This window comes from Phoxinus phoxinus (assembly GCF_949152265.1).
Source record: "Phoxinus phoxinus genome assembly, chromosome: 5".
Classification (NCBI taxonomy): domain Eukaryota; kingdom Metazoa; phylum Chordata; class Actinopteri; order Cypriniformes; family Leuciscidae; genus Phoxinus; species Phoxinus phoxinus.
Window position 1 is genome coordinate 15,086,428 of NC_136880.1, and position 57,662 is coordinate 15,144,089.

At 41.0% G+C, this 57,662-nt stretch overlaps 5 protein-coding genes across 8 annotated transcripts; 3 read left to right on the forward strand and 2 right to left on the reverse strand.

Annotated features, from left to right (window-relative positions):
- The first annotated feature begins 9,538 nt into the window (after positions 1-9,538).
- On the forward strand, positions 9,539-22,548 carry proca (protein C (inactivator of coagulation factors Va and VIIIa), a). Of its 2 annotated transcripts, XM_079614273.1 has the most exons (10): positions 9,539-9,644; positions 9,928-9,984; positions 10,126-10,209; positions 10,544-10,701; positions 10,811-10,835; positions 10,915-11,025; positions 18,261-18,401; positions 18,666-18,787; positions 18,933-19,050; positions 21,761-22,548. In XM_079614273.1, the coding sequence occupies exons 3-10, from the start codon at positions 10,137-10,139 to the stop codon at positions 22,318-22,320; spliced, it is 1,308 nt and encodes a 435-aa protein (XP_079470399.1). In that variant the 5' UTR covers positions 9,539-9,644; positions 9,928-9,984; positions 10,126-10,136; the 3' UTR covers positions 22,321-22,548. The 2 variants fall into 2 exon arrangements, with proteins under 2 accessions (XP_079470399.1, XP_079470400.1); XM_079614274.1 differs by lacking the exon at positions 9,539-9,644 and having other exon boundaries at positions 9,827-9,984.
- Positions 22,549-23,083: 535 nt separating this feature from the next.
- dusp28 (dual specificity phosphatase 28) lies at positions 23,084-25,468 on the reverse strand. Its single transcript, XM_079614290.1, has 3 exons — positions 25,293-25,468; positions 24,490-25,077; positions 23,084-24,156 (listed from the first exon to the last, which is right to left on the reverse strand). Exons 2-3 carry the CDS (start codon positions 24,832-24,834, stop codon positions 24,034-24,036), a joined length of 468 nt encoding a protein of 155 aa, XP_079470416.1. The 5' UTR covers positions 24,835-25,077; positions 25,293-25,468; the 3' UTR covers positions 23,084-24,033.
- Positions 25,469-26,001: 533 nt separating this feature from the next.
- wdr33 (WD repeat domain 33) lies at positions 26,002-46,712 on the forward strand. 3 transcript variants are annotated; one of them, XM_079614260.1, is made up of 23 exons: positions 26,002-26,239; positions 29,407-29,619; positions 29,705-29,773; positions 29,858-29,962; positions 30,076-30,171; positions 30,282-30,433; positions 31,905-32,002; positions 35,976-36,102; positions 37,669-37,823; positions 37,915-37,993; positions 38,124-38,234; positions 38,542-38,636; positions 38,725-38,811; positions 38,915-39,054; positions 39,142-39,294; positions 39,420-40,175; positions 40,292-40,355; positions 41,111-41,360; positions 41,440-41,511; positions 42,406-42,551; positions 42,640-42,741; positions 44,428-44,622; positions 45,636-46,712. In XM_079614260.1, the coding sequence occupies exons 2-23, from the start codon at positions 29,416-29,418 to the stop codon at positions 45,803-45,805; spliced, it is 3,426 nt and encodes a 1,141-aa protein (XP_079470386.1). In that variant the 5' UTR covers positions 26,002-26,239; positions 29,407-29,415; the 3' UTR covers positions 45,806-46,712. The 3 variants fall into 3 exon arrangements, with proteins under 3 accessions (XP_079470386.1, XP_079470384.1, XP_079470385.1); XM_079614259.1 differs by lacking the exon at positions 42,640-42,741 and adding an exon at positions 26,409-26,531 and having other exon boundaries at positions 26,011-26,239; XM_079614258.1 differs by lacking the exon at positions 42,640-42,741.
- A 2,317-nt stretch (positions 46,713-49,029) lies between these two features.
- On the reverse strand, positions 49,030-51,073 carry sft2d3 (SFT2 domain containing 3). The gene has a single exon (XM_079614286.1). The coding sequence runs from the start codon at positions 49,936-49,938 to the stop codon at positions 49,261-49,263; it is 678 nt and encodes a 225-aa protein (XP_079470412.1). The 5' UTR covers positions 49,939-51,073; the 3' UTR covers positions 49,030-49,260.
- Positions 51,074-51,736: 663 nt separating this feature from the next.
- LOC306999539 (dual specificity protein phosphatase 18) lies at positions 51,737-56,823 on the forward strand. Its single transcript, XM_079614288.1, has 2 exons — positions 51,737-51,789; positions 56,018-56,823. The coding sequence occupies exon 2, from the start codon at positions 56,026-56,028 to the stop codon at positions 56,590-56,592; it is 567 nt and encodes a 188-aa protein (XP_079470414.1). The 5' UTR covers positions 51,737-51,789; positions 56,018-56,025; the 3' UTR covers positions 56,593-56,823.
- The last annotated feature ends 839 nt before the right edge of the window (positions 56,824-57,662 follow it).

Here is a 57,662-nt window from a genome sequence, read left to right on the forward strand (position 1 = left end):
GCGGTAGATCCTTTTCCTACTTAGCACCAAAACTTTGGAACAGTCTTCCTACCATTGTCCGGGAAGCAGACACACTGGGCCCTATCTTGCACCCAGCGCAATTGACTTTGAACACCGACGCATGTATCATTCCGATTTTGCACCCGCGCACAGCGGACTTTTCCCTCCACAGACGCACGTCGGTAAATTAGGGAATGAACTTGCGCTCGCCGGGGCGGTTCAGCGCAAAGAGGAGGCGTGTTCCGGCGCATAACTGCCCTGGTGCTATTTTCCAGTTTTAGAAAGCAATAGCGCCATTGACCAGGAAAAAAACAGTCTAAAGACAGTGGCGCGTTGCGCGTTAGTGATGTGGTATTTTAAGGGCGCGTGCTTGGCCATAATGCAGTGTGTTAACGCGCATCCACTTTGATTCTCTAATAATTATAAACAGACGCAGCCGTTTTCATTTTTGCAAATCATACATTATTACAAGGAAAAATATTAACACACGAGGGAGGTTGTGTCCGTGAAGATGTTAAAAAGATCTATCTAGATAAAAAAAAAAAAAACTAGATTAGGCTACACATTTACCCGAATTATACGCCTGTTTAAACGAAGCTAATTTGGGTGGGTTTCTCCCATCATCCCCAGTGTCACTTCTCTGTGTTTTACGGCCCTGACGAGAACGTCGGTCTCTTTGGCTGTGATCGCTCCTGGCGTGCGCTGGCAAATCTGCCGTTATAATAGCAACCCGCCGTGGAACAAGCGCGTCTGCTCTTAAAGGGAATGTGAGAGGACGCTCTGATTGGTTTATGTCACGTTACGCCCAAACCACACCTATGAATAATGAAGCTACTTCAGACCAACCCCTTTTAAATTTGCGCTGGGCGCAAGAGTCGTTTATCCGCCGGGAAAATAGCAACAGCGCCGGGATCCGCCCACAAAGTTACTTGCGCTTTGCGCTTTGACACTTGCGTTTCAGATCGTTAAAATAGGGCCCACTCTGTCAGTTCAAATCTAGACTAAAAACACATCTCTTCGGCCTAGCATACACATAACACATTATAGACTTATATAATTCAATGTTAGGCTGCATAGTTTAGAACAGCCGGGACCGGGAACACTTCCCGTAAATCCTGACGTATTTGGTACATCAGAAGAAGGATGGCGTCTACGCTAATATTAGTCTCTCTGTCTATCCCGAGGTTTACCACTGTCCACCGGAACCAGGCCGTATCCAGATCTGATGAAGGACCAGCGCCAGGACACGACGACGCCGCTGACCTGAAGTGTCAACCAGTCTCTCCTCCTCTCCACTCCGACTTCACCAAACCGGAACTGGACAAATACTCTGATTCATTCTGAACTTCATACACTGTTCACTCATTGGCCAGAGGAGAACTGGCCCCCGACTGAGCCTGGGTTCTCCCAAGGTTTTTTTCTCCATTCTGTCACCTGATGGAGTTTTGGTTCCTTGCCGCTGTTGCCTTACCTTCTGGCTTGCTTAGTTGGGGACATTTAATATTCAACAATATTATAGATCTGCCTTAAAGGTGGACGATGATGAAATTGTTTTTTGTATTATTTTCATGTTATCACTGTGAAGCTGCTTTGATACAATCTGTATTGTAAAAAGCGCTATATAAATAAAGGTGACTTGACTTGACTTGAAAAATAAGCAGATCTAGCAGTTTTTAAAGCCTCTCTGTAAGTAATCGAGCTCTCCTTCCATGAAACGCAAAATACCTCTAGTTTTGTTTTCTTCCAGTTGCGCTCCATTTTTCTGGCTGCTCTCTTAATGGGCCGAGTGTGCTCGTTGTACCACGGCGTTGGACTATTTTCTTTAATCGGTAACACTTTATAATAAGGTTCATTAGTTAACATTAGTTAACTACATTAGTTAACGTTAACTAATAATGAACTGCACTTATACAGCATTTATTCATCTTTGTTAATGTTAACTTCAACATTTACTAATACTTTATTAAAATCTTGTTAACATGAGTTAATGCACTGTGAACTAACATGAACAAACAATGAACAGCTTTATTCATATTAACTAACATTAACAAAGATTAATAAATACTGTAACAAATGTATTGCTCATTGTTAGTTCATGTTAGTTAATACATTAACTAATGTTTAATAAATGAACCTTATTGTAAAGTGTTACCCTTTAATCTTCTTTAAGCGCAAGTTGCGCAACGGAGAAACTGTGTCTAAAGTGCTGGAAAAGAGAGAATTAAAAGTTTCTGTTGCAATATCAAGTTCTTCTAAGCTATCTGGGATGCTGAGATTATGAAACTGATTAGGGAGATTATTGATAAAGCATTCTTTAGTGGCAGAAGTGATAGGTCTAACATATTTATAACATGGAGTCGGCTTTGCAGCCTTGGATAAATGTAATTTACATGAGACTAGATCAGGGGTCACCAAACTCGGTCCTGGAGGGCCGCTGTCTTGCAGAGTTTAGCTCCAACCAGGTCCAATACACCTGCCTGAAAGTTTCTAGTATGCCTAGTGAGACCTTGATTAGCTGGTTCATGTGTGTTTAATGGACTTTATGCACAGCTGCACTACTTGCTGAACTTTAGCCAGCTCCTTTGTTTCCTGTCTGCCATTATTGAACAAACTGATGAATCCAGGTGTGTATGATTATTGTTGTTGGTCAGGCACACCTGGATTAATCAGTTTGTCCAATAATGGCAGAAAGGAAAAAAAGGAGCTGGCTAAAGTTCAGGAAGTAGTGCAGCTGTGCATAAAGTCCATTGGGGTTGGAGCTAAACTCTGCAGGACAGCGGCCCTCCAGGACCGAGTTTGGTGACCCCTGTACTAGATAATGATCTGAGATGTCATCGCTCTGCTGCAGTATTTCAACGGCATCAACATCTATTCCATGTGATAGTATTAGATCTAGAGTATGATACGACAATGAGTAGGTCCTGACACATGTTGTCTAACTCCAATTGAGTTTACAATGTCTTTAAATGCCAATCCCAATGCATCTTTTTCATTATCTTTATCACCAACAATTAGTACTTCTGCAGCCAATACTAATTCTGAAAGTCCACAAATTCTTTGATGAAGTCTGTATGGTGCCCTGGTGGCCTGTATACAGTAGCCAGCACAAATCTCATTTATCATTTACCATTATCATTTACACAATATATTTTTACATTAAGCACCAACACTTCAAAATAATTATATTTGAAACTAGACTTCTTGGTAATTCTGGAAATATTACTATAAATTACAGCAACACCTCCCTGTAGTCCAACACCTCCACCTCACCTTTTCCTTTCAGACGAGGTTCATGTTTATAACCGTAATCTTGTGGGGTGGACTCATTTAAAGTAATGTAATCGTTTGATTTTAGCCAGGTTTCTGTCAAACACAGCACATCTAGGTTATGGTCTGTAATCATATCATTAACAATAAGTGCTTTTGAAGTGAGAGATTGAATATTCAGCAGCACAGGCTTTATCATTTGTTCATTTGTATTATATCTGTTCTTTATTTTGTGAACATAAATTAAATGTGTGTATTTCCTAATTCGGGGAACAGACACAGTCTCTATATGATGATATATAGGTGAAAGAGTCTCTTTGTGATGGGATGTATCTGACCTGGGTGACGTTAGACAGCTAGCAGACTGTCGGTTTAGCCAGTTTGTCTGCTTCCTGACCTGAGCGTGATTCGAAGCGTGATTCGTCATTCCAGAGAACACGTCTCCACTGAGTCTAGAGTCCAGTGGCGGCGTGCTTTACTCCACTGCATCCGACACTTTGCATTGTACTTGGTGATGTAAGGCTTGGATGTAGCTTCTCGGGCCCCGGAAACCCATTCCATGAAGCTCTACGCACTGTTCTTGAGCTAATCAGAAAGCCACACGAAGTTTGGATGTCTGTAGCTATCGACTCTGCAGAAAGTTGGCGACTTCTGCGCACTGTGCGCCTCAGCATGCGCTGACCCCGCTCTGTAATTTTACGTGGTCTACCACTTTTTGGCTGAGTTGCTGTTGTTCCCAATTGCTTCCACTTTGTTATAATACCACTAACTGTGGAATATTTAGTAGTGAGGAAATTTCACGAATGTGCACAGGTGCCAACCTATCATGGTACTACGCTTGGATTCACTGAGCTCCTGAGAGCGGCCCATTCTTTCATAAATATTTGTAGAAGCGTCTGCATGCCTAGAAACAACTGTGGCCATGGAAGTGGTCAGAACACCTGAATTCAATGATTTGGAGGGGTGTCCCAATACATTTGGCAATATAGTAGTGTATATACACTATATTGCCAAATGTATTGGGACACCCCTCCAAATCATTTAATTCAGGCGTTCATTGAATATATCATTGAATCCATATGTCCAGCAGACTAATGTTGGGGTCACCAGTGTGGAAATTGCATGTTGCAAGAGACAACTTCTCACGTTGAGCACACGAATGCGTGACTCATTAATTTTTTTAGTCAGAAACACACTGAAACCAAATGGATATATATTCTTAAACAACCTGCTGCTACACTAGCAAGACAATTCCATATTTCCATTTATGGACATAAAGGCACCTAACCTTTTTTTTTTCTCTTTTTTTTAAATAAATAAAGCTCTACATTATTATTATTGATATTTTAAAGCAGGAAACTTGTTGAACACTTAATGGAAATACCAATATCAGAGATATTATTGTTGCACTGCAAATTAGTAAAGCTGCTTGATACAATGTATACATTTCTGTGTCACGTGTTGATCTAAACAATACTGTTGCCATGCATACTTGCATACAATGCATACACATACAATGACTGTCGTGTATGTGATATGGTGTCAGAACAGAAGTTAGTCTGTCGTTAATTTAATACACAAGGATTAGAACATTGAACAGTTGCCAGATATTTTACAATGGATGTTCTACACTATAAGCCACCTGAGCCGTTTGACTTTGACTGTCCTAATGTGAGCGCTGCGTGGAAGAAATGGCAGCAACGTTTCGCCCTGTTCCTCACAGCATCGGGAAACAGTGACGCATCTTCAGCGAAAAAGGTTGCTATTTTACTCACAATACTGGGAGAGAGAGGATATGATATATATAGTAACTTTAGGTGGGCGCGGAACATCGTAATGACTTTGACACTGTGCTCAGAAAATTTGAATGCGCACGTTTGAGAGCACTAAGCGGGAACTTGATATGATACAAGGCAAGTCGCCGCAAACCCCTGACAAGTCAGTTCACACTCTAAACACCTACACAGTCAGCACAAGCTAGTAACCACCTGCAGAGTCGAGTTACCACTCAAGCAACACAGCACATGTCCAGCGCATGCAGCAGATGTGGTACAACGAATCAACCTCGCAACTGCCCGGCATTTGGTAAGGAGTGTCGTCGCTGTAAGAAATTAAACCACTTTGCAGATCTATGTAAAGCCAGAATGCCTAGCTATCGCAGCAGAGGTCTGGTCGTGGAGCATCAACTGTACACACAGTGGAGTCTGATTTCGAACATTTCTTTATTGACTAAATGACACATGATCTAGGTGATCCCTGCTGGTATGAAGAAGTAATTGTTAATGAGGACAAGATTAAAATGAAGCTAGATACAGGAGCAGATACAAACTGTATGCCACTGTCACAGTTCAGACAGCTAACAGGAAACAGCAGCATCCCTGTTTACAAGTCCTCAGCTACACTGTCAGGATATGGAAAGCACAGCATAGAGCACATAAGAAAAGTGAATCTAAAATGCGCGACACGCAAGGGTGCTCAGTAAAGCTATGATTTTTTCCTCACTACTGAAAATGGACCAACCATCTTAGGTCGTCCAGCATGCTCTGGTCTTCGACTCATTCAAAGAATGGACAACATTAAAAAATCACTAACTCAAGAGGATCTGATTGCACAGTATCCTGATGTGTTTAGTGGTCTTGGAAAATTAATGGAACCATATGACATTAAGTTGAAGCCCAATGTGTCACCTGTAATTCACCCGCCGTGCAGAGTGCCTTTAAGTCTTTATAATCGTCTTAAAGAAAAGCTAGATGATATGGAAGCAGCCGGCGTCATCCGTAAAATATCAAAACCCACAGACTGGGTCAACAGTCTTGTGGTAGTGGAGAAGAAAGATGGCTCACTTCGTTTATGCCTTGACCCTAAAGATCTGAATTGCGCCATTAGGAGGGAACACTTCATGATCCCAACCAGCTCTGATGTGATCAGCCAGATGTCAGGGAAAATAATGTTCACTGTGCTTGATCAGACAAGTTCATACTGGCAAGTTCCACTCACTGAAGCCAGAAAAGACCTGTGCACATTCAATACTCCTTTTGGGCGATATTCCTTCCAGCGAATGCCATTCGGGATATCAAGTGCCAGTGAAGTCCTACAGCGAAGAAACCAGATGGTTTTTGGGGACATCCCAGATGTGCATATTATAGCAGATGATTTGATTGTCGCCTCACTGGATGAGAAACAACATGACAAGACATTACATGAGGTTATGCAGCGAGCTAAATCCATGGGCTGTAAATTCAACAAAGAAAAGATCAAATTCAAGAGGTCTGAACTCCTGTACATGGGCCATGTGATCAGCAAGGAAGGTCTGAAGCCCGACAAGTCAAAAGTGACAGCCATAACTGACATGCCTGACCCAACTTCAAAAGAGGATCTTCTAAGGATCATGGGCATGATCAATTACTTGTCACAGTTCATACCTAAACTGTCCACAACGACAACGCCACTACGTAGTCTACTCAAGAAAGATACAGCATGGACATGGGAACCGCAGCATGCAGCAGCTCTCGAGATGTTGAAGACACTTATCAGCAGCAAGCCAGTGCTTAAGTTCTTTGAAATAATCAAAGACACTGTGATACAGTGTGACGCGTCATCAACCGGTGTAGGAGCCTGTTTGCTGCAGGATAGTTATCCCATTGCATATGCATCTCGTTCTCTGACCACAACAGAACAAAATTGCTCTCAAATTGAAAAAGAGTAGCTGGCAATCTGATTCTCAACTGAAAAGTTCAACCAGTATGTGTATGGCAGACCAGTGACAGTACAGTCCGAACACCGCCCGCTCGAGATGATCACCAGAAAGCCATTGCACAAGGCTTCACCAAGGCTCCAGCAAATGTTGTTACGCCTGTTGAAATACAACATCGATGTGAAGTACCATCCTGGAAAACATATGTACATTGCGCATACCTTAAGCCGAGCGTATCAGACCAGTGATGCTACATCTTCCAACATAGTGGATGCACAACAGCTCTGGGTACACAGCATTACTGAAGTTCTACCTATGAGTAGCCAAATAATTGAAAAGCGAGCATCAGCCAGTGACCCGACTCTCCAGGCAGTAAGAGCAGTGAGTCAGAGAGGTTGGCCGTCTCACAAGGCAAGTGTACCTCTCTTAGCGCAACCATTTTGGCAGGTGAGAGATGAAGTATATATTGAAGATGGACTTGTTTTTGTAGGAGACAGAGTAGTAATCCCAGAGTCTCTGCGACAAGAGATTATTTCTGCCCTACATGACACTCATATAGGCATTGAGAAGTGTAAAACCAGGGCCATAGCTATCATGTATTGGCCTGGCATGTCTAGGGACATTCAAGATGCAATTGCTCGTTGCAGTGTGTGTGTGCAAAATTTAACATAAGTAACAACCAGGAGCCAATGTTGCCACATGAAGTGGCCGTCCAGACCGTCCATGGGCTAAGCTGGGTTCTGACATATTTACTTTTAATGGAACAGATCACCTACTCATCGTTGATTACTTCTCTAAGTACCCTGAAGTGATGAGTCTGAGAACCAAGACAGCACAAGAGATCATCAACAAGCTGAAGTCTCTTTTTGCCAGGCATGGAGTGCCGGACGTGCTGGTGAGTGACAATATGCCATATGCCAGTCATGTTTTTCGCCAGTTTGCTGCAGATTGGAACTTTAACCTGGTGACGTCTAGTCCTATATATCCTCAGTCTAACGGACAGAGTGCGAGGTTTGTGCAAACAATAAAACAGCTCTAATGAGAAAAGCAGCAGAGGATGGCAAGAACATCTACAAGTGCCTGCTTGATCTCCGAGACAGTCCTATTAGCGGACTCCAAGTCACTCCACAATTGCTTATGGGTCGCCGTCTCAAATCTATCTTGCCTGTAACCTCACATAAACTGATGCCTCAAGCCACGGTGCAAGGTAGATGAGTTGGTGGCTGGACAGCAACAGATGGCACGCTACTATAACCGGGGAAAGAGATAACTGCCTTCCCTGAAACCTGGTCAAAGCTGCCGTATCAGACAAGGCCGTGTGTGGAACCGAGCAGTTGTGGTACAACCTCATACCACCCCTCGATCATACACTGTCATGACAGAAAATGGAACCACCTATCGACGCAACAGAATTCACCGGTCTGTTGATCCTGACAAATCAGCACTTCAAGTGCTGACTCAGACTGCACACCTACAGAGCAGGAGGAGACACTAGTGTCCCCTACAAATGTTGGGCTCCCCAAGGCATCCTCACAGCTGCCAGTATCAGTCTGTGAGCGCCCAGCCAGGGCAAGATGTTTGCCAAAGAGATTTGATGACTATGTTATGCTCAAGTAAAGCTTAAATATTGTGCATGTGTTAGTAGCTCTATGTTCAAGTCTTAGCACTGTGATTAATATTCAAGTTAGTGACTTTAGACCAGTTAAGCTACATTTATACCTAACTGTTAACTTAAAAGATATTATGACTTCACGCAAGATCTGAGGTTAGGATTTTGCTTAGAGATATTTTGGTTCATTATGTTTATTGAACAGGTTTGATGAATAGTATGCAATATACGTTACAACTGGAAGTACAGTGAGAGTGTAATTGCGACTAAGCATATGCAATTTAGTAATGATGACAAATAATACTTGCTGTAGAATATGTTGAAAACTTTATATGTTGTGGGTATGTTTTAAAGTGAAGACGTCACGTGTTGATCTAAACAATACTGCATACTTGACCTGTAGTGCTGAACCGGAAATAAAGGGAATCAGTTCCTTCCCAGTACAATGACTGTCGTGTATGTGATACTGGATGCATGTGTGTCCCTTTGTGATGTTAAGACTGGTTTATGTTTCCAATAAGAGGTGTGTGCTGGCTTTTATTTCACGATCAGTATCATGTAACTACTGTATGCAGATTCTAGTATTCATATGTTAGCGAGAGAGAGAGAGAGAGAGAGAGAGAGAGAGAGAGAGAGAGAGAGAGAGAGAGCAATAACGTTTGACCCTTTATGCAAAAGAAATAAGATCAGTTTAAATGCTTTTGTAGGCTGTGTATATACGAATACCTATCAACAATCTATATATCAATGTTAAAATGGGATTGTATTTCTTGTTAAATGCAATAAGGACATTATAAAATTAATTTATCATCAAGCTAAGGCTCAGTAATTGAAAATGCATCATTATAGATCATATCAGTGACAAAGAGAGCAATCATAAGTAATTAAATCACAAATGTAATTGTCAGGCGATTAAACTGTAAGCTGTACATGAGTAGATAGCTGTATGTGGACACAGACAGCAGATGAGAATGCAGCATTCAGACTGTGGACTCTCAGTAAACATAAAGTTAGTCATTAACACACTTTAAACACCACATCCTCCATTCCTGTTCCATTCTTATTGTTCAAAATGTAAGTAAACATTTTTTATATATATACACATAATTATTGAGGGTTAGTTAAGTCTTGCAGTCATGACGTTTCATTAGTGGATGATATTAATGAACTCGCTAATGAAATTCCTATTACTATTTATCTCAGCCACCATTATTTGTTCAGCGAAAGGTTTGTTGGAGTTCAGTTTGTGCTGTGGTGTCCGGTTGGATTAGAGACAAAGCAGAGTGACAGAATTGAGCAGTGACTAATTCAAGCTAGAACATTTCAAAGTTTTTGTTTCATGTGTTTTCCAATGTAGTTTTCATCTGAGGACAAATCTGGCCTCTAACTTGCCCTGCTCATATATTGGAATACGGTAAGAATGATTTTTCTCTGTTATTGACAGCCAACTGAATGCGAGTAATCATCCACATTTCTCTTGCCAAACTATCAGTTTAACTCTAGTTTAAAAAATATTCAGGTATAGTTTGAGATTTCTGTCTTGCTTTATTTACAGGGTCTGTTGCCATGATGAGGAGCCTCTTCCTCTGTATCTCAGTGCTGGTTGTAATGTGGTCTGATAGGGCTCACTGCAAGTCAGGTATGAGGTCAATATCCCTTATTGCAAAGCGTATGTATTATCCTTATGAATTTGTTCAAATCTAGTGGCCTTTTGAAAATGTAAACATTTAGGGGAATTCTCTAAATATATGTGCCACATTAGAAAACACATCATGTTTGTGCTATTACCTGATTACGCATAACTTGTGCAAAAAAATGGCGCTATCAGTAGGCACAATATATTCGTGAGTTAATATCCCGTACAAAAAAATAAAAAAAAATGAATACAATTTGTAGCACGCATTGGGCTTAAAAGCAATTTGGAAACCCACTCCGAGTGCTCTGTCTATTAACCCTGTGTCTGTCTTGGTCAGTATTTTCTAACAGTCCAAAAGCTAACATGCTCCTGCGGTCGAGAAGAGCCAACACTTTTATGGAGGAAGTAAAGGCCCCTTCATTGGAGCGGGAGTGTAGGGAGGAACTGTGCGATTTTGAAGAAGCGAGGGAAATCTTTCATTCGAGGGAGGCCACGGTTGGTAATGTCAGCTTTTATACATTTCCCCCCCTAAATTATGATCCACTGACTAATTTTTTGTCTTGCAATTTTTGACCTCCTCGGAATGGTACGAATTGTCTTGCAGTTGGAATTCTGGACAGCGTATAAAGGTTGGTTAGGTCTGTGTTGTGAAATAGCTTTCTAAGGCATCATAACTGGTGGCACTCATTAAGTGTTCTGTACCCTTAGATGGAAACCAGTGTGACCCGAATCCATGTGTACATGGATTGTGTGTGGATCTGTTACAGGATTACTCCTGCACCTGCAACTCTGGATTTGAAGGGAGACGATGTGACCAACGTGAGGCTCTTGCTTTCTTAACCCTCTTATGCTCTTCAGTCATTTTTGACCAAAACATTAGTATAATTGTTTTTTGTTGTTGTTTTTTTCCCCAAAATGTTACAATTTAAATTTACATAATTTGATCAGTGACATAGCTTTCACGGTTTGGTCCACGAAGAAGATAAGGAAGAAGTTTAGCGTGCAAATATTAAAATAATAAAGAAAACAAAGGTAGTATTCCAAAATGAGTAGCAGCATATCAGTGTGCTCAAAACACAAACACCAGACAATGAACACTGAATAAGCACTGAAGAGCTTAAATACACAAGATGACAAACTGAATTCAAACAGGTGTGATCTAATTAATCATATAATGAATAAACATGGGAACTAACTAGTGGTGGGAAAATGAGAACAAAGGAATAACCAAGGCTGGCAAAACAGGACGCAGTGAAAATGAGACCAACTGAGCATAAAGGCCAATTTATACTTCTGCGTCGGGTGCGCGCAGTAGGTACGGCGTAGCATACGCATAGACGTGTACCATACGCCGTAGGGCCTACCCTTCGCCGTACCCTGACGCGCACCTCCTCAAAAATGTAACTACACGTCGCGACGACGCGGACCGCAAGATCTGTGATTGGTCGGCTTGGTAGCATTGCGTTTCCTCCTACGCGTTTCCGGCGTGTTCTTCTGCACCGCCCGCCATTTTTAAATTCAGAAGTTCTGTAAATTCTGAAATTTCTCTAAAATTGACTGTTTTTCCAACTCGATAAGCTCCAGCTCCAGCTCCAGCTCCAACATGATCCGCTCTCTTTCAGTCGCCATTGCTTGTAGTAGCCAAATCAAAACAGCCATGAGGAATCTATACACAGTGGAACATTAAAACCCGCCCCCGCCAACTAGCGTTTCTGCGATGTAACTGCAGAACAACGCAGACATAAACGCAGAAGTATAAATGCTCACGACGGCGTCCCCTACGTGCGTAGCCTACGACGTACACTACGGCGTACACCCGACGCAGAAGTATAAATCAGCCTTTAGTGTTACAATAGCGCAGAATATTTTTCTCCTATTTCAATATCTCATCTCAATATTTCTCATTCTTTTTTGTCATCATGTTTCCTTGTTAGAATCTTAAACCTTTCTGAATAGGGTAAAAAATGTAAGTAAAGGAAGTTGACCGAAGTCAAATAATTAAACTCAAGTCAATATTTTGTGTCTAATTATTTACTTATGTGGCAAGTAACCGTGTAATAAGGATAATGTACATCCAGCAGGTTGTTATTGCAGAATAAACGTTCCCCGGCGTGAAACAGAGGTTTATTCTACGATAACAACCGGCTGGATGTACATTATCCTGTACAATATCCTTATTACACGGTTACTTGCCACATAAGTAAATAATAAGACACAAATATTGACTTGAGTTTAATTATTTGACTTCATTTACCCAGATGAGCCTGTGTTATCAGTTTTTACCAGTTGTTATCGGAGAATAAAATACAGCTAGATGGTGCGATTGACCAATCAGAATCAATTATTCCACAGAGCCATGTACTAAATAATAGATATAACCATACTTCCCCAGTTGAATAATAAATTAAATTAAGACATTTAACAATAAATTAAGACATTTGTTTTGTATTATTTTTGTATTTTGTTTTCGGAAACATTATGTTAAATATGCATACGAGGCATTGTGTAATTAAATATTAACTTGTTTGCACACATTTCCAGAACAAAAATCATTGGATAAAGACAGGTTCAAAACGTCTAGGTTACTACTGTAACCTCTGTTCCCTGAGAACGCCCTCCACGTGAACCGGTGTCTGAAAAGCTGTCCAATCACAGCAATCGATATTGACTGGCGACAGCCTATGACGTCACTACTAGTGCGACCCGGGAGTATAAAAGGGGTGCATAGAGAACATGTCACCCACTTATCATCTGAAGGGACTGTTCAGCAGGCATCCCAATGGCATAGCGAATGACGCAGTGTCTCGATCCCTGTTCTCAGGGAACAGAGGTTACAGTCATAACCTAGACGTTCCCTTTCGAAAGCGAACTCGCACTGCGTTGATGTATATCATGCATATATGCAGTATATACGATATACAATCCCACCATGCTGAGGGGAGTGCATGCCAATTATGGCTTGTGAGTGACATGAATGTCAGAAATGGCAGTTATTTTCACAGAAAATGCCAAGAAACACTCCCCCTTCGGGTCACATACATTATTCCCTACGATCACTTCCCAAGCTATAAGCCTCAAAGTGGCCTCCGAACAACAGAAGGCCTACCAAGGCCGGTCAAAGGCTTGGAACCAATAGCTTCCATGGAAGGGGTTCCTTTAAGGGAATAATGGTCAGGGGGTCCGAAAGGAGTCCCATCCAGTCCCTTTCTGAGGGGAACATAAAGTCAACCCCACATGCCACAAGGGAGGCTGACCTGGTCAAATTACTGACCAAGTCTTGCCAACAACCTGTCTGTTTCCTAAACAGAGTCTCTCACAAACTCCAATAGGGAAAAACTGAAATTAATGGCATAGTTCACTCACAAACCGGATCATAGAGACAGGCATCATGGAGAGTAGAACTCAGCAAATCGCTTTATAACTCTTGCAAATGAGCCTGGATCTACACAGTGCTTCAAAGCCCTGTGGAGGCTAGGCACTCTAAAGGGACCCTAATAATGGCGCTTTTCCACTGCATGGTACAGTACGGTTCGGTGCGGCACGGCACGCTTTGGCGCTTTTCCACTGCATGGTACGGTACGGCTCGGTTCGGTACGGCTCACTTATGGCGCATTTCCACTGCATGGTACGGTACGGCACGGCTCGCTTCGGCTCGCTTCGGCTCGCTTTAAATGGTACCAGCTCTGTTGAGGTTCCAAGCGTACCGTACCGATACTAAATGTGACGTGAAAACACTGCAGATCACTGATTGGTCAGACAGAATCGTCACTTCAGCGTCATTGTATTTGCGATACGAGACACTAAACCCGCTAGATTTAAATAGCCAGACAACAGCCAACGCGGTAGCACCTGTTTTTAGAGTATTTACTTGACAAAAGAAGTAAAAAAAAATCTAACAAGAGATGGCTGAATCGTGGTCAGTGGACGAGGTGCAGACGTTCCTCTCGTTGGTTGCCGAGGAGCGGATCCAGCGAGAGCTGGATGGGGCAATACGGAATGAAAAAGTGTTCCAAGAAGTAGCACAGCTCTTAGCCGCACACGGCTACCACCAGACCTACAAACAGTGTAGGGAAGGAAGAAATTTAAAAAACTAAAAAGTGACTACCGAGCCAGTAGAGGCGGCAACTATATTAACGATCAGTCCCACCCACTGTGAAGCGGTACTAACTGCAGTGGAAAAGCAACCGAGCTAAAGCAAACCGAACCGTGCCGTACTGAGTCGAGTCGTACCACGCAGTGGAAAAGCGAAGCGAGCCGAACCGTTCCGCGCCGAGTCGAACCGTACAGAGCCGAACCGAGCCGTACCATGCAGTGGAAAAGCGCCATAAGGGGGACGCCTACAGCTCTTGGGCTGATCTAACAGGGAGGCCTCGTGAGAGTCCTTCGACCTTACGACCAGACTTAGGGAGTTAAGTATTCAAAGAGCGATCCTCAGATAGATACTGACCAGGCTCTGGGCTAAAATCAGGGAGGCTCCATGGGGCCTGCAACATGATACTTAAAGGGATAGTTCACATTAAAATGAAAATTATGTCATCATATAATCACCCTCAAGTTGTTTCAAACCTGTATTAATTTATTTCTTCTGCTGAACACAAAAGAGGATATTTTGAAGAATGTCGGTAACCAGATAGTTAACTGACTGTATTTTTTTAACAGTTAACTGTCTGGTTACCGACATTCTTCAAAATATCTTCCTTTGTGTTCAGCAGAAGAAAGAAATTCATACAGGTTTGAAACAACTTGAGGGTGAGTATATGATGACATAATTTTCAATTTAAAGTGAACTATCCCTTTAATGCCTTTGCAATGCTAATCATCCAACTCGTTGGGGAGCAGACTTCAAGGAGGCCTGTTTAGGCCTAACTACTTGATAGCGAAGATGTATGCAGAGCCATCAGGTGCTCTCACAGACATTTCTGTGGACCTGGTTATACTTATTTAACACTGCCAACAGGCAGTGTACTCAGCAGAAGTGCTATCGCTACCGGAGTATCGAGGAGGCCTACTGTAATGGCCTGCAGCTTCGAATGTCACAGGCGTCAGCCCGGGCAGTGTTTTGGCTCTAAGGGAGCATACTCAACCATCCCAAGTGGGAGGGAGTAACTAATCTGTCTCTACCTGAGCCTGGGTGGTGAAAGGTGATCATATACGAGCTATGGGTAGCAATGTACTCTAATTAATGTTCGTAACAAGGGGAGCACTATCAGCATGACACTGAAGGATGTCAGGGTCAAGGCCTATAATCTTGTAATATTACAAGACAGATTTTATATTCTCTACTAAACCCAAGGGAATAGAGGCCTTAGTAAGTGGCCAACGACATTCAACCCTATGACTTGAATTCTTATATTCAAGGGGGTCAGAAGAAAAATCCTTTTTAACTTAAGGCCTTGCTGCCAGCTACTACACTCAATGCTGTAAAGGGCGGAGACCTGAGCACACTGCTTCTTACTCTCTAGAGAGAAAGACCTGACAACGCCCATTGAATGGGAGGCTTTTCGAAGGTAGCCTGCAACCTATGCTGCTATCTACCCTGCTACACCACTAGCATTTACACCTAATGCAAAAGGCGGGCCTTGGCCAGACGACTCTTGAGTAAGAGGAGGCTAGTAATGGGAAAAACTAGATATACAGGAATAAAATCTCCTGATGGTGTAAGGGCCATCGAGAGGCTTGAGGCGAGAATGCTTAGCAGACCGTCACCAAAAATCCTAGATACTAAGCCTAAGCCAGATATCGAGGCGGCCCTCACATGAATATTATATGTCTGTAGTTCAGAGCTATAATCTCAAAACGACTCTCTAAAGTGAGAGGAAAACTACTGCTCTAGTATAACGTGGCTATCAAGGTGGCATGACATGGCCAACTCTTGATTTTGTAGTTTTATCTGGATATTCACAGAGCGGTGGCCTCAGTAGAAAAACTCCCGACAGGGAGGAAGCCATCTCACACAGAAATGTCTGTTTGGTGCTTGGATGAACGGTGGCCTGACTAGAATTTTTTCAAGGCCAACATATTCACTACCACAGATTACCACTACCGACTATATAAGCGATGGCCTAAACGACATTCACAAAATGGAGACCTATCACCATAAAGAGCTCAAAAGAGCGCACTTACTACCAAACCCGACGCCAGAGCTACAAAGGGTTCTTGAAGGAATCACATATCACAGGTCCAGCATCAGGGCTGATGCAAGAAGCACCTGGGGTGAGGAAGTGTGCAGATTTGGACCGCAGTGTTATGCAAGATTTAATGCAACTGAGCGTGCCTTCGCCTATCTGAACTTTCCCATCACCGTCTCGACGGAGGTGCCGAAAAGTTCAGAAGGCGACATTGATGCATCGAGAAGAAAAGCTTTCTTTCTCCCCAATGTCATCCAAGTTCAACCACAGATGCCTATCCATCTTGCCACCATCGCCGCCATCGAGTTCGTCTGTTTGTTTGGTGGCCCGGAGAGCTAATCTGTAGTGCGGCGCAGCTCGTTTTCACTGCGTCAGGGGATAGACCCCGACCTTGGTCCAAATCTTTCAGCAGATCAGCTTGGTTATGCTTGCAGCACAGCCATTGTGTGCAAGGCATCACCAGCCAGACCCGCCATCGCGTATGCCCTGCCATTTTAGCGCGATTGTAATGAGGTTAGATGTTGTGGAAAGAAGGAGACAGGAACCGGCGAATGTTAAAACATAAAACACAACATAAGTCCAGGCCGGTTCCTCTCTGGATCTTCACTGTCTTCGCTCGTCCTTTATGCTTCCGCTCCTCCGTGACCTCGTCCTGCTCGCCACATGCCCCCATCGCCCCTCGCAGGCCGGAGGGTACACCCGAGACTGCGCTCTACCCAACCCTTCCTCTGGGGGGACCGGACACGGCGGCTGCGGCACCTGGGGGTATGGACAGATGAGGCGAGAGAAAAGGAGAAGGAGGAACAACAGAGACGAGAGAGCGGAGAGGGAAAAAGACATAAAAATTCTTGGTCCGGTTCCCACAACACACTGCCATCTGGTCCTCCACCAGCTGGGTGATCTTCTCCGCGGTGCCTGGCAGGGTGATGCTGGATAGCCCTCGGTGGACGGCTCGACACTCCTCCGCCACCTGGTGGACGGCGACGGCTCCTCCGGATACGGGCAGTCGGCAGGAGTTCCCTGCTCCTCCCCATCATGGCGGACAACAGCAGGCTCCGGCCTCGGGCAAACTGTGGCCACTCCTCCGCTCCCTCACAGACGGCAGCCGTCCCTCCAGCACCCAGGCGGCCGGCAGCGAGCTCGTCTGTCCCCCTGGCAACTCACTCCAGCGCAACGCCTCGAACACTCGTCCATGGCGACGGACTCTGCTCAGCCATGCTCGATGGCACCGTGGATTCCCCACAGCGACGAGGACTCTTTGACAGCGCGTTCTTCCTTCTTCCCAGGTTTTGGCACCAGTGTAACGAGGTTAGATGTTGTGGGAAGAAGGAGGTGGGAACTGGCGAACGTTAACACACATTTTAATACCAAAAATAAAACAAATACAAAACGAAAGTAAAAGACAGCAGCCCCTCACAGACGACTGTTGTCAATCCAGGCCTGTTCCTCTCTTGATCTTCACTGTCGTCGCTCCTCCTTTATGCTTCCGCTCCTCCGTGAGAGATGCGAGACCAGTGCGTCGCGCAGGTGTCACTCATCAGTAATCAGTAATTAGTAGCTCAAAATTCTCAAAATTAACCAGTGCCCGGAAAAACTATGGTTTTGCCTGCAGTGTCTTGAATTAAATTTGATTTGTAATTCCAGATTTTTTATCTTTTGAAACGCATTGTATCTTTAAATAGATGTTGCAGCATATAACTTAATTGATTTGATATTTGAGTTATACTGTAGTCAACCACAATTGACAGGTGCAAATTAATCCCTTTGGCCTTACTGCACTTTTGTCTGCTTGGTCAGTATTTTTTGATATGCTGTGTCACACCTGATTTGGGGCATTTAATAGTGGACGTCTTGAGTTACAGAGCAGGTGTGTGTTGAGGTCATGGTGATAAATGTCCTGACAGCAGTTTGTGGTTTTGTCCTCAGAAAGGACAGCCTCTAACTGCTCTGTGAACAATGGAGATTGTGATCATGAATGCCATGAGAGAGAGGATGGTCTTGCTCGCACGTGCAGTTGTATTGAAGGATACCAACTCCAAGACAACTCTAGAAAATGTACTCCCAAAAGTAAGTTACAAATACAAATGTTACAAATGTACAAATACAAACTATACAGACACTGGTGATTTTGTATCCACAGTGCACATTTGCATTTGTACTCAAGATTGTCCTTAGAAATACCCACTAGTGGATAATACTGGGAAGTACTCAGACCAAGATACATCTCATCCGGAGGAAGTTCTTTGACCCTTGAAAAAAAAAATACAAAAAAATACAAAAGCCATTTGACAAATGAATTATGGTCTATGTGCATTTTTTTTTCATATACAGATGAGGCTTCATGTGGCCAGATTCGGATTGTAAAGTCATTCTATAAAAATAAGCCTTTAGTAGGTTTACAGCCATGGGTCGTAGGAGGTACAGTTGGCAAAAAGGGAGAGAGTCCCTGGCAGGTATTTTTGATTCATGTAATATCAGTGTAATCATATGTAATAATAGAGCCAAATGATTTATTAGAGCTGACAGATGTTATACCTATACTCAGCCATAACTTATTTTGTGCTTTACTGTATAAACAATAATGTGTGTATTTTGCAGGCTCTTATACTAAATAATCAAGGCAAGTTTCACTGTGGTGGAGTTCTGATTGACGAATACTGGGTTCTCACTGCTGCTCACTGCCTAGAGACGAGTACAAGGTTCAGTGTCAGATTGGGTATGTGATGCATGTTTAAGTATTTTTATCCTCCCTTACATTTACATTTTTAGAAGATGCATTACTATAGCAATTTGCCAAAAACGTGCATGCGACATGACAGTTCCTTGGGCAGGAGGTGAGTGATGTTGTTTACTAAGCTTAGGCCTCAGAAGTTCAAATAAATTTTGCCATTACATTTTACACAGAGGCTATACAATGTTATCGTATAGTTTACCTAAAAATCTAAATTCTGTGATCATTTACTCACCCTCAATTTGTTCCAAACTGTAATGTTTACGATTTATAACATGTGACTATTTCCACATGTGATGTGTTTTGGTTTGAAAGCAGACATTGTTTATTCAGTCCACAAGGGGGCGCTTTAGATTCATTGTTGTGTTGAGACTGCGGAAGCAGCGAGAGAGAAGGAATGAAAATGGTGGCGTTATCAGAAATGTAACTGAGATTTATAAGTTCAATATCCAAACTACTTGACGGATAGCACTGAAATAGGTGTCCTGAGAAATCCTACTTTGTTTCTGTTACAGTCATAGTCTCTGTAAAACACAAAAGCAACAGCAAGCAGCCTGTACTTATTAACAAGTCAGAAAAAGTGGACAACCATAAACACCCTCAAGCTTTGAATAATAATTGTATACCTTCAGGTTCCCTGATGTCTTTGGAGAAAGTGTGATTGAAAATATGGGTGAGATGTGGTCTATTCCAGTGGCTAGGTCGGGAAAAAATTTGCCAATTTTAATCCTTTAAAAAAAAAGATATGTACAGAGCCCCTAAAGCAGGGGTATCCACTGTCCTGAGTTTAGCTCCAAACCCAATCAAACACTCCTGAATCAGCTAAACAAGGGCTGTGTTTGAAATCGCCCCCTCATTCACTATTCCCTACATTACTCCATTAATATAGTCCACTTGAAGGAGTGAATGAAGTAAATTTGGACATTGAGTGCGCTGTTGAACGGCTGCCGCTTTTGCATAGTTTGTGCTTGCCTTTTAATACCGGTAATCATTTGACACTTAGCAAACTGGCAGCTCCAGTCTTATCATTAAGAAAAGATTTATCATTAAAGTCCGCGTGAACCGGAAGTTGCAAACGACTTTTATCAAGTGTTGTGACGCATTTCCGAGTGAAAGGGAATATTGAACAGAGGGCAGGGTTTTACTTCAGCGCTCCTCCTCTCCATCTCTCGCCCATAGCAGAGTAACGGTTTGAGGCGAGTGGCTAAGCGTTTAAACAACCCAAGTTCTCAAGCCTACGTCATCAGAAAAAAGAACCATTCCAGACCCGGAAGTAACTTTTCAGACTTTGATTAAAGATAACTTCGACAAACAATTTTTTTTCGTGTATTAACTTGCACGGATTAATTGTTCACCACAAGACTAGTAATATCCGCTAAAAAAGTAAATAGGGTCAATTTTGATTTCATGCCGACTTTAACTCTGTCATGGAAACTAGCATGTATAAACCTTAATTAAAAAAATAATAAAAAGGAATTTATACCTGTATGATGTTACGTTGTACCCACATTGGATCAGCGGTTTGGAAAATGGATGATTCTGCTGCGGGCGCCATCTTCTGGTAAGAGCAGGAATTCATTCCAATGCATTATGGGTATTCTCTAGCCGTTTAGCGTACATCAGTTGAATGCTCATTATTGTGGTGCATTGCGGGATTGAATTAGTGCACTCGATAACATCCACTATGGTTTCGGACACCACTACAAAATGGCTGTCCCCTCAAATTGCCATATTGTATGAAATCGCTGGTTGTATCAGCGATTTCAGGCCCAAAAGTGAATGATCACATTCATCTAATCTTTCCTAACGATCCGCTAGCTGCCCGCCCCATAAGCAGGCCGTCAAAAAAACGCGTCTCTGTAGGCAGCCTAGGCTCTGAGATCTGCACACAAAAACAATTGGTTTCACCAACCACTCAAAACCAAAATAAATAGTGTTCCAACCAATCACCGACAGGGGCTGGGTGTTCTGAGGTTTTGCGCTCGTGCACGGTGACGGCTGCACGCGAAGTCGGAGCTGAACAAGAAGCCGTGTCTATCAATGAACAAGAGAAATTGAACATGGCTGAGTCAATCCCCAAGAGGAGGAGGAGGATTAGGGCGAGGGAATACCATCGTGTTTATTCCAAGACACGGCTTCTTCTTCAGCTCCGACTTCGCGTGCAGCCATGCACGAGCGCAAAACCTCACAACATCCAGCCCCTGTTGGTCATTGGTTGGAACACTATTTATTTTGGTTTTGAGTGGTTGGTGAAACCAATTGTTTTTGTGTGCAGATCTCAGAGCCTAGGCTGCCTACAGAGATGCGTTTTTTTTGACGGCCTGCTTATGGGGCGGGCAGCTAGCGGATCGTTAGGAAAGATTAGATGAATGTGATCATTTACTTTTGGGCGCTGATACAACCTTTAAGGTTATAGGGGGGAGAAACTTCCAGAAGGTGTTAAAAAAAAAATTATTTCAAGGCTTTTGCATTCTCTCACAAAAGTTTTGCCGTCCCACAAGGAACGTTGCGTTCACTCGCAAAGAACTCAAAAGGTTTGTGAACCTTTGTGAAAGTTTCTCAGGGGAACGCAAACACTTTGCAAACTGCGAAGCTTGTATTGTTGTTAGAACTTTAATATGAATTATTAAAAAGTTTATAAGTTGTAAATCGGTCTAAGTATTCCTTTAACCAAGTGGGATGGCTATCTCTGCAGGTGACTATGACCGGTTCAGGATGGAAAAAACTGAGATGACCCTTCCTGTCAAACAAACTATCACCCACCCTGAATACAACCCTATCACAGTGGACAATGACATAGCTCTGTTGCGCTTGGTGGGACCAGCCAAATTTTCCACATACATTCTCCCAGCATGCCTCCCCAGTCAGGACCTGGCAGAACGAATGCTGCATCGCAACGGTACCATGACGGTCGTCACTGGCTGGGGGAAGGACAACGAGACTGCTCATCGTTTCAGTTCAACTCTCAACTTCATTGAAATTCCAATTATGGACAAAATGGAGTGTTCCAGACACATGATGAACAACCTCACCCAGAACATGCTGTGCGGGGGCGTGCTGGGGCAGATCAAAGATGCCTGTGAGGGGGACAGCGGGGGTCCAATGATGACACTCTTCCACGATACATGGTTCCTCGTAGGTCTGGTGTCCTGGGGAGAAGGCTGTGGGCAAAGAGACAAGCTTGGCATCTACACCAAAGTGTCCGGCTATTTGGATTGGATAAACAGTGTTCGTCAGGGGTGGGATAAAGTCTAGACCCCTTATTTTCTACCCTGTTCTGCCTATCATAGAAAATATCAATCGGAAAAATCAATGTACTCAGTATAGTTTTTCCGATATAGAGATTGGCCGTTAATAAACACATAGATGCAAGATGCTCTTATTTCCCTGTTATCTGCATGTTTAAGGAAATCAAGTTCAAATATACAAATGTTAAACATTATGTGTTTTAATGAGGATATAAAAGGAACACACACTTGTAAAGTCTCGTTATTTGATTCCTTTATTGGGTAAAAGAAAAATGTATTATACGAGAGGGATTAATAGCCTATATTATTTGAGATATTCTAAAATACAGTACAGTAGATTTGTTAATGATTTAAGAAATGTTAAAGGATGACAATGAATATAAACTTATATTTAGGTTTTAACTTGACATCAGCGAAATAGCACTATACAATCGCCCCAGAAGACAACGTGCACTGGAGACATTCCTGAGTATGGACAGTTACAGATACTATGGGGCCGTTTACACGACGCCGTTTTCAACTGAAACGGAAACTTTTATGCGTTTTGGACGTTTATTTACATGATAAATGCGTTTTGGGAGCCAGAGAACGCTAACTTTTTCAAAGTGTAAGTTTTTAAAAATGAGACCGTTATCACCTCCATGCAAACTACAAAAAAAAAAAAAAAACATTGTGAAAATGGTGATGTCACGCGCATACGTATTATGTGTTCAGTCGTGACATCGCCAACGACTGGCCTGGCATGAATGCAGCGTTTTTTTATATTAATATTAATCGTTTTCGTGGATCCGTTGAAAGGGGATCATTTTGACAAAGTTGTTGTCTGTACTCGTAACTTTTCAAAAAAGCAAAAGATAAACTTTTCAGTTTTTAGTACATCGTTGTCGTGTAAACGTACCCTAACATAATTCCTATTCAAAACAAAATCATAGCGGGTAAAGGGTTATTGCATAGAAAAGGGAAGCTAAGAAAATAAACACAAACATCCTTTTTAAATGAGCACTAGACGTCTAAGTAACTGTCCCTGAGGGGTGAGCCGGAAGAACTACTTTTGTTTGGTTGTTTTGGTCTGATAAGCACACACAATTACATAAAACAGTATTTCAATATTTCTCTTTAATTTTATCTATGCAAAATAAATAAAATCATACTGAGGTGGTGTTTCTAGCAACTTGCAGGTTTGCTATGTTTATTAAAGGGCAGAAAAGTCTAGAAAAAGATTTTATTATAAAGAGCCTTAATTACTCTCTTCAAACAATCATCCTGTTGGACAAAATGTAGGGTTGTACCTAGGCTATGATGATTATATTTATTCATATATGATATTATTTTCTAAAAAAAAATATTATATAAATGATGTAATCTATAAACATATGTTAGCCAAATGGAAAAAAGTCCAAGTAAAAACATCAATATAACAATAAAGCTGAAGCATCATTTACAGGCAATTAGATGATAGCCTACTCATACTGCAAGCAGGGGATCTGAGGATTTTTATTTAATAAAAAAACAAAAAAACATTTAAAATTAAAAAATGCAAATAATTTTGAAACCTGAGCATAATAATTTAAGGCACATATCCTTATTCAAAGAGATTCATAATTTGCAGCAAGCTTTAACAGTGAAGTGTCTAAGGCCTTAACTATATTCAAGCATTTACAGGTCTAATATTAACAAAAAAAATATTGAGAATGTCGTGTCAGAAAATGTTGGTATGAAGTTAAGGAGAAGGGTTGGATCTGCGGCTGGCTGACCTCCTGATCTTCAGCTCCTGTTCATATCGCTCCAGCTGAGTCCAAAATCCCGGGTTAGGATCAACTACAGATCGGGCATTTTTTAATACCTGATAGAACAAATACGAATTACAGAGTTAAACAACTATTTTCTGGCACAAAAATCATGAATATTGTGGTTTTCCATTATCAATTAGGCTACTATTAACAATGATTATGATGATGAGTGATGAATATTTCTGATGTCCTGTGGATGCCAAATTATCATTGTATATTATACAAACCAATAAAATATCATCAGTAACAATCATTGCATGGGAAAATCAAGGATGAAATACCTATTTATAAAAATCTTGAATATAAAAAACCATACTGCACTAGAACTGCTTACAGAATTAAACCGGACAAACAATACAATAAACATACATAAACACTAATCATACCTGGAAGGCCTCTGTTAGGGTGAGAGCCTGGTGCTTCATTAAATAGGCCACACAGACAGTCGCTGAACGACTGCGTCCATTCTTACAGTACACAACGGTCCGGCCTCCCCTTTCTGCCTCGCTTGCTATGGCATCAGCACAGCGATCAAAATACTTGTACAGGTCTTCATTAGGGTCATCATAGACGGGTACACGCAAAGTGCTGACCCGTATTGTGGGAAAGGGTTGCTGCTTCGACACATTGATGCAGAAAGTGACCGCCTCCTTCTGGATGAGATCATTGTTACAGGCTGACTGGGCATTACTGATTAGCAAACAGTCGGTAACTAGGCTCAACTGCAGCATTTCTTGCTAATATGGTGCCTGCATATATGACTATATGTTTGTGTATGTATCTTGAAGAAACGTCATAAGTTATGAATGGCTATCATCAACTAACATTGTTTTATATACTAAGTTCAGTAAAAACTAGTGTTATTATAACAGAGGAAGATGCATGGTATGTCAGATATTATATATAGCATCAGCAAGCAAGGAGAAGGGTCAGATGTTTCACCCTAATGCCCTTACACTGACATGTCTGGTGATCTGTTGATTGAAACAGAGAGGAAAGAGAACAATATGTTTAGAGCAAACACATGCAAAGGTAAATAATAGATGGAACAACGATTTTGTAATGTAACCTAAGTACAGTATGTACAGTAATCATTCAAAATGTTAACTGGGCATGTTCGAACACCATGTTTAATAGCAGGGATTTCAAAACACGACATTTTAACATCAGATTAAGAAAGCATTCTGACCTGCAGACTGGGTGTGTAACTTTATGATCCTCGAGGCGGATGTGTCGGTCAGGAGCTCATCTTCCTCCATCACAAAAGTCTCTATGCAGGGAAGAAAGCGACAACGTGCAGTGAGCTCACATGCAGCCTGACTGACCCCGCCCATTTAACTGTCAATCATCGCTGTTCTCGCGTAGGGTTAAAAATAGATCAGTTACTTGAATTTAGTTTGCCAGACAACCAGCTGAACCAATCTAGATGTATGCCTGTTCTGCTGACGTCGCTGAAAACAGTCCGGAAAATTCAATAATCAAATAATAAATTTGTATCCGCAGTTGTACCTCAGATGTGTTGTGTAATAGTGTACTCAGATAAAAAAATAAAGGGCTCTTCTGTTTATTTATTAGTAATCTGATCTGATCATAGCGCCACCCAATGGACTGTGCATATGTAAAACCTTCTCATTGTTCCTTTTATTTATTTATTTTTTTATTTATTTTTAACTTGAAATGCGTTTAGAATGACATGGGCTGGGAGCGAGTAAATTATAACAGAATTATTTGTTTTGCGTTGACTAAACCACATAAACAATCAACGAAATAACTATACATAGGCTCAAATAAGTAAAAATAGAGGTACTAATTATAAATAATAATAATATATATATATATATTGTTCTCCATCGCGTTTGACTGACGGATAAATAACAATAAACATGCCGTGACGCAGTTCTCCCGCCGATACGTCTGACGTCATGACGTCGTTTCGGAGTTCAAAGCGACGAGAATGAGAGGAAGCCTCGAGATGGAGGCAGGGGGGGTAATTTAATGCAAAAAATATCAAATTGACGCGTAATTTGAAGACAATTGACATTTCATTTTCAGAAAGAGACTACAACAGTCTCCACAAGGAACAGTCGTGTGTTTTAAATTTAGGTATATAGTCTCAGTCAGCACTGGATATTTTGGGTGAGTTTCTCAAGTATTGACCGGGCGCCATTTAAACACGCTTTGCGGGAGACAGGAAAGAAATAACCGCTCTCACATCCAGCACACAGTTATCTGCTTCAGTGGACACATTCTGCTCTCAAATAAACGCTTATTTTTTTAAAGGGATATTCTATTCTCATTTTGGTAGGCGGCGGAAATGTGCCGTGTTTGTGAGGGCCTGTGGTAGCGCCAGGTATTGTGTGTTAGCTGGCTAACAGCTAACAGACCTCGAACTGAAGAGACATTTACGACCTCAAACAAGAGATTACAGGTATAAATTATGCATCAGCCGCCAATTCACGTTTTGTTTTAGTGTCTGCACTTAAGAGATGCGTGTCTTTCATGCTTGATTCATGATTTGTTGGTTTTTAAATTTGTTTGTAATTGAGCTCTGCGTTATTGCATCAATGCGGGATGTAACGCCACCTAAAGAAAACACGTGAAACTAACTCTAACAATCTTTTATTGGTATTCACAAACACGTCAATTTTATCCAAATAACTGAAGATTTCTTAACATTTACATTGCTCTAAGTCGACTTGGAATATATTTGCGAAAAGGTCATTGAATGGATAAAATGTTTGGCATTAACAATACTTCCCTTCTACTGCAGCAACACTGTTGCATTGCTAAAGTTTACTCTTAAACTAGTTGAATTGTGTGTATATATATATTATATCACATACATCCTGTTTCTATATATACTGGTCGGGTATCAAAATACTTGTTTAGTCACACAGATAATGTTCTCACTTTCATCCTGTTAAAGTACTTTCCCATTAACGTTTCTGTTAATTGAGCCTGGGACTGATTACTTTTGTGCAGAAGATCTGGGTTCTGGTTGTAATTGTAGTGCCTTTTACATGTATATTAATCCACTGGATGATGCACAATACGCTGTATGCATTTTTTGATCTCTGTGAGGGTGAAATAAAATGTATGCTTTTCAAAAATTAATAATTTGCAAAGGTTTTAAAGGTGGTTAGGGTACTCCGGGACAGTGCTTCGCAAATGGTATTGGTTCAGGATGCAGATTTTACATTAGACATCAAGTGTCAACACAACACACTGTGAAAGTTTTTTTTTTTTAACTGTAATGTACTTAAAGGTATAGCGGAGGATCTCTCCTAATTTTAGAAAAGACCCGCCCTCACCTATTTTTTTAAAAATGCACATGCGCAACACTCTATTTGCTCCCAAAAGGGAACGCTTACATTAACTTTTACTAGCAGTGATTTTAAATGGATTTCTCCAAATAGCATAACAAACTTTACCTGTCTAGTAGAATCTTCGCGACTGCGGCGTCAGTGGGAAGCCCAACCTGTGCTTTTAGCGCACGCCAGCGTGTGAAATATTCACCCAAAATCACTCTGGTCTTGTTTCTATATTCTGCTGCCTTTCTCTTCTTATCATACACTTCGTATACATTTTTTCTCTTTCAACCCTCAGCCATTTTCAAAGGAATGGCTGAAACCGTAACTCATCACACATAATACACCAGAAAGCGAAAACTACATAGGGACGAGCACGTACGACGGCCTTACGTAAACATATCACCAGAATGATTGACACTTAGGTGGACCAATAGTATAGGCTACCCACCCGGAAAAAGAAAATCCTCCGCTATACCTTTAATGTGATAACCTCAACCAGCCTCCTAATTTCACTAGCATCTACCAAATGACAGATGAATTTGCCCTGGAAATATATTTTTTTGGGGGGTGACCTACCAGTTGAGAATCACTGCTCCAGCCATAGACAAAGAAAGGGTCCAGAATTGGATTGGACTTAAGCCATCCTGACCACAGCACAATTTTGTTGACACACAATTATATATGTCTTAGTTAAATGCATTTTCATTTTTTAATATTTACCCCAATTCTTTTTTTCTCAGAAGCCTGTTCCTAGACATCAGCAGTATTATTCACTCTTTTAACATGGACTAGTTTTAGCAGTCCAGCTGACTTGCCTTGCAGTAGCGGCTTGAGCTCAGTCAGTTCTGATAGCATCTAAAGTTGTGTTTGTATTGAGAAAAGTTACCCATTTTGTATCTCTTTATTGTATACATGAGTTACATCGAGAAACTGACCTAATTTACAGAACTCAAAACAAAAAGTTACAGAATGCAATGTACATCTGCGTTTTAGTTAGTTTTAAGAATAATTTCTCACCAACATTAGTACACACAGCTTATTACACACTTGTGTATTTATTACATGCTAATTACACCTGAAGCATTTATTCAAAATCACAGGGAAATGTATCATATCTGGTGCTATTAGGATAACGAAATATACCAACTAGTGAATGTTTCTTTTTTACAATGAAATCTCCTATCCCAGCCTTTGATTCCATAAAAACTATTAATTAAATCACTCACTGATCTGATGCCATCTTTGTGTGTGCACTGTTGTATGTAGTGTATTATTATTGGAAATTCAGTGAAATTTTTTTTTTACTGCTTTTTTAAAAGTTGTAAAGGGTAAATGTCTGTTTTTTGTCTGTGTTTCAAGTTATGCGTTCATAAAATGGAACCTAAGCTTTTTTAGATGCCCAATTTTATTCATGGTTCGGTTCATTTTGAGCATGAAGTGTGTTTCCAGATACTCAACACCAACAAACATTTATGTTAGTTTTCCGACATGTAAAATAACTTGAGTAGAAATATCCTTCCCTGGAAAAGTTTTCTAAAATCCACTTGGAGTTGCTTTGATATCACTTGCACCATAGCTTGCTTTTGTAGCAACTCTTTATGGAAGCCAATTTATAATTATGATAACTAACTTCTTTGTATTGATTACAAAGTCTTTACCCTATTTTGTGTACTGTTGTCTATCTTCACTTAATTACTCTGTTTATGCTTTCTGAATACTCTTCACATCCTGAAGACCCATATTGATGGTTATGATATATACTTAAGTTATGCCATGCAGTTCACAGATTCCTTGTGCTGTAGAACGAGATGTTTCTTATTCACCAGTTGATGGTCTTATGGCGCAGATGTAATTTTTTATGTTAATATCTTTTCTGTCTCTCTGTTACATTTCCCATTGACCTGTGCAATTGGTTAAGTTCTATTCATTTAAAGTGAGCCGATGTAATAAACCTCAAACTCGTAGTAAATGTCCTCCGCTTCACATCTTCAGGTGTCAAGCATGGCGACCGACATCGGCTCCCCTCCCCGGTTCTTCCACATGCCCCGCTTCCAGCACCAGGCTCCTCGGCAGCTGTTCTACAAGCGGCCGGACTTCGCCCAGCAGCAGGCCATGCAGCAGCTCACTTTTGATGGCAAGCGCATGAGGAAAGCTGTCAACCGCAAGACCATTGACTATAATCCATCTGTCATCAGATATCTTGAGGTATAGTCCTGAAAAAAATTGACTAAGAGAAACCGAGCCTCCCTCCTCTAGCAATCTTAATATTTGGCTAATTGCTGTATTTCAGAATCGACTGTGGCAGCGAGATCATCGAGATTTCCGTGCTATTCAACCAGATGCAGGCTGCTACAATGATGTATGTCTTGCTACTACTACTATGCTCAGTTCTTTTATGATTTTTCTTCAAGTTCATAAATCTAATAAAATACTTTTCTTGCAGCTTGTTCCTCCAGTTGGTATGCTTAATAACTCTATGAATGCTGTTACGACAAAGTTTGTCAGAACCTCCACCAACAAAGTCAAATGCCCTGTTTTTGTTGTGCGGGTAAGTGTTAGGCTTGTATTTAAAAAAAAGTATGTTATGCTGTATAAACCACATCAAACCAAGTCCTTTGGTTGTTCTAAATATATCCGTATCCTTTACTTCCCTTCTTGCAGTGGACTCCTGAAGGCAGGCGGCTTGTAACGGGTGCCTCCAGCGGGGAGTTTACTTTATGGAACGGGCTCACGTTTAACTTTGAGACAATTCTGCAGGTAACCAGAGACCGTGTTTTTGATTTGAGGCACATCACCTTGCCTCAACCTCACAAGCTTGCTAAAAAGCCCTTGCTTATTTATCAAATTTCTTCTCTTCGTTCTCATAGGCTCATGACAGCCCTGTCAGGGCAATGACCTGGTCTCACAATGACATGTGGATGTTGACTGCCGACCATGGAGGTTACGTGAAGTACTGGCAGTCCAACATGAATAACGTCAAGATGTTCCAGGCTCACAAGGAGGCGATTAGAGAGGCCAGGTCTATACACAATCTACCATTTTCTGTAGTTAACCCGAGCCTGTTACTGCCCCTGCAGTGGCAGGGCTCTGCCTGTAGGGGGCTCTCCTCAGTGCTGATATACTCTTCCCTGTGCTGCTCAATGTTCATGTCCTTTATTATTGACACGTGTGTGTGTTGTTGTTGCAACACTGCATTTATTTGTCACCTGTGGCTTATGAGTTATGTATCCTCATCTTCTATATACATAATTACTTTGTACAGAAAAGGTGTATTTCTCACACTTTTAAATAAAGTATTTCCAATTATTTATATTCTAAGGTGATGACACATGCAGTCTAGAATAAAAAAATAAAAAAACACGTCCGTTAAAAAGACCCTCAGGGACTTAACGTGTTTGTTGGAAGGGTTTATGGAGCCTCCGTATTGGAGGTGCTGGACTCTTGTCTTGTCCTTGCGCTGGTGTAATTGTAGGAAACCTACACAACTTTAAGCTTCAGTTCACAATGGTTTAACAACGAGACAGGAGCTGTGCTGTCCCGACTGGCCATCACTTTCAGTCAGTCCCATAAAACAAGTCTTCCCTAATAAAAATACTGCCTCTAAATAAAGATTTGTAAGAATAAATAACTCAGATATTCACTTGGATGCAACTTTATGGGTATAAATGCACATGGCAACATTTTCATTCACATTGAAATCCAGGTTTTTCCTTTTCATTCTGTTAACTCAGACACAATGCAGGACATGTAACGTTCTTTCTGATGCAATAAAATGCAATTTCACCTTCAATATTTAAAAACAAAAAAGGAAGCCACAAATTTAAAGCCAGTGAAATCAATTTATGCAAATGGCTCATGGGTTGAAGTAAAACCTGCTGAAGAGAGGCTTTTGCTTGCTTCAGTGGTTCATTTCTATCTTAAGAACATTAGGGCACTGTGGTTAACACTAGTACTTCATGGTGTTAGGTGGTGTGATAATTCTGCGTCATTTGTCTGTAGAAATAGTAAAGTAACGGTGTGTTTTTGGAGGTCAAAGAGTGAGTTGGTAAACTGAGGCAGGCTCAGTTTTGCCGAATGCTTGAACCAGCTTGTGTGCCCTCTGGAAGGAAGAGTGGTCTGTGTAGAGATCATAGTGTTCGAAACCTACATGTTTGCGTTTACTGATCGAACTTAACAAGTAAATATGTTGTAAAAAACTTTAAGCTGTCATAATTGGATCAGAATACAGGGAAATGTGTGGCCAGTTTTAACTTTTGCAATCCTTTTAGCTTGTGTGCTGTCTATGAGCAGCTCACATAGTTTTAGCATCTGATTGTTTTTGTTTTTTTAATTCGAGATGTGAAAAAAGAGTATAATAGGACTGTTCTGTAGAGTGAGCTGTCTGCTAAGGAGATGGATGGTTCCTTGTCAGATCAACTCAAAGATGTCCAGCCCACAGAGAACTGCTATGTTATCCTTCATTGTTGATTCTCTCCCTGCTGTGTCTTCAGTTTCTCTCCTACGGATAATAAATTTGCCACTTGCTCTGATGATGGAACGGTACGCATCTGGGACTTTCTGCGCTGTCACGAGGAAAGAATTCTGAGAGGTACGTCATATAAGATGTGGAGATATTCACAAACGCTTTCCTTTGAACACAATTACACTGTCATCTGGGTTCACAAACACTTCAAGTCTTCATGTTGTCTTTCACACAACTCCGCACACTTTACCATGGGCTGTCGGTAGCAGGTTCATGTTCTTGCATTGTTTTGGCAGTTTTAAATATATATTATACCTTGTGTTTGAGATTATTGCTAATATTTTACTGATAAATCCTTTTTTATAATATCTATTAATGCCAAATATATAGTTTTCTGTTTTAATAGTGTTTTGTACACCTTTATTTAGGAATTAATACATTTTCTTGTGGAAAATTAATCCACATGAACAAAAAGGTTTTCTGTATGAGCATTTTATGGCTTGTATCTGCAAACTATTGTGTCTAATAACCTTGTGTTTTGTGTATTATAGTCATGTAAAAAAACACATTAATAATGTGGTGCACTATTGGCGTAGTACTACTACCAAAAAAAACATTTTGTAGTAGAAAGGTTTAGATATTGTTTAAATATTTTTGTTTCTCAATCTTTTTTTTCAAACAGATTATCAAATCTAGTGATGATCAGTTATGTTAAAAAGTCCTTTTCCTAAGACTTAAGATTATTATAGCTAAATAGAATAAGCATTAAACCGTCTCTCATCATGCATTGGTATTGAAAGTCACCCTGAAGTACAGAATTAAATTTAAAACTTATTGAGTTAGGTTAGCATTTACAGTGCTGGCAGAATTATTAGGCATGTTGATTTTATGATAATTTTTTTTCCAGACACATTTTACCAATTCCAACCCACATCAATCTTAACTACTATTTAGCATTTAATCATTTATAAGTGATATATAATTGCTCATGAAGGCTGGAAATGTAAAACGCCTTATATTCAGGTGTGCATTATTATTAGGCACGTTTTCTTTTACAGATAAAATAAGCCAAAAAAAGAGATTTAACTCGGACTGAAAAGTAAAAAATTATGAAATGCCCACGAGGAGGATGCAATACTAGAAATTGCAGTTAAGGCATGAACATTGGACAGTGAAATGCTCATTGGGTCCGACAAAAACAGGCGGAGAAGAAAAGACACATGCTCACTGCAAAATAATTAAGTGTGAAACCCCCAGGAACCCTTTAGTCTCCAGCGCCACCATTTTCCAGAACTGCAACCTACCTTGAGTCTCCAGAAGTGCACGGTGTCAGGATCCCAGAGACTTGGGTTAGGGCAGGGGTCACCAAACTCGGTGTCCTGCAGAGTTTAGCTCCAACCCCAATTAAACACACTTGAACCAGCTAATCAAGGTCTCACTAGGCATGCTAGAAACTTTCAGGCAGGTGTGTTGGACCTGGTTGGAGCTCAAATCTGCAGGACAGCGGCCCTCCAGGACCGAGTTTGGTGACCCCTGGGTTAGGCAAAGAATCCTACTATATTACCCCCTCTTAATAAGAATCACAAGCTGAAGTGTAATAAAATACATGGAGACTGTTTAGGCTTTATAGACTGACAGATTGAAGAGCGACTTGAAGGACCAGCAACTGCAACACATCCTCTTGCACCACTGTTTGAAGAATTAATCTTCCAGATTCTGGCTGTGAGTTTTGTTAGTCCATCTCTGCAAAACAGACTTCAGGGTAGGAGAGAGGTTGCAGTTCTGGAAAATGGTGGCGCTGGAGACTAAAGGGTTCCTGATGGTTCCTGATCACCTTAATTATTTTGCAGTGAACATGTGTCTTTTCTTCTCCACCGGTTTTTGTCTGACCTACTGAGCATTTCACTGTCCAATGGTCATGCCTTAACTGTAATTTCTAGTATTGCATCCTTCTAATGGGCATTTAATAATTTTTTGTTAAATCTCTTTTTTTGGCTTATTTTATCTTTTAAAAAAACGTGCCTAATAATAATGCACACCTGAATATAAGGCGTTTTACATTTCCAGCCTTCATGAGCAATTATATAATCACTTATTAATTATTAAATAAAAAAGTAATAGCAATTTAATAATTAGAGGAGATTAATGGGGTTTGGAATTAGTAAAATGTGCCTGAAAAAAAAAAATATGATCAGAAATTCAACATGCCTAATAATTCTGCACGCACTGTAGCATTTCTAAACCGTCACTTCCCTGTATCGCTCGTTACTATGTACTTTCTGTTTCAATACTCAAAGAAAAATTCCTGCTCACTTCTGTTGTGTTGACGTTTAGTTTAAAAAGAGTTGTTCCTTCTGGCATAATTTGAAATATTTGTGTTTCAATATCAACAACATACCCACGCGAGACATGTATAACCTGACCTGTCACCATTATGGAAAATAATAATCCACCTTAAATGCACAGACATCATCACATGGTAATGGGCTTCTTGTTTTAATTATTATAGTATATTAATATTGTTGTTGTTTAATATTCAGTTCAATAACAGTAGCAGTCCTTTTCATCTTTGATCCTTGTTCTTATGAGGAGATTTTTTTTCTATCCACATGAGGAAAACAGCTTATAAAACATACTACTTTTTTTTTGTGAATATGTAAAAATGCAGAAAGTTTTCAGTGGTAGGTAGGTTTAGTGTAAGGGGATATAATTTACAGTTTGTACAGTACAGGATATAAACCACCACGTCTATAGAAAGTCATAAAACATGAAAACTCAATGTGTGATGCAAAAAACGAAAATAATGTGAGTGACTGGGTATGGAAGCTTTGTGATCAAATAAAACATTAAAAATAAAGCTTATGCTTAATGTTAGGTTAGGTTTTTTTTGTTGAATGCTTTATTATCAGACATACCAAGAGCAAACTTTGCTGTTGTGGTTTGTTGATTTAGGGGTTATTGGCTGCAGGTTTAAAAAGGGTAACCTTTGTCCTGTAACAACTCAAGTCGAGTACGTTGTGTACTTTTGAGGGGTCAAATATTTAAACCTCCAAAAGATGCATATACTGTTTTTATGCTAGTTTGCGTGAAGGTAGATATTTGCATCTATGTGCACTTCAATAGTGTACCAGTTAAGACGGTGTCAAAGTGCCCTGAAATTTAAGTAAATAGAAGATATTACTTTCACCCAATTTATGACCCACTGGATCTCCATATGATTTAAATAATGAACTAAAGAAGGCACAATATTGTCAATTTGCCAGTAAAATGTTCAGACTTAGGACTGTAAACAAAGTATTGCATGGAAGATGTGATTAGCATAGGTTTCATACATTTGTAAGACCTTTCACATTATATGAAATTTATCTCCACATAGTTTTGTTGTTGTTTGTTTTCCCGAATGCTACGTGTCTTTAAGATACAGGACTGTCCCTGTTACAGTGATCTAATGGGCCTGATTTTGATCATTAATAAAAAGTCATGCTTTTTTTTACCTTTTCAAGTTACTTTTAAATAGATCTCACTGATTTGCATAAAAACAGAACTCACATTATTTTACAACAGGGATATTCACTATAGGCTTTTTATTTTCCTCATGTTTGTGCAAACACACAAGTGTTCATTCATCTGTCAACAAAAAATACAGCTAAGGATTCATACAGCTTCACCCAGACATTCATATAAATTAATAAACAAGCTCATGCTCACTTGATTATTATGAGCAATGTTTTTGTGACAATCACATGATGTGCCCTTTTAAATAATGCCATTATTTGATAGTCAAAGTGTCTATGAATTTAATGAGATTTATTATTTTGCTAATTCAGTGGCATGTGATTTGATTAATAATGGAGTTTAATCCAATAAAATGTGTTTTGTTCTGGCTGTTACTTAGGCTGGCTTTGCTTATTATAGAGTAGTACAATATTATGGTTTATGATACATTTAATGTAATGCTTAGTTTGTAATCAAAAGCAATAAAAGTGTTACTCTTGAGTAATTATGTTTTTCTGAAATATTAAAGACAAATATATGCAAATACACAATATGTTTCTCTTTTTATGTCACAAACTCATTCGAAACCTACATATGTTTCCAGGACATGGAGCAGACGTGAAGTGTGTTGATTGGCATCCCACAAAGGGTTTGGTGGTGTCCGGCAGCAAAGACAGCCAGCAACCTATCAAATTTTGGGACCCAAAGACTGGACAAAGTTTGGCAACACTGTAAGTTAGTGTGGTGACAGAAAGTCCATCTTTGTCTCTGTAGAAACTTCTCGAGTCAGGAGTTCAAGGTGTCAAAAGATATACTTCGTTTCAATTAACAAAGCAGAGATGCCAGCTGATTATCTAACAATTGTACTCAAAATTCATTCTAATACAGTCTCTTCCCAACAAATGCTCTTTCGTTGGGTTATCTTCTATTTGTATTAGTCCATCTTCTTACTGTTCTTAAAGCAGAGGAAAGTAATAGGTGCACATCTTAATCTTTCTTGCATGAATCCTCCGACACTTACACATCTCAACAACAGAAGCATCTCCTTATCGTTGTTGCACTTGGTCCTCAGACTGGGCTGCTTAATTATGGCAAAAATCATGATCAAGAATATTTAACACTATCATTGGTGGGTGATATGATCAAAGTCTTTATTTCACAATATTTTAAATATCGGGGAAATTTCACAGTTATCAATACTTCAGAAAAAATGGTAAACTAATGTAAGAAAAGGGTCCTCGAAACAATTACATAAACTGTCAGCAATACAATAAGAACAAAGAAACTAATTACAAACAAAACTGACAAATAAATACAAGAGAATGAAAAAACGAATTAAATAAACAGTGTTTTAATTTCAGGAAGATGCACTAACCGTGGTATTCAGAAACAATATGTAATAGCCGATAAAAAAATATTGAATAATCAAATGTAAAATAACACTGCATAGTCTTATTGTACATATATTTAATATAGATTCATTCTTGTGATCATTAATGACAGAATGCAGCAGGAATATTAGGCTGCTGTCACTTTAAGAGCTCATGCACAGATCCAATATACTGTTACACATGCGTTTTCTTTCTCAACTGTGTACATTTACTAATTTACTGCGTACATTAACCCACAGTGTTTACTTGAATACTCTCCAAAAAGGCATTTTGAAATTTTTGTGTTTAGGTGTGTATCTGATGCTTATCCGAATTCGGTTCAATCTCGAACCGCCACCTAGGGAACAGTGTCTCTTTTGTGGCTTGATATGCTGTTTAATATCAAACAGTAAGCAGTAATAGCAACAGTAGACTGCATTTTACAGCGCTCACTTATTTGGATGTTACGTTTGGGCTTTTAGGGAGCAAAGAAAGCAGACCGGTGTGATGGAAATAAAGGTGCGTTGGACGGAATGCGTCAGCAGCACAATAATCATTTTACCTTGACTATCTTGTTTTCATAATCGTTGGAAGCCAGAATAAAAAAATGAATTGCGATTAATTGCACAGTCCTAGCTCATAGCTATTAAAAGGGAGCCAGTGCACTCTATGACTTGAGGCCTTTGAGTTTTACACTAGACTGAGAAATGAAACCATTCCTGTATGTTTAATAAAAATACACTAAGAAATATACTAAATTAGCAGACCGCAAATGCTTTGATTAGAGCTACTTCGATGTATTAAGCCATTTAACAATCAAAATGGTTGTAGCTGCATTGAAAATCTTTTTATGCTAAAGGGTTTGAGTACTTCAACTAAAAGCGATTAAGTGGGGCTATTAATGTTTCGGTTGTGTTTTGTCCTCAGACATGCGCATAAAAACACTGTCATGGAGGTGAAGTGGAACCTCAATGGCAACTGGCTGTTGACGGCGTCACGTGACCATTTATGCAAACTGTTTGACATCCGCAACCTCAAAGAGGAGCTACAGATTTTTAGAGGACACAAGAAAGAAGCCACAGGTATTATAACCCTAATGAGAATGAGTATGAATGGCTCTTGTGGTGGAGAAGCAGTGTGTGCTAGACTCATGCTTTGGACTTTCGGTTGCAGCTGTTGCCTGGCACCCAGTTCATGAAGGCATGTTTGCCAGTGGAGGCTCTGATGGATCGCTGCTGTTCTGGAATGCAGGGTAGGCTCTGTTCAGATCCTTTCTGTATCCATAGATGGTAGCTTTAGTCAAAATTGAAAATTGAATTTAGTCTTTTGTAATTGAAAAAAAATGTAATTTGACTGCTAATGTGGTTGAAATATTTTGCTAGTGTGGAGAAAGAAGTGGGAGGAATGGAGATGGCTCATGAAGGAATGATCTGGAGTTTAGCCTGGCATCCACTGGGCCACATCTTGTGTTCTGGGTCTAACGACCACACCAGGTGAGTGAGTGTAACTAACAAAACTTTCATTTGGTTGACATAGGGTTGTTTGTTACATCTACTAAAATTTCAGTTGCCAATACCAATAACAGTGAAATTTCCCAATTCTCGATAACAGTTTTGTTACATTTCTTGTTGCTGCAAACAATATGCTATTTACCACACTCCTTTATTCAGATGTAAACTAATACATTGATAAATTAAATAAATTCCATACAGTTAAGTGAACCGTCAGAAACAAAGAAATTAAAATTGTAAACCTAAAATACATAGATTTTAGCTCATTTCTCTATGATCACTCCCTCAGCAAATTTTGGACAAGGAATCGGCCAGGCGACAAGATGCGGGACAGATACAATCTGAACTTGTTGCCTGGAATGTCAGAAGATGGGATGGAATATGGTTAGTGTTCCTTGACCTCTTGCAATTTGAAAGCCCTATAGAGGATGTACATATGAATTCATAATGCTTTATCCCTGGGTAATTCTAGATGACATGGAGACCAATAATATTGCCGCCATTCCGGGCATGGGGATCCCAGAAACGCTGAAGGCTGCCATGGAACAAGAACAAACTGGTTAGCACACACATACATGATCACAGTCAATATTTATTGACGGTCAATGTATTCATGTATAGGTAATTGGTTGGTTATTGATAAATTGTGATTGTGTGCCTAGGAAAAGATATGGTAGCAGAGCCTGAGATGAGCATCCCTGGGCTGGACTGGGGAATGGAAGAGGTTATGCTGAAGGACCAAAAAAAGCCCCCGACTAAAAAAGTTCCTTATGCAAAACCTATTCCAGCTCAGTTTCAACAGGTCAGTATGATGGACTACTGTGGTTTGAATCTTGTGGATACACATTTGGCTAGTTGTCTATCCTTCACTTTTTATGTCATTCAATAGGCCTGGGCAGAGAATAAGGTTCCAGCACTGGCTCCTGGAGAGGTTCCAAAAGAAAGGAAGGATGAGAAGAAAGTAGATGGCAAGAAGAAGACGCAAGCAGAGATTGAGCAGGAAATGGCTACCCTGCAGTATACAAACCCAATGCTGCTCGAGGTCAGCTAATATGCTTACATGTACAGCTTTAGCATTGTGATGTAAACATGGGAATCATCACTATGTCACGCATATCAACACTGGTTAATTCATTTTTATTAAAAAATATATATTTTTGTCTTTAGCAACTGAAGATGGATCGAATGGCACAATTACAAGAGCAGGGAATGCCTCCCCCTGCTGGACAGTCAGGGCCAGTGCCTCCCTTTCAAGGGCAGGGTGGCCCGATGCCCCCTCCAACACAAGGCTTCCCTCAATCCATGCCCCCACAACAAATGCAGCACAACATGCCTCCAGTGGGACCAGGTGGAATGCCTGGCCCATTCATATCTTCAGGCCAAATGGGTCCACCAGGACCTATGCACCAGGGTCCTCCTCCACAGGGCATGATGGGACCTCCAGACATGCATGGACCTCCACGTCATCCTGGCCCTCATAGGAACATGGGACCCCAAGGTCCTCCTGGCATGTCTGGCCCCAGAGGTATGCAAGGACCTCCCCCTGGAGGAATGCCGCCAGGTTCTGGTGGACCTCCAGGCGGTATGATGGGACCTCCACCGCGAGGACAGGGGCCTCCCCAGGGAGGGATGATGCATCAGGACATGAGGGGGCCCGCGCCTCATGGAAACATGATGGGCCATCAGGGACCCATGCAAGGGGGTATGATGGGGCCTCCACCCAGGACTCATGGCAATATGCAGGGCATGGGAAATATGCATGGAATGGGGCCTCCTCCAGGGGGTATGCATGGACCACCAAACAACATGCAGGGGCCACCAGGAAACATGCAAGGACCTCCGGGCAATATGCAGGGCCCTCCACCATACATGCAAGGCAAACCACCACACATGGGTGATGGAAACCGAGGACAGTTCAACCAGGTGAAGAAAAGAACACGTTTGGAATGAACACGTCTGTGAATGTTTAGGACGAAGACATATAACTGAAAAAATGTCAGAGTCGCTTCTATTGCTGAAATTTTGTGCATGTCTTTCAGGGACAGAATACTGGACCTCAGTCAATGATGCATGGAATGGGACAACAGGGTCCTAATGTGAAAGGTAATGCTCAGCCTATTGGGGGAAGACAAGTTACTCATATTAGGTAGTGATAAATTCACTATTCGGGATAAATTGAGAATCACGTTTTTTGGTTTCGAACTGAGATCACGATTCTCCCATGATCCCGAACAGACAACTAAACAAAATAACGTGATTTACTAGAGGTTCTGATAAAATATTAATTGCTGCAGTCTATTTAAAATGTTTAATTAATCTGAATCTCTTTAAAAAGTTTCACTCATAAATAATTCACTTGTTTTATTACTGGATTAATCTGTTTTTATCAGTCACTTGTTGCCACCTGATGGTGTAACAATGTAATCAATACAATCGTTATTTATATAGCACCAAGTTACTTTCAAAAGGTGATTTGCTTTTTTTTGATTGCTTCTGTAGACATCAGTGTTTTTAACAACTATACACTTTCATCCTGGTACTTTTGTGATATGAATATTTGTAGCAGAAATAATGATACTGTGTGATTGAAAAGACTATTTGTGAAGCTGATAAATGCTTTCTCTGGGTCAGCGCCAATGCAGATTTGAATGTTCCTGTGTGATTTTGTCTAAGGTTTAATAGACACAGGCGCATCATTGTCATTTAGGAATGGAGATCGTGTGGGTGTCTGAAGCGAGATCGTGATCTTTTAACGATTAATCGTGCAGCTCTAACTCGTATGCAAGATGATTTAATCAAAACTAGTGTGTGAAAGTTAATGGTGACTTGTTTGTGCTCTCCTTGTCTGTTTTTATCAGGAGATGCTCCTCGAGGACCTAACCATCACATGGGACCCCCATCGGAGCGACAAGGCCCAGGAGGAGCGGGTCAGGGCTCTGATGGAGGCCAGTACTGGGGTGATGATGGGGGTTATCAAGAGGGCTGGAGAAGAGGCCCCGGGGGTTCGGGACAGGAATACTCAGGAGGTCACAGAGGAAACTCTGGAAGCCAATGGGAGGGCCAGGAAAGGTTTTCTTCACATGATGGAGAGTACATGGGACACGACAGGTATGCTTCATTCAGCACAACATGAATCTATATTCTGATTTTCTTAAATGTCTTGAGTCATATGGTGACATCTTTACAGGTATGATGGGTATGAGGGTTCTGGTGAGGAGTTTGACCAGAGGCAGAGACGGCCACCGCATGGAGATGATTCGTAAGTGTTGCGTGCAACCTGAGATTGAGTCAAGAATTAGCTTTACTGTGTTCTGGCAGAAAGAACGAAATTTGCCTATTATTCTAAATGATTCTTAAAACTGAAACATGACACTAAAGTCTTGAGGTATGCGTCCTCTTCTGCCTTTAGATCGTTCAACTGTTTCAAAGTATATTCTTTAAAGGGACACTGTAGTTTTTTTTAGCTAAATTAACTCATTGGTGTAAAATGACCTCTGCCAATGATCTTACTTATCCTCGTAAGCGAAAAATTTCTTATCTTTATTTACATTGGACGGGTAAGTCCATGTCGTTCCGCCATCTTGAAAAACTATAATAGCAGAGATGGTCAAAAAGCACTAGCCTACCTCAACGCGTTTTCGTTCAGAGCCAGCGTCACATGACTGAAACCAGCAGAAACCGACAAGAAGATCAGTGAGAGGCGATTGTCACTGTCCCAGCAAATTTGAAAGGCTGCACTGCACGGTACTTCATGATGCAGGATCATGCTTATGCCGAGCCACCGGACATGCTTTTTGCAGTCTGGTTCACACTGTAACATTCGTTTGTTTGTTGTGTGTCAAGTTGCAGTTTGTTTGAAATAACGAACCTCATCACCCAGAAGAAAACTCGAAATGCAATTGGAAGACATGTTGTCATAGCTTCTTGGTACATGACGGCTACCGTAGTTGCAACACGCATTTGAAAAAGCGAGGCGCTAGAGAGAACTATTCCTTTGAATGCAAAATACAATTTCACCGCTAGATGGGAGAATGGATTCCTGCACAGTGTGCCTTTAAAGCATGAGCCTGTACAGACATTATCTGATCTTTGACCAGAGTTGTCCACTGATTGATAAATACTTGATTTTTATTGTCTGTCTCTGAACTTACAGATACAGGAGAGGTGGCCCAAGTGGCCGTGGTGGAATGGGCGGCTTCCAAGAGGAGTATGGCGGAGATGAGAGCTTTGATTCCCAAGAAGACATGGGCCAAGGATGGGGAGGAAGAGGAAGACCACGTGGTGGGCCACCAAGAGGAGGTAGATCCCATTCCATTCACCAGTCCATGAGCTCACGTTGCGTCCATTAAAACTGAGGTGTCAGGTTTGAACATGACATCTTTCTTAGGTGGTGTAGGAAGAAAGGGGCTTCTCCCAACTCCTGATGATTATCCCTCTCACTATGAAGGAGGAAGAAACCAGGAGGGCTGGGAGGGAGGGCGAGATGCAGGTAGAAGTGCATGAAGGGGATGCCAATAAATGTTCTTGTTGTTGCAGTGCAGTAAGACATGCTTGAGCAAATTCCCAGTTTTTAACTGAGGCCGTAAAGCTGAGAGCAGAATAAATGATTTTAGCCCACATTTTCCAGTCACAGACAGATTAAAAGTCAGATTAAAGCCAACTTGGATGATGGGCCAGTTAGGTGTGAGGATTCCAACATAGTCTGTAACTTGCCTCAGAAACAAGGAAATCTTTTAGTGTAAGCAATGTAGTGAGAGCAGTGACATGAAATGACCAATGAGGAGATGGCAGGATGGGGTCTGTTTAAAATCTTAAAGGTATAGTGGAAGATTTTCCCGAATTTTAGAAAAGAACCGCTCTCTCCACTTTTTGAAAAAATGCACATGCGCAACACTCTACCTGCTCCCGAGAGGGAACGTGTGCACTAGGGAGCAGTCACGAGCCTAGTTCTCCTCGTGCACGCTCTGTTTACAAGTTGCTGTCGGCATGGCTCATACAAGCCTACTTTCAAAAAGAAGATTTGCACTTTTCCCACTATATCACACATTGGAATTATCAAAAATGAACAGACAAGGTTTTATCATATTTCAGCGTGATACCTTTCACCATTTGGTCATAAGGCTAATTTTGACAAATTGAGATGTTTACCGTGTCTGCGCGGTGCGTGACTTGTGCCAGGGCTAGCATCGCTAATCATAGCTTACATTAACTTTTACTAGAAGTAATTTTAAATGGATTTCTCCAAATAGCATACCAAACTTTACCTGTCGAGTAAAAACTTCGTGACTGAGGCATCAGTAGGAAGCCCAACCTGTGCTTTTAGCGCACGTCAGCGTGTGAAATATTCACCCAAAAACACTGGTTTCTTTCTTCAGAGGCCTTTCTCTTCTTGTCATACAATTCGTAGACACTTTTTCTCTTGCGACCCTCAGACATTTTGAAAAAACCCGGTGAGAACGGCGAGCTTCAATAAATGGCTGAAACCGTAGGTCACCACACACATATACACCTGAAAGTGCGCATTGCGCAGAAAGCGAAAACTACCTAGGGACGAGCACGTACGACGGCATTACGTAAACATATCACCAGAATGATTGACAACTAGGAGGACCAATAGTCTTGATGATCCACCTGGAAAAAGAAAATCTTCCACTATACCTTTAAGTATTAGACTAGGAGACAACAACAGGGTGTAGTTTGTGGGCATCCCATAACCTAACTTCGAATTCTTTATGAAGAACGGAAAGTCCTTGGTGCCCATCTCTGTCTTAATTATTGTCTTGCTCCATTTTCATTTCTTTGTTGTTTAGATTAATTTTTCAGCACAAAGTAAAAATCAAAACATACACCCTAAAACTGCTATTGTGTCGGCCACTTGAATTTGTTTGAACTTTTTTGGATGTTTTCATGAGGGAACTTATCATACAGTAAATGTCAAGGCTCTATTCAGGTGGATCTTCTTGAAACATCGTCTACACTTGATAAAGTGTCTCCACATGTGCTTCAATAAAACAAATAATCTTATAATATCATAATATTAACAGTAAAGCAGTTTGGGGATTTTTTTTTTCTTAGTCCCGTAGTGTATTTTTAACTTAAGCTTTATGTAAAGGCATAGTTCAAGCTTAACATCAAAGATCCAATCAAATTCATGTTGGTGTGTATGTGTGTTCAGGTCATGAGAGTTATCGGGATGGTCAGCGGCCAGACCACAATATACATGACAGTCCGTCTCCAGCCAGCAGAGAGCGTTCCTCCTCTCTACAGGGCATGGATATGGCCTCGCTGCCCCCACGCAAGCGCCCATGGCATGACGGACCAGGCACGGGTGACATGGACTCGCCTGGTGCAGTGCCTGATGACAGAGCAGGTGAGCGATCCATAAGTGACTATGATTTGTTTTAAAGGGGTCATGAACTGGCTTATTTTTATAAAAATTATACTGTTGTCTGAGGTCAACTTATGATTTTCACGTGGTTTTTACATTCAAAAACCTCATAATGAATAAGTAATAGGCTATTTTCTACTGTTTTTGCGCCTTGCTCCTGAAACGCACGTTTTTATGAGCGTGCCGCATTGAAGATTTGGAAGTAAACACCCACTGCTATGATTGGATAACAGTTTTGCATATTAAAATGAGTTTCGACGACTCGTCAGTTCACTTGGGGAAATGTTTTGAAAACTTCCAATGTGGGAAAAATATCAACCGGAATGATTCGCCCATACATGTTCAACCCAGAGTCTGGTCACGAATCGCAGGATCAGTAGATATCAAACGATCTGGAACAATGTAATACTAGCACATTACTCCAATAAGAGTGTTGCACCATTCCTGTCGGATCCAATATACAGCATTATATATACAGCAATGCACAGCATCGTTATTAAATCTCATTCTGTCTGCAAATCCATCCTTGACCTGTCTTATTTACAAAAGAATCTGCAGTGAAATGAATCGATCAAATGGAAGCGAACTAGAACTTCGTTAAGAATAAAGTCCGAAGGAAGCTTATGCAGTGTTCTTGCACAACCAGGCACCGCACAATATATTGTAATCTTCAGCGGCATTTTATTGCTTGGTAGCTCGACCCAGTTTAGCGTCACGTAGGCCTGTGTTATTAACCTATTACAATTCATGCGTGAATTGGTGGGCAGGGCTACAGAATTAGGCGTTGTTTTTCAGCTGTTGAGGCATGAACCCCAACATGATTGTAATGCGCTTTGGGTGTACAGTAGTACATATGAGAAGCGCTATATAAATGCCTTCATTCATTCATATATCAAAAGCTCAAGGAAAAAAACGTATTTCTCAATTCATGACCCCTTTAAAGTAAAATGCACAATATGGCATTCTGCATACTAATATTATCCAACTCCCCATAGGTCGGCCATCACCAAGAGAGGAAGGTGGGTATGGGCCTCCATCACGTGGAGGAAGAGGTGGATGGGGCCGTGGTGGGCCACCTAACCCCGGGGGTCCTGGTCCCAATGTGGGTCCAAATGTCAGACGAGGGGCTCCACGCGGTGTTATGAGGGGCGGTCGCGGGCGGTAGTAATGGTCACGCCTGCTTCTCTGGGAACACGGAGGCAAAACCACAATGAGGACAGGGGACAATAAAGAACCACACATGGCTACAAAATCAGCTTCCTTGAGGGTCTGAACAGTTTTGCAGGCTTGGACAGGTGTCTGGAAGCACTTCAGTATAAATCAGCGTGGAATGGTGGCTGAGGCTTAGCTTTTTCTCTATGATGTATCAGACGGAAGGTGGCGGGTACCAGTTATCCAGGGCCAAATGTTTCGGCTCACGATGCCTCTTGCCACCTGATTGGTGTACTTGTGACACGTGGGATTTGTTCTAACCTTACGTCAATTGTGAGAATAATAACTGGGGACACATCATGGTGTGACAAGAAACATGATCTCTTGTAATGGAGTTGTGTTTGTGGTCCAGGAAACTGTATTTGTGATGCATGGTACAACTCTCTGTAGATGCTTAAGAGAAACCCCTTCCCTGCACTGAGCAGCGGACCTGCTTAGTGATTCACTTGGACAATGGCAACTCAATTTGTACCAGCACCCGAGCCCCCTGTGTCTTGTCTTTTCTTTTTTTACCTCAATGATTCTGATGTATCAAACACAAAACACATTGTGTACCATTGAATTCCTCAGTCAGATTCTGTCTGCCAGCAAATGCAACTCAATCTAGGTAAAGGACTGTCTATTACTAGAGAAAAAAAGGTCTTTTGAATGTTTCGTTCCCCCCGGTGACTCAGCAATGTTTATTTAATTTCATTTTTATGTAAAATAATGGAGATAATATTTCTGTAACATTACCAGGCTACTCTGAGAGACGAAGCTGCAGACTTTGTTCCTATGTGTACAGTTTGTCACAAAATTGTCATATTGTTTTGTCCTTTTTTTGTATGAAACCATAATAGAATGTGCAAAATTTATGTAAACTCTCTCTGCTCTTGTCGTTACTTTGGTTTCACCCACTCTTTTGTGTGTTTTTATTATTACACTGATATGAACTCTTGAAGCTGGGAATGTCAGTCCTGCTTCTGGAGCGTCTGGAGTCAGTGGAGCGAAAAGTCTAGCATGACTGTTCATTCATTTCAACTCACCTTTACATGCATGTCTTTTTTTACTTACCTCCAAAGCCTGGATTGGTTCAGGTGTGTTTAGAGTAGATCACCAGGGCTCAGTTTTTCAAAAGATGTAATCTGGATCAAATTGATCCCAAACCGAGTTCAAAGTTTTGAAAAACCCAAAGGGCAGGTTTGATCCAGATCACATGTAAGATCGGATTACATGCTCTGATCTTCGTTCAGAATCCATCTTTTGCTTTTGAAAAACCCATTTCCATGATTTGATCTAATCTGAAGTCCCATTGGATTACTTTTGAAAAACTGGGCCCAGAAGAACAGAGCAGCCCAGCCTCGACCCTGTCCTAACCAGATTAGACAAAGCGATGTGATAATAAATCTCTCTAGCTCTCTCTTCCATAGTTTTTGTCCTAATTAACTAGAGAGGATAGCACACATTTGAGGTTTTTAGCTCTGCCAGTGCCCACACACAAACTCTTTTTCATGAAAAAACTATTCAAATAATTTATCTCGCGAAGCATTGGAAGTTATAAATGGAAGGTATGTGTTTTATGTTACACGTGTTGCAAGTGTGGGAGAATGCCAAAGGAAAACCGTTTTGATTGGCTGTTTTGTTACCCCATGTGACATTGTCATACCCCATCCATTTTTGCATTCGGTGTGAACACAAGTTTCTTGCAACACTACACTTTTTCCAGTCGATCCGTCTATCTTGGCTCTATATCTGCAGCATCACGCCTGGTAGCACTGCTCACACTGATATCTGACTTGACCTGAGAACTGCTGCTCATGAATATTAATCATCAAATAGAATGAGTAAAGAAGATATATTGGATATTACACACCTCTAATGTTTCGAAAGGTAAACCATTACAATGATTGCGGTCTGAAGAGCCATCATGGAAGTCATGCATTGTGAGAGCGTGCAAACAAAGATCTCAGCCACACTGGTCTAAATACTGTACCTGTGATTTGTTATCTGTCCCACAGCTTTTTTTGCCTGCAGTGTTGACTTGCACATTACTCGACAATAAATGTCCATTGTCAATAGTGTGGCGATAAATGAAAAACAGCTCAATTTCAACACAATTAGCTTTGATGGTCAACGTGGCTAATTTAGCTTGACCAACTTTAACACAAGTGAAATCTGCAACTTGTATCGCCCTCAAGCAAAACTCCAGAGTGTGTGAAATCCAGTCATCTCATTAGTAATTCACAGAGCAATTATAAATGTGCACGCGCCACTAAGGGTAAAAGCTTCTTTCCTAAATGGATGGAAGTTCTTTTAGTGGATCTTAAGGTGCAGACCATTGCCCAGCAACATTTCACAAGCAAAATCCAGTCATCTCAATAGAAATTCAAGCAATCGAGAGTTTTGCGTGAGGGTGGAAAGGAAACGTTCCCAATGTCGCTAGTGTTCAAGTTGTTCACACAAATCAAACTTTGGATGCCTCCCTTATTTCAAACGCCTTATTCAACTCATCAGCTTATTAGTAAAAGCTATTGAGTAACCAGGGTTCCTCAAATCCAGCGCTGGAGGGCCACTGTCCTGCAGAGTTGACTTCAGACCCTGATCAAGCATGCCTATGTGCAATTGTCCAGGCTGAATCGCCCCCTAAACCCTCATTCACTATTCCTTATGTCAGTCTACTAATGCTGTTCACTCGAAGGAGTGAATGAGAACGAGTGAGCGAATTCGGACAGCCGCCGAGTGTACATCGGTTGTACACTAGTGATAGCGGTGCATTGTGGGATTGAATGAGTGCACTCAATAACGTCCACTATGGTTTCAGACACCACTACAAATAGCTGTCCCCTCAAATAATGTGTTATTTGAGAGGACAGCCATTTGTAGTGGTGTGTGAATCCATAGTGGACGTTATTAGTTATTATAGGGGGCGATTTTGGATTCATCCCGAGTAAGTGAAGACCTTGTTCATGTTTGTTTGATTAGGATTGAACTAAACTCTGCAGGCCAGTGGCGCTCTAGGACTGGATTTGAGTGACCCTGACCAATACTGTGTCACGGCAAACATCTGTGTTCAAAGACCAGGACAGAGAACCACTACTATACATTTTTTGATCATTGTATTGTGTTGTGATACAAAAGTGAAATAAATGGCTCATCTTCCTTCAGACCAAAGGGCATGATGTGGAGAACACAATAATATATGTTTAGTGGGTTTATTTATAAAGGTCAGTTTCAAAAGCAGTTCAGAAATGTTAAAAGTCAAAAAGTAATTGATGTCTTGGTCATACATATGGTCCTTGTGGTGAAAATTACAAAATGTATATACCGGTATCCCCATTCACAGTTTCACAATCTACCAGACCAGTCACTCTCCCCCCAAAAAAGTGTCCTAACTGTCCACAGTAACATGTGTTGTTGTTTAGTCCGTGGTCATATAGGCATGGTCTTTCCAGTTATAGTCCTTTTAATAGCAGACGCTGCCATGCCACCCACAAACCGCATCCCTGCACTCCCACCCGGCAACAAAGCCACAATATAACCCACGATAGCGGCGATCTGCAGGCCGGCCCCGAGCGCGGTGAACAGGGTGCTGTGAAGACTGAGTGCCGCGTACAGGGTGCCCACCAGAGCGCACAGGTACACCGCGCCGCCCGGGGTCGGGGTCGCGATGAGTTTACTGGGTCCGCGGAGGATCGCCGCGCCGAGCAGCGCGAACACGGAGCCGAGCGACCAGAGCAACGCGAACTTGCGCGCCTTCAGCAGGAGCAGCGGGGCGTACAGCGCCGACAGCCCGAAGCACAGAGCCGAGAAGAAGATGCACGTCCCGAACGCGACCAGCCGCTGGGATCGACTCAGGCCCGGTAAACACGGGTCCGGTTCCGACGACCAGGGCCACGAGAATCCGCTGCTCGAGCCCGGGCCCGACGATGACGCTCCGCGGGTGCTGGCTCTGGAGAACGGACTCGACCACCGGCCGAACCAGCTCTCGGGCACCGACTCCGGCTCGTTAAAGTCTATGGTTGTGCTGGAACTGGACTGGGATATCGTCTTCGCGCCGCTTTTAGACTGAGCCAAATATTCCTGGAGGTCTCGGTTTAATTCTGCCATTATTCAGAAGGATTTATGGAACCAAAACAGGAAGTTATTGTGGCATTGTGATGACGTTTCTGAAACTTACTTCTTCTTTTCTTTTTTAATGGCGGTTGGCAAACAAACCCTCCAAACCCACCTACTGGACTGGAGTGTGTGGAGCATGAAGGGAACAAATGTCGTTAAATCCAATTTATTAAACCAATTTCTTTCAAATGTTTACAATTGCATAATTGCAATATACTGTGCTGAAGCATTCTTTAGTATATTGTCTTAAGTGTGTATTTGCACTATTCAACAAACTTAATTCTTCTATCAGTCGCATTCGTTCTCTATATGCTACACAATTTAATGTCGTTTCTGTACACGACGGAAGTACACTTTTAATCAAATTGCCTAACTACATTAGAAATATACTTACATTGTTTATCCTCCAGCTCATTTTTTGTGTTTGGGGATTTGAATTGGCGCAAAGATGGTCGAATGGATCAATTCTACATTAATAACAAAGTAAAAAAGGCCCCTTTTAAAATAATGAATATGGGGGAAGATGCCCCCCTTAAGAACACTGTGGATTCAGCCTACTTTTAAATTGTAATATATATAGGCTAAGTTTAGCACGTGCAGGATGATGATGCATCAGCCAATGTGTTATTATGGAAAATAACATAAAAATTTGCAAATGTTTCTTTTTATAGCACAAAATGGCAAATATTAAATGAGGGGTAAGTTGGTCCGCTGCCAGGGATAATATTTGATATTCAACATAATACAATGTCATAGTTCACTATTTTCCAGAGACACCAAATTAGATCAAATTAACCCTTAAAACTGTGTCAGCTGACAAATTTTAATATTCAGATTAAATGACAAATTAAAAATAGCATAGCCAATAGCCATTCATCAAAAGTGCTGAGATGAGATTTTGTGCATCTGGTCAGGAGAAAAAACAGCCTAAAACATGCTGGAAAATATTGATTACTCTTCCAATATCTGTAGTGAAAGTGAAACCTCTTTTTTTTTTCATTGCACAGGCATTTTTAAATTAAAATAGAAGTTTAATTAAGAAGACATTGTGCATTGCTGTTCTGCTGAGTAGATTCAACATATTCATTTTAATATGAAAGTTTCACATTCATAAAATAAAATGATCTGCCTCCAAACCAAAATGTTCTCACTTTCAAAATGATTTCAAGCTTTATTGTATTGATTTACGCAATTGTAAAGCCTATAACATGTAAGCGTTATGATGTTGCATTAAGTGGCACCCTTTTCCTTATATTTATTATTTATATATTTTAATTGTATTGTTCTCTGGCACAGTATTATTATATTTGATTATTTATTCATTTAACTTTTGGATGAATATTTCTCCTTCTATTGTTTGTGTTCTGTAGCATGAATAAAAAAAATAGTTAAATATTTAATTTAATTTAATATATTATAAACAAATACAAAATTTAGTATTGAAACATGTTCTTTTTAACTGTCTTCATTTTGTTATGCTTCTTTTTTTTTCTGAATTAATATTTCTGTTACATGTGTTCAGCGTTTGATCTGTCTAATAAAGGACTGAATTGCATTTAAGTTTGAATTTAAGCATACACACGTCTTCTGGTTCTACATTTCCAAACCTACCAGTTAATAAGTGCAAGTTTGAATGATTAGTTTGGTTTCATAAACAGGCAGGCTGTCTGTCATGAAGACAAGAAGCGAAGGATGCAGAGGGAGTTTAAAATTACTCTCTCTCTTCATTGGCCAGTTGTCTTTAAAGCCTTTTTAGGGTTTGAACGTGTCAACAGGGGATCTCCCTGCACATAGTGTTCAGCACAAGTGTGTGTGAGACACACACACACGCCAAGGGACCAGGTCAGTTTAAGCCTTAAAACACTGGGCACAATAAATAAACACAGATTGATGCTATTGTAAATATACTTGAATAGTATAAGTAATGTCAACAAATTTAGTGTCCTCCTGACAGTGTAGACTGTATGCATGTGACTTATGTGCATGTTGTACACACATTGTAGTGGAAAGTTCATAGAAACACTCATGTCTGTTTTTAGCTTATTGCACATGACCGTTGTTTTGTAGCCAGCAACTGGTAGGAAAATCCCTTTTCCATTGTTGTCTTGTCTCATATTTAAAACAGAACTATTGTCATTTCTAGCAATATCTCTGCAGTTTGGGCCTTTGCTGATTTGTGGGTTTTTGTTTTTGACATATTTCTCTGCAGTTTACAGTTTTTGCTGCTATGAATGTGTCCTGTTGACTCTTGTTTATAGACTCATTCTAACGCGTGTATAGGTCAATTTATTAAAAAAATACATAAAAAAATGCAGTTCATACACATTGACTTTAATAGCCTACTCATCTTTGACTATGAAGCTATTTAACAATATTGTTGCCTGTTGTTTTGTGCCTGATGAAGCACACATCTCTGCTGGATTGAAACGTTTTTTCCTCGAAACTTCGGTAGCACTTTACAATAAGGTTCATTATTTAACATCAGTTAATGTATTAACAAACATGAACTAACCATGAGCAATACATTTAATACTGTATTTGTTCATCTTTGTTAACATTAATAACAGCTGCTCATTGTTTTTTAATGTTAGTTCACAGTTCATCGACTAATGTTCGCAAGATTTTAATAATGTATTAGTAAATGTGGAAATTAGCATGAACAAAGATTAATGAATGCTGTATACGTTCATTATTAGTTCATGTTAACTAATGTAGTTAACTAATGAACCTTATTGTAAAGTGTTACCGAAATTTCCTTGAAAGTTTTACAAAACCATATCATGAATATTGATGAATATCCTTTATCTTATATGGTCATTGACCTGTATGTATTTGGGATTTTTCAAGAACAAATTTAAGCTGCTGTCAACTATTTATAAGAGGGTTTCTCAAATCGGGCCTTCAAGGTCCACTTTCCTGCAGAGTTCATCTCCTGATCACACTCACCAAGTGAGTGAACTCGGACATTGAGTGTGCTGTTGAACGGCTGCCGCTTTTGCTTGCCTTTTAATAATCCAGTCTTAATGAAAAGATTTATCATGAACTCTTGTCATGGAAACTAGCATGTGTAAACCTTAATTACAAAATGTAATAATCAATTGAAAAGTATGATATTGTGCTGTACCCACATTGGACCAGCGGTTTGGAAAATGAACGGATGGATGATTCAGCTGCGGGCGAGAGCTGCGAGACTCTCACAGTGCATTATGGGTATTCTTTAGCTGTTGACTTGGGCCCTGTCCCAAACGGCACACTTTATATGCACTTCTTGTGGACTTACAATGGCTGTGCACGTGCGCTAAGCCTCTTTTCCACCATAACGTCCACTATGGTTTCGGACACCACTACAAATGGCCATCCCCTCAAATAGTGCCCTAGGGGGTGATTTCTGACACAGCCCTTGATTAGCTTGTTTAGGTGTGTTTGATTAGGGTTGGAGCCTTCACGCCATGTCGTAATTAGCATTAGCAATAACTTGTAAAAAGCATTCACATCTTCATAGAGCTAATTACAACTTGGTAAGAACGTCACCAAAGTAATTTGATTCCAATTAAGCTTTTATCTGACTCCATTTTAAAACGACCTCAAATTTAGGTTGGAATGCCAATTAGTTATTGGTCATTTATATAATAATTTAGCAGCATATTTGATTACTCTATTTAACCCTTTACTATTATCCTCGTTCATTCGGGTGCCAAAGTCGCACAGGGTCCTCACACCGGCGTTCATATTATGTGGGTCACGATCACAAACTCGTCCGTTTTGGGTCACTAAACAGAGGTAACTGGCTAATATCTTAGACCGTCGCATTCACGCTTACTCTAAGATATTTTGTATAGCTTGTATACACTTGAATTAAAGTAACGTTTTCTTTAGATATAGGTCATGACCACTACTACAGATATAAGCCGGCTAATATCACTTCTCTGGTAGTAGCTTTGGTTTGGTCATGCCATGGTTTCCCACGTACACTTAAAGGCCCCTAGAGTCGCTGTGGAGTAGCCTACTTGTATTTAACGTTACTGTCATAAATACCACTCACGTTTTCTTTTCCTCGACTCTTCCAACCGCGCTTTCTTTGTTTTCTTCGTCGACTCTGCCATGATTCACGTCTGAAATGTGTGCTAGTGTCTTGTGTCGTCTTAGCGGCCCCTAATTTAATAACAAATTATCCTTTCGTCGGAAGTAAATCAATCAAAACTAACTTTAGCTGGAAAATAACATTATTGAAGAACCACTATAAAGCCAAAACAATCTGAAACCTTAAACTATACGTTTATCTCTGTAAAGCAGCTTTGAAACAATCTACATTGTTAAAAGCGCTGTATAAATGAAGATGACTTGACTTGACTTCCATAGAGGCTGCTTCATATGTTGTTGATGTATCCGACGTTGTGCCGTATATCAAGTTTTGATTCTCGCAAGATTTGGCGGGGCGCCACCTCTCAAACCTACATTTTGCCAGCGGCGTGTACTTCCGGCGTTAATTCTATAGTTATGTGCATTTGAATAAATGAGCGCAGGTTTGTAATTCCCTACAAACCAAGCCTTAACAAACTACTTGTCTGGCCTTAAACATTTTTTTATACAGAATTTTATCACTTCGGGGTAGATACGCGAAACCGAAATTTTCCACAACGCTTTATCTGTAGAGTGGTAAAGGGATCCTCCATAGGGAGAGGCTAGTTGGCACTTCAGCACTGCGTTGTCATCAGGTCCAGGTGAAGGTCCTTCGTCAGATCTGGATACGGCCTGGATCCGGCAGGCTGCGGGAAAACCTTGGGATAAACAAAGACACTAAAATTAGTGTAGATGCCATTCTTCTTATGATGTAACGAGTACATCAGGATTTATGGGAAGTGTTCCCAGTTCCGGCTGACCTAATCTATGCAGCCTAACATTGAGTTATAGAAGTCTATAATGTGTTATGTGAATGCAGGTCAAAGAGATGTGTCTTTAATCTAGCTTTGAACTGACAGAGTGTGTCTGCTTCCCGGACAATGGTAGGAAGACTGTTCCAAAGTTTTGGTGCTAAATAGGAAAAGGATCTCTGTCAGCAAGATATGCCTAAACTCTTAAAAACCTTATTACCTATTGTTTAACTTCTTTTGGAGATGAGACCTTTGTACCAGTCACACTAAGATATTTCAAATGATACCAGACATGTGTAGTGTTGTTTGATAATTATTCACATTTAAACCATATAGATTGTGGGGTGAATTTCAGGTGATCTCAGCATGAGAGAGAGAGAGAGAGAGAGAGAGAGAGAGAGAGAGAGAGAGAGAGAGAGAGAGAGAGAGAGAGAGAGAGAGAGAAAGAGAGAGAGAGAGACGGGATGGGGGGGAAAGGAAGGAGTGAAGGGAAAGAAATGTAAATTAAAGGTGCTCTAAGTGATGTTGGGTGACGTCACTTCTTGTTGACGTTCGTAGTATTGTCAAAAAAAAATGGAGGCTAGCTCGACCCTCCCTCCCCCTCATCCGCGCACTAACCCCCCAAACCCTTCTGGTCTGTGATTGGCTGGAACAGTTTGTTATGTTTCGTGGTGCGGGTTGGCCCAGTTTGTTTTTGTTGGTGTTTGTGGAGCCTGGGCTGTCTACAGAGACCGTGTTTTTTACAGTGTGTTCAGGGGACAGGCAGCTAGCGGATAGTCAGGAGATGTTTGCTGTATGTGACAAAATGTTTTGGCCTAAAAACGCGTGACATCGCTTAGAGCACCTTTAAAACAATACTGGGGTGATTGAGTGTGATTTCGTCTTGCATGGGGATGCTATAGTTTCTCAAGAGAGAGTTCAAATGTTGATTTCCAGAAACGTCCTTTGTCTTGTCGGGAGTGGTTGTTCCTCAAACGGCCCTGCGTTTTCTCATTTCTCAAGTCTTCAGTGTGAATGCAGCATCAGCTCTGCAGGAAAGTGGACCTCGAGAAATGCATAAATACCCTTTTGACTCAAAAGAATAATAATAATAAAGCATAACAAGAATAGTTAATGCCCAAATTGTTTCTAAACTGTCCTTGTTGTTTTGTTTTTTATTATTATAATTGAAAAAACTAATATTCTTTCTCTCCGTGCAGCCAGTGTCATGTCAGTATCACAGATAACGCCGACCCTCTTCCTGAGCGGGGCTGATGCTCCTCTGAATCAGGCACTAATGACCCGCAAAGGCATCACACTCATAGTGAACGTGACCCTGTCCCACACCTGCCCCATCTACCCCGGTGTGGAGTGCATACGCGTGGCGGTGCCCGACCTTCCGAACGCCCGTCTGGGGGATCATTTTGAGCACGTTTCGGCTCGAATCCACAACAACAGAGCCGGAGGAACGCTAGTGCACTGCGCTGCGGGCATGAGTCGCTCGCCCGCTCTGATAATGGCCTACCTCATGAAGTACAGAGGAGTGACTCTGAGACAGGCGCACAACTGGGTTAAAGACAGCAGACCCTACATCCGCCTTAACACGGGATTCTGGACCCAACTTCTGAACTATGAGAAGAAACTCTACGGCAAGAATACTGTGAAAGTAGCAGAACCGCTGGATCCAGTGCCAATGCCCAAAACACCAAAACTACCTTCCAAGAACCTCACGAGACCGTGTCCTCCATCACCGAGGCCGAGGCGGCTCAGAAGACTACCCTCTTTGGCACTTTAATCTACAGTAAATGTCCCGTGTTCATATTGTAAGGGCAGTGAAAATATCACTTTGGATGGACAGGACCTTATGCAGTGAAACACCATATCAGGACTTCAGTTTGTACGCCAGCATTTGATTTTAAGACTCTTAATAGCCATTTCCTCCTGGTTTCTAATGCATTTCACTTTCGTGTGTTCGTTTTTGACGTGGCCTGGCTGGAATTCCGGGAATAAATGTTGAAATGTTGTAGTATGTTGCATTATTTAACCAACAGAGGACACTGTTGGAGCATCAAACTCACGCGGGCTCAGGGCGAATGAATGGGAGATCTGCTCTGAATATCTTCATCTCAAATAATACATTTCTACAGTATGATGTGCACGATGTTAAGGTCTCAAAAAATACCTTTTTAAAACTTTCAAACAAGACTTTGTCAAGCTAATATTACAATTAGTTCATTTTAATTGCACTTTTAACTTCAAACTCAAATTGCAGTTCTTCATCCTGTTTGCTCTCAGATGTTGCAACTCAACTCTCGATTGTAAAAACCCATTGAATGCCAAAGCTGGTGAAATGAGAAAAAAAAAATAAACCAAATTGAGTATATATATAAGCCTTAAGCATCTGGGGGCTCGTTTCAATAACTAATATGGGGCCCTACCAACATAAAACATAAACATAATAGAGCAAGATCGCAAATAACAATGTTGATTTCATACCTTGTGGCTTTTATAGGAGCAGAAACTTTCGTTTCACAACCTCGTAGCTCGTGGTCAATCTACCTTGGATGGTTTAGACATGGCTGAAAATCAATATCCTACGGAGAAAATGAATGGGGTTTTGCTGGTCTGTTGGGGCCCCCCTCGGAGGGCGGGGCCGGTTTCAATTGAAACGGGTGAAACATAGGTAAGGCCGCGTCTGACAGAGGGCAGGGTTTGACTTTAGCGCTCCTCCATCTCTACTCATAGCAGACTGACGGTTTGATGGAGTGGTGAAGCAGTTTCAGCCCAAGCCGCCAAACCGACGTCATCAGAACAGGAACGCCATTCCAGACCGGAAGAAACTTTTCAGATTTTGATTAAAGATTA

Excerpts from the sequence above, each read along its gene's own strand:
- dusp28 (XM_079614290.1), bottom strand. The coding sequence starts at position 24,834 with ATGCTGCAGTTGAGCCTAGTTACCGACTGTTTGCTAATCAGTAATGCC. Across the intron at positions 24,157-24,489 it reads CCCTAACAGAGGCCTTCCAG|GTATTAAAAAATGCCCGATC; the intron begins GTATGATTAGTG and ends TTGTTCTATCAG.
- LOC306999539 (XM_079614288.1), top strand. The coding sequence starts at position 56,026 with ATGTCAGTATCACAGATAACGCCGACCCTCTTCCTGAGCGGGGCTGAT.
- sft2d3 (XM_079614286.1), bottom strand. The coding sequence starts at position 49,938 with ATGGCAGAATTAAACCGAGACCTCCAGGAATATTTGGCTCAGTCTAAA.
- proca (XM_079614273.1), top strand. The coding sequence starts at position 10,137 with ATGATGAGGAGCCTCTTCCTCTGTATCTCAGTGCTGGTTGTAATGTGG. Across the intron at positions 10,836-10,914 it reads ATTCTGGACAGCGTATAAAG|ATGGAAACCAGTGTGACCCG; the intron begins GTTGGTTAGGTC and ends CTGTACCCTTAG. Across the intron at positions 11,026-18,260 it reads AGGGAGACGATGTGACCAAC|AAAGGACAGCCTCTAACTGC; the intron begins GTGAGGCTCTTG and ends TTTTGTCCTCAG.
- wdr33 (XM_079614260.1), top strand. The coding sequence starts at position 29,416 with ATGGCGACCGACATCGGCTCCCCTCCCCGGTTCTTCCACATGCCCCGC. Across the intron at positions 37,824-37,914 it reads ACACAAGAAAGAAGCCACAG|CTGTTGCCTGGCACCCAGTT; the intron begins GTATTATAACCC and ends TTTCGGTTGCAG. Across the intron at positions 38,235-38,541 it reads GGGTCTAACGACCACACCAG|CAAATTTTGGACAAGGAATC; the intron begins GTGAGTGAGTGT and ends TCACTCCCTCAG.